The sequence below is a fragment of the Tenrec ecaudatus genome, chromosome 5 (genome assembly GCF_050624435.1).
Source record: "Tenrec ecaudatus isolate mTenEca1 chromosome 5, mTenEca1.hap1, whole genome shotgun sequence".
Classification (NCBI taxonomy): Eukaryota; Metazoa; Chordata; class Mammalia; order Afrosoricida; family Tenrecidae; genus Tenrec; species Tenrec ecaudatus.
The window spans coordinates 181,548,659-181,620,747 of NC_134534.1; the positions used below are offsets into that span (position 1 = coordinate 181,548,659).

Sequence of the window (72,089 nt, forward strand, 5' to 3'; positions counted from 1 at the left end):
TAATAGTAACTCTGACCTCAAAAACACCTTTGCCCTGGCACGCACACACACACACACACACACACACACACACACACCCCACACACACACACACACAATATTTTTGAAGGAACGCTAAAGAGACTTAAACTAGCGCATTACTGAGAAAATTGCAACCATTCACTGATCACAGAGACCGCTTAAAAATACTGTTTGAAATAATCCTGTACATGTCTGAGCCTGAACCCTAATAGCTGTATTTTTTGACATACGCTTGTAAACCATTCTTGAAAATGAATGACGTCTTGAAGTGAACAAATTGGTGGTTGTCAGGTGTTCGACGTGAGCGGGGCGGGACACGCATGACCATAAAGGAGAATGATACAGCACGCCAGAAATTCTCGTGGTGACGGAACTGTCTGCGTCTTCACTGCGAGGACAGTTATACTAATCTAGGCCGGGAGTGAGTGACGTAACCGCACACACTGGCACATGCGCACTGCATCAATGCCAACCTCCGGCTTGGGTACCACCGACGAAAACTGGGTGAAGAGTGCCTGCCTCTCTATGACGTCTTTGCAATTTCTTTGGAGTCTACAGCTGTTTGGAAATGTCTTAAGTACTTCAAATTTGAATGTATCACTGTTTAAATTCGGCATAAAACATTTTAAGAGAGAAAAAAGACTGAAATCTTTAAACTAGAGTGAAAAGAAAATAAAGCCTTGTTCTTTGAAAATATTATAGCCTAACAAATGGACCCAAATCACAGAAGAAATTCCGACTAAGCAATAATGTGGTGTCGAAGTCCGTGGGAATACACCTGAAAATTCAGAGTTCGGCGAGCCTGGAAGCACCGTGTGCTAGCAGTGAGCAGCTGCCCACGCAGGCCACTCTGGGACACTGTGTGCTTCCAGAAAGATTTAGTCTCCGAAACTCTAGGCTGCAGGGCTCTTTTTGTATTTAATTAATCATTTTATTGGGAGGCTCTTACCAATCTTCTGATAATTCATTATTCAATTGTCTTAAGCACACTTGTACATAGGTTGCCATCGATATTTACCATTTTTCGACTTAAGCCCTTGGTATCAGCTCCTCTTTTCCCCCCTCCCTCTCCCACCATCCCACCCTTGTGGATCCTTGATACATTATACATTATTGTTGTTATTTCGTGTCTTACATTGTCCACATTTCTGTTATTCGTTCCCCTGGCGGGTGGGCTATATATCTGACCTTGTATCGGGCTCCCCCCTTCCTCCCCCTCCCCCATTCCTGCCCGCACCATCCCCTAACCTCATGATATCGCTACTCCCACTACTGTTCCTCAGGGTTTTATTTGTCCTGAATTCCACGTGCCGAGAGCTCTTATCTGTACCCATGTGTGTACTCCAGTCGAGCTGGATTTGTAAGGCAAAACTGGGTCATGGTAGCGCGGAGTGGGGGAAGCATTCAGGAACTACAGGGATGATGTGAGCTTCATCAGTGCTATATGGGACCCTGGTTGGATTGTCCCTTCCCTGTAACCCTTCTGTGGGGGGATGTCCAACTGTCTACAGATAGGCTGTGGGTCTCCACTCCAACCCCCCTCAGTCACATCGATATAACTCTATGTTTTGGATCTTCTGATATCTGATACCTGATCCTGTGGACACTTCATGGTACATAGGCTGGTGTACCTCCTCCACGTGGGGTTATTTGCTTCCCTGCTAGATGGCTGCTTGTTTCACTTCCAGCCTTGAAGAAAGGGTACGGCTCTATCGGGTTGCTTAGAGTGAGAATCCACTTGATGACAGGGGAGCTGCATTGGATCTCATAGGCCCCCAGGTTCACACTCAACTACTCACCTCAAGGCAAACCTATCGAGCACCAGTGCCCTGTAAGGGTGATAGCCCAGAACACCCTGCGAGGCAGTCCCACTCTGTCCCACGGAATCGACCCAGCAGCACCTACTAGCAATCACAATCATCTGTTTAAATAAAGACTGTGTCTTCTGCTTCCTGGTGCTATGTGTTTTGTATTCTACATTTTAGGGTAATATTAGACCATTTTTAAATTTTAGTTCAAGTGATAGTCTTTTCCATTTTGTCACACTAATTTAGTTTCATCTTTGAGGATTTTGCATCCATTTCATTTGAATAGCAGTTGAGTTTTTCCAAAATCTTTTTGGCTGCCCTCAAAGAGGGGCCCTGGTGGGGTAGTGGTCACTTGTTGGGCTGTTAACCACAAGCTTAGTGGTTTGGTGCCCCGCTCGGTAATGAGCTGCAAGCTCAGAAACCCACTGGGGCGGTTCTATTCCGTCCGTAGGGTCGCCATGGGTTGAAATGGACTCGATGGCAGTACGTTCAGCTTCACTGATCTAATTGGATGGTTTTCCTGCTTTGTTTAATGACGGGATTACGTTGGAGTGTTTCTGTCGTCAAACCATGCTTAGATTTCGGGACTAGCTCTTACTGTGCGTGTTATTTTTTTCTTGAAGACCCCACTGGATTCCACATACTCGTGTGCTTCTTCGCAGCCTTTGCCTCTAAAGCTACATGGAGACTCGGGTTCCGTTTTGCAAACTGACCTATTGTGAGCACCCAGGACCAGGGCGGCTCCTGTCGAACCCTAGCGGCTCCCTTTACGGGAAATGGCATGACCTTATTGCTATGAAACACCATACAATCACTTGCTTGTTGTTCCCTACCCTAGTGCATACACTACCTAGTACCGACTCTTCTTTATCTACTAAGGCAGCCCTCGGGCCCAGAACAGTGACTAGCAAATGGGGGGTATTAAATAAAACTTTATTGAATAGATCAACTAAGTATGGCATTTCTGCTCAGTGAAAAAATATCATCGACATAATTTTCTACCAGCCTGGCGTGAATTTAGATGCATCTTGCACCTTAAACAAAAATACATCCCAGGTGCATTACAACCGTGGCATGTGAAGACCCACCCCAGGGCAGAACTCCGAGAAACCCGACGGGAAGTTGTGCAGAGCCTTGGGTTGCGGTTGTCTCCTGAACTAAACTGGGAGCCAAGAAGCCCCCAAAACACAAAGACACAGCAACAACCTTGTCCATGTGAGAATGTAAAATTAAACATAAGAAGGTAAAAGATCCAAGCACTTGAGCGGTAGACCCAGGCACATAAGTTCATTCCACTCAAGACCATTTTAAAAATACGTATTTAAAAGAAATGTAGGGAAGTAAGCAATCATGAAAGCCACGAAGAACAGCACCCCCTACACGACCACATGGAAGAAGGATGGATGGATGGATGCCTTGAAAGAATAGCAGAGGTGAACCCAAAGTCTGGGGTGTGCAGGCCAGGGCTGTGATAGAGGTAGTGGCCAGGTGCTGGCAACACCCCAAAAGCTCTAGACAGCGTCAGACCTAACCTAGGGCCTAAGACAATCATTAACCACAGGGGGTAATCTGAGAGGCTCCTTAACTTACTGCGGTGGTGGTGGTGGTGGTGGTGGTGGTGGTGGTGGTGGTGGTGGTGGTGGTGGTGGTGGTGGTGGTGGTGGTGGTGGTGGTGGTGGTGGTGACACAAGTTTAAACCAAACAAAACCACCAGATCCGCTGCCACTCCGGACTCGTCGAGACCCTACAGGGCAATGTAAAACTGCCCCACGGGGCTGCTCAGCTCGTACATCTTTATGGAAGCGGACGGCCATGTCCTTCTCATGCAGAGTGGCCGGTTGGTTTGAACTGCGGGCCTTTGGATTAGTAGCTGGGTGCTTAGCCTGGCCATGACCAGGGCTCTTCGCATAAGGGCCACAAGTATAAGCTCATCCAAATGAACTATTACAGTGAGCACCGATTATCGTGTCCCAAAGAGACCTCCATGGAGGTGGTTTTTGCCACAGGACGACACCTCCACAAAGAGCAAACAAGGCACGCAGAAAGTTACTCAGATGGCCTGATCTGTGACTGCAAACCCACTGGAGACGATCCAAATGCCCACGCGGAGGAGCTGTTGGAGCTGTCACCCACACCATAGCACCCCCACAGGAACGGACGGCAAATGGAGTCATTCTCAGGTCACAGGACATGAAAAAGGAGTCCTGGTGGCAGAGTGGTTGCGTGCTGGGCTACTAACCATAAGGTCAGCAGTTCAAAAGCACCAACTATCCCACTCGAGGAAGGCGGGGCTTTCTGTTCCCATGAAGATTTACAGTCTCGGAACCTCACAGGACCAGTTCTGCCCTGTCCTACAGGCTTGTTATGACTCGGCATCCACTCGACTGCAGTGAGTTTGACCTTTTTTTGGCTTACATGGAAGGAACCAAAAAGAGCAAGATTCAAGGATATATAGACAGGGTAGCTTTTGTGTAAGAGTCGACAAAAAAAGAAAATTATGTGCTCTTTCCCCAAAAAATAAGAACACAGCAGGAATACCTCCGAACTCAAGCTAATGACCACGTCTGGGTGGGCGTGAGAACAGAATGGCACAAGATCACCATCTCTCCGCTACCTTTGACTTTTGAATTGTCAATATGCTTTAGTTATTAAACAAATACAATGAAAGGGTATGGAAAGAGTAAACCCTAACATGAAAGGCAAGTGCATCGTGGTGGCTCATTGGGTTAAGCCTGTGGCTACGACTCCAAGGTCCCAGATCCTTGGGAGGAAGGCCGCTATCCGCTTCAGTTAAGATCGAGGCCACTCTAACCCTGAAGGACAGTCCTCCTCTGTCACAGGGGGCTGCCAGGGGTCAACACTCATCCTAATGCCTCTGACAAGGACAAAAACTTGAAGCCCAGCAGAAACAAATACATGTATCAATTGGTTAAAAAAAAAAAAAAAGACGACATAGAAAAAAAATTACTCTCTCCTCCTGCCCCTTCATCTGCTCCCGTGTGCTCTGATCAAATATGTCCATCTCCCATAGCTGCAGAGTCAATGTCGTCCTTTGGAACAAATTCTTTTCGGGGGGAGAGAGTGGAGCACAGCCTGGCCCACCAGGCCATGATGATGATGTTCCTGAGTAGAGCAGCCAGTCCACAGAGAGAACAACATGGCTGGCCCTACTATGAGACATGATGCCCCTCAGTGACTAAGGGCGATACAGGGGACTGCACCGGAGACACAGTGCGGGAATTGCACCTGACCTGATCCCACCACACCGAGGCAAATCACTGGGGGAGTGCAGCGGAACAGCAAGGGAATGGAGTGGCAAGGTCCCCAGGGAATGCTGAAAGTGGACTTTGGGGCCAGGGCGTGGTGCCCCAACAGACTGGACTGGAAAACGCTCCTAAGGGCCAGCAAACGATCCCTGAACTAACTACAAGCTTTTCTCTTGTGAACTGTTTTGTTCTGTTCTTTTTCAGTGGTTTGTTTTTGTTGTTTTGTAGTCTGGTTGTATACTGTTGCTTTGTTTTTCTCTGTCTAGTTTTCGTGCATGTTAGTGACTCCACAGGTCTGTCTGAATAAGACAGGCTGGATGAACTATCTGGAGGAAAAACAACGGGACCGACAGTTCCGGGGGGACTTGGGGTGGGGGGGTAGGGGGTGTAAGGAAGTGGTGTTAACAAACCCAGGGACAAGGGAAAAACATGGGACCCCAAATGGTAGAGAAGGGGGAGTGGCAGGCCTGGTGGGAAATGATCAAGGGTAAGGTTGCTTAGAGAAGAGGTATACTCTAGCCCAGGTGGCGATGAAGCATGGTAGTAGGGCAGGAGGAAGGTCAAGGGAGATGGAGGAAAGAGCTAGGAGTCAAAGGGCATTCATGGAGGTCTAGACAAAGACATGTACATGCAAATATATATAGGAGGATGGGGAAATAGATCTATGTGTCTATATTTATAGGTCAAGTATTAAGGTGGCAGAAGGACCTTGGGCCTCTACTCAAACACTCCCTCAATGCATGAATACCTTCTTTTATTAAATTGGAACTCTATGATGCTCACTCTCCCGACACAAGGGCTGGAGCCAAAGTGGGTGAACAAGTAAATGTGGTGAAGAAAGCTGATGGTGCCCGGCTATCAAAAGAGATAGTGACTGGGGTCTTAAAGGCTTGAAGATAAACAAGCGGCCATCTAGCTCAGAAGCAACAAAGTCCACATGGAAGAACACACCAGCCTGTGTGATCGAGTGGTCCCAAAGGGATCAGTTACCAGGCATCAAAGAACAAAAAATCATATCATTGACTGTACACCTCCATGATAGGATCGCTGAAGACAAATGGGTGCATAAGCAAATGTGGTGAAGAAAGCTGATGGTGCCCGGCTATCAAAAGAGATAGTGTCTGGGGTCTTAAAGGCTTGAAGGTGAACAAGCGGCCATCTAGCTCAGAAGCAAATAAGCCCACATGGAAGAAGCACACCGGCCAGTGCGATCACGAGGTGCCCAAGGGACCAGGTATAAGGCATCATGCAAAAAAAAAAAGATATAAGTGTGTGTATGTATGTGTATATATGTGTATATGTATATATGTATGTGTATATATGTATATATATATCATATTAAATGAAGGGGGAAGTGCAGAGTGGAGACCCAAGGCCCAAGTGTCGGCCAATGGAGATCCCCTCATAGAGGGGTTTAGGAGAGGAGATGGGTTAATTAGGGTGTGAGGTAGTATCGATGAAGAACACAGCTTTCCCCCAGATCCTGGATGCTTCCTCCCCCCAACTACCATGATCCGAATTCTACCTTGCAGGTCTGGATAGGACAGAGGCTGTACACTGGTGCATATGAGGGTTGGAGGTACAGGGAATCCAGGGTGGATGATACCTTCAGGACCAAGGGTGTGAGGGACGATGCTGGGAGAGTGGAGGGTGAGTGGGTTGGAAAGGGGGAACTGATTACAAGGATCCACATGTGACCTCTTCCCTGGGAGAGGGACAGCAGAGAAGGGGGGAAGGGAGACTCCGGATAGGGCAAGATATGACAAAATAACGATGTATAAATTACCAAGGGCATATGAGGGAGGGGGGAATGGGGAGGGAGGGGGAAAAAAAAAGAGGACCTGATGCAAGGGGCTTAAGTGGAGAGCAAATGCCTTGAGAATGATTGGGGCAGGGAATGTATGGATGTGCTTTATACAATTGATGTATATATATGTATGGATTGTGGTAAGAGTTGTATGAGTCCCTAATAAAATGTAAAAGAAGAAAAGAGAAAAAAATGATTAGGGCAAAGACTGTACAGATGTGCTTTATACAATTGATGTATGTATATGTATGGATTGTGGTAAGAGTTGTTTGAGTCCCTAATAAAATGTAAAAGAAGAAAAGAGAAAAAAATGACTAGGGCAAAGACTGTACAGATGTGCTTTATACAATTGATGTATGTATATGTATGAACTGTGAAAAGAATTGTATCAGCCCCAATAAATTGTTAAAATAAAAAAAGGAAAAAAAAATTACTCAAGTACTCTGCACGCCTCAGGCTGCACCGCCCTAGTGATTGCATCTAAGGTGAACTTGAATGTGACATCTCATAGGTTTGCCCTGGGCAAGTCTGTGCTACTGTCATCCCCAGCCGCTTTGTCAGAGTGGCTTCATCGCCTCACCGTTCATGTGATACGATGTGTGAGAGGCAAGTGTAAACAGATGTCTTCATCAATGTTCCTGGTTACCCTCACGACCCAGATCTATGATGGCTGAGTGTGGTTTCTAAAGGAAAATGTAAATGTTGGCTCTATGTTTCACCTTCAAAAACAAACAACAACAAAAAGGTTCATTTTTAGAATATTTAACTCGCTTAAAATTCCTTCTTTAGAAAATGTGGCTGAAAAGAACAATCTCCAAAAGACACAGAGGATGAGGAGCCTGCTCTGCGGTGTGGTGAGCTAACCGCCTAGGTGTGGTTTATGTGCATGCCTCCAAGGGCTGGGACACAGAAGATGCTGTTGAGTTTGAGGCAAGGCAGGATCTCAGCAGATAGCTTACTTGCATTTCACCCACTTTATCCGTCTACTTAGAAATCACTTATTTCCAGCTCATGTTTAAAATTACAAATTTATACTTTTGCTCTTTTACCTAGAAAAACTAAATAAACCTTTGTTTAAACTGCAGTCCTGGGTTCAGGCCATATCAGGCTCTCCCCACCCCCACCCCATTGTTTGTGTAAATAACATCCAGTCATTTGAGTTTAATCTGTACAAGTCAACAATTAGTGTATTGAACTCTGAAGCCAGCCTGTACTTGTTTTCAGCAGTGTTTTCAGTTCTCTACCAGAGGCTACATTCACGGAACTGTACACAGAATTATTCTATACTCCATGAGGATGATTTATAATGTTCTTCGTCAGAAAATGAGAATGATGTCTCTAAAATGAACCAGAGACATATATAAACCATACATAAATGGATGGGTTTGGGGATTACATTTACTTCTAGCCCCAATCTAAGAACAATTCATTCGTATGCCATGCCATGCTCAATGCTTATCTTCATGAAGACATCACTGAAAATGTAGGTGCTATATCAAAGTGTGGTGAAGAAACCAGATGGTGCCCAGCTATCAGAAAGAATAGTCCTGGGGTCTTAAGCGCTTGTCTTAAGACGAACAGCCATCTAAATGAGGTATCAACTATGTCTGTATGGTAGAAGCACACCAGCCAGTGTAATCCAAAGATTAGAAATAATAAAACCCAAATCAAAGAAGAGAATGGTATCAGAGCTTAAATTGTGAACACCAGGTTTGCAGACGGTAATGGATGACAGTGGAAGCCCATATGGACTAAGCTCCCGTGAATCCTCTCTGACCGCAGGCGAGGGACGTGGCCAGCCTTGTTGTCACACAGTGATTATGGCAGATGTCATTAGGTTAAGTATAATACCATACCCTATCATCTGAGCTCCCTTTTGATGCATTTTGAAGTTGTTTTTAAATTTTTCTGCTTTCTTTTTGAATTTGGTTATTTTCTAGTCATTATTGTTGAGGCTTTTTGGTTTACAAATATTGTACAGTTGTGTATGATGGCATTTCATTATGCATGATTTTCTGTATATGAAATCCAGGATAGATCTATGAGATAGTAACTAGAAAGGGGCCTGGCAAGGGAGGATGGTTGAAATAAGTATGAGAAGAAAATGTCTTGAAATTGATTGTTGTGATGATTGTACGTACATCCCTTCTTAATATGACCGAACAGTTAAATTGTAGGATATATAAAATATATGCCAATAAAACTATTTTAAGTACTAAATTCAGAAAAAAATTATTAGGTGGCTGGATATCAGATAAACTTTAAAAATCCAATAGGTTTTCTGTACTGGAAGCATGAACTTGCCCACTGGGAGCCCTGGGAGTCACTATGCATTGGGGCGCTAACCAAAGGTCAGCAGTTCAAAACCACCAGCTGCTCCTCAGGAGCAAGATGGAACTCCTACTCCCATAGGGCAGTACAGTCTCAGAAACTCACCGGGAGGGGGTTCTACCCTGTCCTATAGGATCACTATGAGTCAGAATTGACTCATGGCAGTGAGTTTAGCTAGATTAGTGACCCAAAAAACAAAAACTAAAGAATCCAAGAACAACAACAACAACAAAAAACCCCATAAAATTACTAGGCACACTTCTAATTACAAAGCACAGAGCTTATATAAAGGAAAGCTAAATTATTCTTTTAAGCATAAAATATGAGTAGGCAGAAAGATATCTTGTGTATCCTAATAGATTATTTTATCATTAGATTATCAATAGTCCCACAATGCATATAGAAATATTTCCATTAAAATTCCACTTTAAAATTTCTTTTAATTTTAATGAGATGATTAAATATGGGGCTTCTCAAATTTTTAATTATGCAATACTTACAGAAAAATAAAATGGCAAGTCACTGAGTAGAAGACATTGGCAATACATATTGTTCACAAAGAACTAGCACCCATATCACATTAAAAATAAGTCTCCTTTATATATTTCTTAAAAGAAGGAATCACAAAAAAATAAAAATTATCAAGGGTCAAATGTGACCTTTAAAATGTGAAAGTGATAAAAGGATTTGACTTCCCAGCCACACAACATATTATAAATGCTATACTGACATAAGACACATAATCAGTATAATGAAAACTTTTATTTCAACAGAGTCCTTTGGGTCTCTGAGGAAATGTGTGGAACCCTTCTCAGGGTATTTTTCAAAGCATCAAATTTCATAGAATAAATGGGTACATAAGCAAAAGTGGTGAAGAAAGCTGATGGTGCCCGGCTATCAAAAGATACAGCATCTGGGATCTTAAAGGCTTAAAAATAAACAAGTGGTCATCTACCTGAGAAGCAACAAAGCCCACATGAAGCAGCACATCAGCCTGTGTTATCACAAGGTGTTGATGGGATCAGGTATCAAGCATCAAAGAACAAAATATATTGTTGGGAGCCATCCCAGCCATGCTATCTAGCAAAGCTGCAGCCTGGTGGAAGAAGCTTCTGCAGAGCAGAGCTTCCCAGGGAGGGATTCCAACATCCCTCAAATATTTGCTGTTGTTAAATCCATTCTTGAGAATTCTGTGCATTGTCATGTTTACCACACCTGGAGCGGATGCCCGGGCAGTCTTGAGAAGTACAAATTAAACCAGATCTAAAACTTGCTTCAACAGATGGATGACAAAGACATGTAAAACTCATTAAATAAAATTTATTAAAAAAGGTTTAAAAAAAATAAAACTTGCTTCAATATGACAGGGCTTTCCTTAACTGAGGCATTGGAGAGGCTTAGACAGCGAGACATCTTTGGGAATTCTGAGAAGGATATGTGGGAATTGAGTGAGGAAGAAACCCCAAAGTTGAGATCAGAGGAGAAAATGAAACCCATTGAAAAACCCTGGATTCCATTCAGAGTAGGTAGTGGGAGACTCTTTTGGTCTTTCCGATACAGAGGACCTTATAGACTGCCACCCCCAACTGATGCCCCTTTACCTAGTCAGGGGCTTACATAGAAGGAGAGAGAATGGTTAACATTAATAGAAAACATGTAAAAGGGGAAACGGTAAGTCTTTGGCTAAGAATCAGACGGTTTGGCTCCCCATGGTGCCTCAGGGGTATAAAAAATAAGAGAGACATAGGTAGACAATGGAACAGTTACCATGGGAGAGTTTGTAAAGAAAATATTTAACTCTGAGAAGTATTTAACTCTGCTTGTAGATATTAGGCTTAGAAGTAGCACATGAGGTCGTTTCATTGTGTTAAGTTAGTCAACGACAAAAGGAACATTGTGAGCAAAAAATTGGGCAGTGAGTAGGATATAAGTCTAACAAAATTTTCTGAACACCTCAGTCAAGAATAGTATGTGACGTATAAGACAAACAGTACAGAAAGGAAGAACCAGGAAGAGGACAGGAAGTGATAGAAAAAAGTACAGACAGACCTTATAATGGTCTTTTATCAGGTTTTAGTGGAAACAAAAAGGGTGATTTTAATAATGTGAATTAATCATAAGGCATTGTTTTTATGTAATGGTCTGCAAAACTTTCTTTTTATGGTATAAATAAAGCTGTTTGGAAGAACCCAGCAGAGATTGCTTCCACAAGAACATCTCTCGTGTCTGTCTGGTCTGTGTTCGCCGACTCCACCCCTCCTTCAGGTCTCCAGTTCAAGCCTCCGGAGCTGGACTCCGTCACGTGGCGCCCGAACAGGGACCTGAAGCTAAGCTTTTCTCGTTTTGGGTGTGGATAGGCCTTCACCTAGGGCACTGCAGACCCGCTGATGCCAGGCAACCAGGTAAGTAGGGTGAACAGATAAAGAACATAAGGAAGAAGCCTGGGCCACAGTGAGTCTAAGGAGAGACGACTGCTGTTTGTAGAAATCCTAAAGCAAGTTCTTAAAGGGAAAGGGGTCCGTGCGTCGACTCGTCAGATACCAGGGTTTTTAATGTTGTCCAGCGATGCAGTCCATGGCTTCCTGAAGCAGGTGCCATCAGTTTAGATGCGTGGACTGGCGAAGGGGAAGAATTAAACGAATATTATGATGAACATGGGCCTGAAGAAATCCCTGTGGGAACATTCTCCTTATGGAGCATAGTGAGATTCCTTAGACCCTTACAAGAGGCTACTCAACTTTCCCAAAAACTTTCTTTGCAAGATGAGAAAATGCCTTGAAAGGTGGAACAGGCGGAGAGGAAACAGATTCATACTGTTGAAACTGACTCAGGGGAAAGTCATGACAAACTTTGGCCTGAAGATGAAGCTGACTTAGAAGGAGCAGCTGCCCGATATCACGGCAATGATTGGGACTTACCCTGAGTTCATTCAAAAGGTCATCGTAAAAAGCTCCATTATGACTCGATGAAAAATTTGGGAATTAAATCTAAAATTAAGAAGTCTAAAGGCCGGCCTCCACCCCGCCTCCTTTGGGATTCAGCTTTCAAAGAGCCCTACCTTGTGTCAGAAATATGTAAATGCAGCCTTGCAGTCAATTAGGTTTAGTATTTAGGAGCTTATGTTCTCCGTTATATGAGTGATACTCTTTCAGCCCATCACAACCGTGGTCTATTGCAAGAAATTTTACAAGATTCTATATTGGCTCTAACTCCACAGGGACTAAAAAATATCCCCAGAAAAAATACACACAGAGCCCCCTTTTTTCTTATTCGGGGAGGAAAATATTGGGAGAGAAAATAATTACTCAAACTATACAATTAAGGCAGGATTCATTCAAAACCTTAAATGATTTTCAAAAATTATTAGGGGATATTAATTAATATTAGCATTTGTCCTTTTTTAAAGTTAACCATGAATGATTTGAAGCCTGTATTTGCCATCTTACAAGGGGACCCTAACCCTAAGTCACCTAGGGCATTGACTCAGGAAGGAAAATTGGCCATTGAAAAGGTGCAAAAAGCAATAATGAATAACCAATTAACAAGATCAGACTATTTAAAACCTTGGTCTTTGATTTTGCTACCTATTTTGCTACCTATTCCCCTGTGGGATGTTTGTGGCAGAATGGACCCCTGGAATGGTTATATTTATCTTCCAATTCTCCTAAAATGGTCACTCCTTATACTTCCTTGATAGCATTGCTTGTCATAAAGGGAAGGAAAAGGAGTAGAGAGTTGTTTGGTATAGAAGTCCCCAATATTATATCACCTCACAGTGCTCATCAGCCTGGAAACCTTTCACAATCTGGTCCAGACTGGCAGGTGGCCCTTGCAGGATATACAGGCATCCTAACATAGCATTCACCTACCAACCCTTTGTTACAGCTTATAAAAGAACACCCTGCAATCTTCCCTCAAAAACCTGAGGAACCTTTTGACACTCCACTGGCGTCCCTTGTTTTCACTGATGGATTCTCTAGTGGCACCGCTGCAGTTCTAATTGATGCTCGTAAGACTTCACTTTCTACTAATCATTAGTCCGCTCAAAAGCCTGAACTTATTATGGCAGTAATATATGTATTTGAAACATTATCTAATATTTTGTTTAATCTTTATTCAGATTCACAGTATGTGGTTAAATTGTTTCCATTCATAGAGACAGCATCCATTCCTCCCCAGAAAACCACTATATTTGATTTACTGATTAAATTACAAAATTTAATAAGCAAACATAAATTACAATTTTTTATAGGGCATGTTAGATCTCACAGCAATCTGCCAGGTCCTATACATGAAGGGAAGAGGCAAGCAGATGCCTTAACACGACCCATGATTTCATCCATAAAACAGGCCTCCAAGAGGCATGCTTTACATCATCAAAATGCTAGTGCTTTGAGATCACAGTATCACATAACCAGAGAAGCCGCACGAGAAATTGTTAAAAAGTGTTCCGTGTGCCCATCTCAGGCTCCAACCTGACCAACTGGAGCCAATCCTCGAGGATTGATGCCTAATGACATAAGGCAGATGGACATTACTCATTTCCCTAGTTTTGGTAAACTTTCCTTTGTACACGCATGCATAGATACTTTCTCACACGCAGTCATTGCCTCAGCCCGAACTGGAAAAGCATTTAAGGATGTAATTCAACTCTTGTTTTACTCTTTTGCCATTCTGGGACAGCCTAGAGAGATAAAAACTGATAATGGCCCTGCTTATACCTCTACTGCCTTTAAGAACTTTTGTTCCACTTTTGGGATCAAACATATTACAGGAATCCCATACAACCCTCAAGGACAGGCCATAGGAGAAAGAGCTCATCAAACACTTACAAACCAAATCCAGCGTTTGCAGGAGGGAGAGCTTAAATATCACTCTCCACATCATATTTTACAGCATGCTATGCTTGTTATAAATCATTTAAATTGTAATTCAGGATACACACCCATGTGTCTACATTTTCAGGGTCCTGACATTAAGCCTAAACCACTGGTAAAATGGAAAGATTTATTAGCTGGGACCTGGAAAGGCCCAGCCGTCTTACTCACTGTGGGCGAGGATATGCTTGCATCTTTCCGCAGGGTGCTGACTCTCCTGCGTGGATTCCAGTCCGATTCATTCGCCCTGTGACGGGCCTGCCTCCTCCTCCCTCTTACAGCAGTGTCACCCGCTACTTGGAAACCACGAGGGAAACCACTGAGTCCTCTCCTGATGAATTCCGGCACGCTCCGTGTCCAGCTCCTCCGACTAACAACACCCCAGCGCGCTATTCACCTCCTCGGCTTCTCCTTTCCAGCGTCTGTCTCTTCAGCCAGGTGTGGAGAATCTGGGCCTGGGCCTCACTCATCACCGCTGCACCGTCTCCACCGCACTGTCTTCCCGCCGACCTGGGGACAACTGAAGAAGCTCAGCAACAAAGCACTTGACACTGGTGCTTCGCAAGGAACGGCGCCCACCGCTGAGGTTGTTTTTACTGCGATGCTAGCAGTGATCACGTGCCAGGTATTTCTCCCAGGATTAGTTGCAGCTGAAACCTATCGGTCAAACATACCAGAACCTTGGGTTTTGCGCCCTCTCACCTAGGAAACCCCCAAGTGCCGGTATTTACAAATGATTCCTTCCTCCTGGGGGTCACTCAAGTGCCTCCAGTAACCCTAAAAGTTCATATAACGTTACCTACAGGGGTAATAGTTCCTTGCCTATTTGCAGATCCCATCTTCACGACCTCCAGGGCCTTGTGTGTCCCTGGGGATTAGAACTCTGGTCACAGAGTCACGTTACTAGAGCCAAGCAGAGTCATCTTTGGATGTTAGCACTTATAATTCCCTGCTTTCCAGATTTTAAATTCATTACTACTTCCACTTTACCTCCTGATCAAATTCCTGTGCGTGACCCTTATCCAGAAGCCGATGATAGCTGGTTTGCTGTCAACAGGAAAACAGGATTTCCAAAGTGGCATGACATCAGACAGAAAAGGAGTCAAGCATCCTTTAAATGGTACAGATTTGTATGTGTATGATTATTCCATTACATCTCCCGCGGACGCTTACCGCGATTTAGTCAGACTGAGTACGAGATTGAATTGGTCTGATGCTGACTTGCCCACTCCTGAGTCTTTGGCCAGGTGGTTTACCCCAGGCTGAGTTCCTCCTATTGTGACCTTTTTCGGCTCCAATGGTGCAGTCGTTCCAACATCTTTGTGGAGGCTCTTTACGGCTACCAAACCTGGTCTAAAAAGACCCAAAAAAGAATACAGATATATGATGCCTTATACCTGGTCCCTTGGCACCTCGTGATCGCACTGGCCGGTGTGCTTCTTCCATGTGGGCTTTTTTGCTTCTGAGCTAGATGGCCGCTTGTTCACCTTCAAGCCTCTAAGACCCCAGACACTATCTCTTTTGATAGCAGGGCACCCGGGTATAAGGCATCATGCAAAAAAAAAAAAAAAAAGGATATATGTGTGTGTATGCATGTGTATATGTGTGTATATATATATACATATATATATATATACCATATTAAATGAAGGGGAACTGCAGAGTGGAGACCCAAGGCCCAAGTGTCGGCCAATGGAGATCCCCTCATAGAGGGGTTTAGGAGAGGAGATGGGTTAATTAGGGTGCGAGGTAGTACCAATGAAGAACACAGCTTTCCCCTAGATCCTGGATGCCTCCTCCCCCCAACTACCATGATCCGAATTCTACCTTGCAGAGCTGGATAGGGCAGAGGCTGTACACTGGTACATATGAGGGCTGGAGGCACAGGGAATCCAGGGTGGATGATACCTTCAGGACCAAGGGTGTGAGGGACGATGCTGGGAGAGTGGAGGGTGAGTGGGTTGGAAAGGGGAAACTGATTACAAGGATCCACATGTGACCTCTTCCCTGGGAGAGGGACGGCAGAGAAGGGGGAGAAGGGATACTCCGGATAGGGCAAGATATGACAAAATAACGATGTATAAATTACCAAGGGCACATGAGGGAGAGGGAGAGGGGAGGGAGGGGGAAAAAGAGGACCTGATGCAAAGGGCTTAAGTGGAGAGCAAATGTTTTGAGAATGATTGGGGCAAGGAATGTATGGATGTGCTTTATACAATTGATGTATGTATATGTATGGATTGTGATAAGAGTTGTATGAGTCCCTAATAAATGTAAAAAACGAAAAGAGGAGAAAAAAATTATTAGGGCAAAGAATGTACAGATGTGCTTTATACAATTGATGTATGTATATGTATGGACTGTGATAAGAGTTGTATGAGCCCCTAATAGATTGTTAAAAAAAAAAAAAAAGAATACAGATACAGAGTCCTTCAAGCTTGTGTGCGCCCCCTTTTGCTGTTCTATATCCTGGTGGTTTTGGCACATTAGAGATATTTGAAAATAATGGGGTCTTTTTTACTCATTGTAAAAATCGTGTTCTAACTATATTCTCGTTTGAATATAACTTCTTTTGTCATTGTTCAACAACCCCCTTAGGTTATGTTGCCTTTAAAATTGGATACCCCTTGGTATGATGATATTGGATTACATGCCTTACAGTTAATGTTAGATATTTTGCAAAGAAAAAGAAGATTTGTTGCCTCTTTAATTTTAGGCATTGCAGCATTATTTGCTATTACAGGTGCCGTGACTGCCTCTGCTGCAGCTTTGGTCCAAGAAGCACACACTGCTGAACATGTTGATGAATTCACCAAAAATGTTACCGTAGCCTTAAGGACAGAAGCAAACATTGAGCAAAAACTTGACACACGAGTTAGTGTCTTAGAAGAGGCAGCAGTATGGATGGGTGATCAGATTCAGGCTCTAAAAACCAGAATGCTGATTAGATGTCACTCGTAGTTTAAATGGGTCTGTGTCACTCCTCTGATTTACAATGAATCAGAAGTCCCTTGAGAAAAAGCTAAGAATCATGTTTTGGGAATATGGAACCATTCAGACATTTCCTTAGATTTAGCCTCTTTACATGCCAGTATTACAGCCATCCGTCACTCTGGAAGCTCTGTACTACCAGCTTCAGAAGTGGCCAAATCTTTGTTAGAAAAAATAATTGGAGGGGAGAGGGGAGGGAGGGGGAAAAAAAAGGACCTGATGCAAAGGGCTTAATTGGAGAGCAAATGCTTTGAAAATGATTAGGGCAAAGAATGTACAGATATGCTTCATACAATTGATGTATATGTATGGATTGTGATAAGAGTTGTATGAGCCCCTAATAAAATGTTTAAAAAATAAAATAACTGGATATGTTACAGGAAAGTCCTGGTCATCAATTTGTGTTAATCTGGGAGTTGCAGCTTTGATAATACTTCTTGTTCTCTTTCTTCCAGTCGTCTTCCGATTGACCTTCCGCAGTCTACGCTCAGTGCAGGCAGAAATCCAGAGGCTTCATTTGAAAAATAATAAAAAGGGAGAGACATTGGGAGCCATCCCAGCCATGAAGCTGCAGTCTGGTGGAAGGAGCTTCTGCAGAGCAGAGCTTCCCAGGGAGGGATTCCAACATCCCTCAGATATTTGCTGTTGTTGAATCCATTCTTGGGAATTCTGTGCATTGTCATGTTTACCGCACCTGGAGCAGATGCCCGGGCAGTCTTGAGAAGTACGAATTAAACCAGATCTAAAACTTGCTTCAATATGACAGGGCTTTCCTTAACTGAGGCATTGGAGAGGCTTAGACAGCGAGACATCTTTGGGAATTCTGAGAAGGATATGTGGGAATTGAGTGAGGATGAAATCCCAAAGTTGAGGTCAGCGGAGAAAATGAAACCCATTGAAAAACCCTGGATTCCATTCAGAGTAGGTAGTGGGAGACTCTTTTGGCCTCACCGATATACAGGACCTTAAAGACTGCCTCCCCCAACTGATGCCCCTTTACCTAGTCAGGGGCTTACATAGAAGGAGAGAGAATGGTTAACATTAATAGAAAACATGTAAAAGGGGAAACGGTAAGTCTTTGGCTAAGAATCAGACGGTTTGGCTCCCCATGGTGCCTCAGTATAAAAATAAGAGAGACATAGGTAGACAATGGAACAGTTACCTTGGGAGAGTTTGTAAAGAAAAGTATTTAACTCTGCTTGTAGATATTAGGCTTTGAAGTAGCACATGAGGTCGTTTCATTGTGTTGTTAGTCAACCAGGAAAGAAATATTGTGACCAAAAACTAGGCCAGTGAGTAGGCTATGAGTCTAACAAAATTTTCTGAACACCTCAGTCAAGAATAGCATGTGATGTATAAGACAAACAGTACAGGGGGAAAGAACCAGGAAGAGGACAGGAAGTGATAGAAAGAAGTACAGACAGACCTTATAAGGGTGTTTTATCAGGTTTTAGTGGAAACAGTAAGGGTGATTTTAATCATGTGAGTTAATCATAAGGAATTGTTTTTATGTAGTAGCCTGCAAAACTTTATGGTATAAATAAAGCTGTTGGGAAGGAACTCAGCAGAGATTGCTTCCACCAGCACATCTCTTGTGTCTGTCTCATGTGTTCGCCGACTCCACACCTCCTTCAGGTATCCAGTTCAACCCTCCTGGAGCTGGACTCTGTCATCATATCATTGTGAATGAGGGGGTAGTGTGGAGTGGAGACCCAAATCCCATCTGTAGACAACTGGACATCCCCTTACAGAATGGTCGTGGGGAGGAGATGAGTCAGTCAGGGTGCAGTGTAGCAATGATGACACGTACAACTTTCCTCTAGTTCTTAAATGCTTCCTCTACCGCCCCGCCCCCCAACTATGATGACCCCAATTCTACCATACAAATCGGCTAGGTCAGAAGATGTACACTGGTACAGATAGGAACTGGAAACACGGGGAATCCAGGGCAGATGATCCCTTCAAGACCAGTGATGAGAGTGGCGATACTGGGAGGGTGGAAGGAAGGTGGGGTAGAAAGGGGGAACTGATTATAAGGATCTACATATAACCTTCTCCGTGGGTGGGTGAAGGGAGACATCAGACAGCGTAAGATATGACAAAAATAATAATTTACAAATCATCAAGGGTTCAGGAGGGAGGGGAGCGGGGAGGGGAAACGAGGAGCTGATATCAAGGGCTCATGTAGAAAGCAAATGTTTTGAGAATGATGGCAACAAATTACAAATGTACTTGACACAATGGATGTATGTATGGAATGTGATGAGTTGTACGATCCCCAATAAAATGATTAAAATTTTATAAATGGAGGGGGGGGCACTGATAGGAATGACCTGAGTAACAGTTAACAGGATTCGTTGGATCACTAGTCTGCTGGGTAGAAAATGATGCCCCTGAGCAGCACAGGGGGTCTCCACACCAGCAAGATCCAGGAGGGGAGCATGTCCCCCACACCCCAAGGGTCCCCTGAGCAGAGAACCTCTTTGATCCAAAAAACGCTGTATTAGAGAAGCAGCAGCAACAGTGGCAGCAGAAGACAGAGCATGAGACAGTGGTGGGCTTCCCAGCCCAGCCAGGAGTCTTGGGGCAGGAGGATGATTTGTTAAGTGCCTCTGGGCACTTAGTTCGGGGAACTGGATTCACTGACCCACATGAAAATATAGAGACCCCACAGTGTAAAATTGATCCTTAGGGTTAGAGACTAAAAATCTTTACAGGAGCAGTCAGCCTCATTTTTTTCCTTGAAGCAGCTAGTAGGTTTAAACCACCAACCTTTTGGTTAGCAACCCTGTGCACAACCTGCTGTGCCACTGGAGCTCCTTCCCGTATATTCCATTTTCCCCACAAAACTCTGGATGCTCTCCTGTGTGCGTGCGCACGCCTCATGCAGAAGGACCTACGTGAGTAACCTCCCGGAAATGCTGTCTTCCTTAAGGGAACAGTGGCTTTTCAAGTGAGTCTCACTGCTTTCTCCCTTCAACAAATGAGCATCGACCTAATTGACCTCATGCACCAATAGTGCTTACAGATAAGGAAAACGTACTTTACAGCATGTCCATTTGCAATCAAAAAAGAAACCCAATGTGCACACAAGAAATTTATTGGCTCACAAAAGTGAGTGGTGCAGAAAGAGACCTGACTCCATGTCTGGACTCCGGAGGTTCTGGCCTACACTGGGGCTCAATTTCAGCCCCTCCCTTTTTCGTGAAGGCTGGCTCCGATAGAAAAAAAGAACAACGCACTGCAATCAGCTCAGAATTTGGACCTTTGCTTCCGGAAGATGTCTTTATAAGCGGCTTCTGAGGAATCCACAGCAAACACCTCCTTGTATTTCAAAATCCTGACCTGGCCCTGCAGTTGACCCCTGGACCATTCACCATGGCCACAGATGGCACTGGCTACAGGCAACCAGGCCCGCCCGAGAGCTGGGAGTGCAATAATCCACCATAAACCATGTGCAGCAAGCTGGATGGTGGGGGATAGCTATGTAGAAAAAAATGGGTGGTGGTGGTGGTAGCAAATAATTTAAGTAATATGTAGATCCAATAAACATTAAAATATCCAACCTCATTATTAATCAAAAAAGACAAATGTAATTTGTTGCTATCAGGTGGGGTGTGGATGAGAAAAAGAAAAACACCCTATCAGTATATGAGGAGGTACCCCCCCTCCCCGAAAAAAAATGGGTAAAAGCTCCACTGGGCAGAGCAGACCTTTCTTAGTATGCATTTTCCCCCACTATGTGAACATCCAGAAATTCGCTCTGAGTTAGTGTACCTAGTGGCATCACCTGGGAAGGTTCTCTCTGGTCACAGTGAATTTTTTTTTTTGTAAAAGCAGTTTGCTCAAACCTCATTTTTTGTGATGGTAATTTAAGAGCATGCAGCTGTGAAATTTTGTTTCCTGGTCCAGAAAAATGCTGCAGAAACTGTTGTGATGGTGAACATAGCTTACAAGGACAGTGCTTTGGGGAATGAGTGATTTTCTCGTTTCATAAAGGTGAAACGTCGATTGTATACAAACCTCATTCTGGATGTCTGTCAATTTCCCAAATGGACCAAAATGTCAACAAAGTTCATGCACATGTGTTCGAAGACGGATGACAGACCACTGACAAATGAGGAAGTTACCTGGACTATGTTGGAGCGCGGTTCTACAAATTTCAACGGAAGATTTGGGAATGAGAAGGGTTGCCGTGAAATTTGTGCCTCCCGTTCTGACTGACCAGGAGAAAGAGCGTCAAGTGGAAACATGCTGTGCTTTGAAAGAACAGCTCCAAACTGACCCAGACTTTTTCCCCAAGGTCAAGGTCAACACTGGTGATGAGACCTGGTGCTATTCTGACAACCCCGAAAGCAGACATCATCAAGCCAGTGGAAGATGCCATCGTCACCTCATCCAAAAGAGTTCTAAAGTGAAAGCAAAGATCAAGGTGATGCTCATTTGTTTGCTTGATGTGAAGGGGACAGTACATTTGGAGGTCGTTCTACCAGGTCAGACTGTTCATCAAGCTTTCAAGTCAGAGGTTCTGAAAAGACTGCATGACAACAGTGTGCAACCAAAAAGGCCTGAATTCGTGGCAGACTTGTGACTGGTTTTGCCACGACAATGCACCTGCTCGCGCAGCTATCTCAGTGTGCGTTTTTTTGGCAAAACCAGCACGCCTCTCCTGCCCCAGGCACCTTACTCACCTGATCTTGCCCTGGGCGACTTCTTTTTGTTTCTGCGAAGAGGGACATGGAAGGACAGCGATTTGAAGACATAGGAGAGGTACAGAAAAAAACGAGGGAGGCCATTCAAATAGATGAGTTTGATAATGTTTCCAAGAATGGAATCTTGACAAATCTAAAATGGAGAGTACTTTGAAGGTAATAGGAACAGTAAGCAAGCAAGCAATAAAAAAATATAAAGCTCCATATATAACAGAAGTGTGGCATTCCCCCTAACTTGATAAACACACCCATTTGAAGAAAAGAGGGATTTCTATGTAAATTTCCATTTCAAAGCCCCAAGTCTTAACTCAGTCCACCTAACTTTCTCTCACCTCTGCCCCCAACAATTCCAGGCAAAACCTACATCGAAGTCTCCAACTCAGAGCTAGAGACCTTTTTTTGTCAAGGGCTGTTTAGATATTTGTATATCATTCTCAGGCCATATTAGTCAAACATTTAATTAACTCACCCCTAATTCTCCTACAATACATTTGGAAACTGATTGTGGTAGCAATTATATAATACTGCTTGACATGATTGAACTATGGAGTGATATATGTATTAACTCCTAATATTAAGTTTAAAAACATAATTTAAAATAAACTTAAAACAACAAAACCCCAGATTGCTTTTGGAAGCCTACAATGGCACTTCTAACTCTGACCTATAAGGGTTGCTCAGTCATAACTGATTTGCTGGCCGTGAGTCTGGCTTTTTGTTTTATCCAACTAAGGAAAAGCACTAAAGACATATAATAGCTTAAGTATTCCTGGTGGAATGGCCCAAAGGAACAGGAGGATGATGCTTGAATATTGTGAAGACCCACAGTCTTGAATATTGAGAAGACCCTCTACTCGAAAAGGACATCTTGTTTGGTAAAAAAGGCGGTCCCTGAAAAAGAGGATGGCCTCAACAAGCTAGATTAGCGCAAAGGCTGCAACAATGGGCTCAAATATAACTATGTGCAGAAGGCCCAGGACCAGGCAGCGCATCATCCTGTTGCACACAGGGCCACCGTGAATTGGAGTGGACTTGATAGCACCTAACAGCAGCACAGTCTATGGTACCTGAAACAGCATTCCAGTCCACAGGGGGGCGGGTGGTGGTGATGAAGTACACACTATGATGACTGTTCAATCTGTGCCCCCGCCCCCCAATAAACTAAGTACTGTTGTAAGAAGGATCTTATGAGCCAAGGAACACTCAGTACAGAATCATGCCTATTTCTTGGGGATACAAACTGCAATGAACCAAAATTAAGACCAACTCCACTGCTCTCCATTAGAAGCTCAATACCACATGTGCGAGTTTGTGGACAGCAATTTAGTAGTTGAAAGGAACTGTCTCCCAGATTCCCAGTTCCAGGACGAGACTGCTTTCCAAAGCTTCAATCCTCTTTTTCGCGTCCAACTACACATAGGAAGATAACGTACTGTAGGTTCCCTGACCACCTGGTCTAGGCATTTCCCACTTGGAAGGTAAAGGGTTAAGGGACCTCCTACTTCACTTTTAGGTCAAATGGCTTCAGAGGACCATTTTACATCAATAAATCAAAGAATCAGAGCCACTCCAGTACATGTAACTAGAGAGTGGTTTAAAACACAACCAACCAGGGAAACACCTTCCATTTGCTGGGTTACCATGAAGCTCGAGTACTGGCCACGTGAAAAGAGGAAGCAGTGGGCAAGAAGGCATGCTCCAAGAGAAAATGCCTGGACTGGACTCGCCCTCCACCACTGGCTGGCTAAGTGGTCTATGAGAAGTTATCGAGCTTTCTGGAACCTCAACTTCAAGACGGAGGTCGTAAGAGGACCGAACCTCCAGGCTGCTTGAGGCTTAATCCTTCCCCACTTGTAAGATTACTTCACACCAAGAAAGTTTTTATAAATGCTAAACATTTAATAAGTTAATTATTTGCTTGTTTAGGTCTATGTCAATACTCCTCGAACCCAAAATCCATATTCTAATTGTCCAAATTTGTACTGGCTGTAAAGGGCACTTTAAGACAAGTTCAAATGATTATGAAAAAAAATTAACAAAATCTTCAATTGCTCAAATGACTGATTTAAGCATCACAACTACTTCACTTGTGAAAGCTCCTTTGTTAAATAATAGATCCAGCAAACTAGCCAAATAAAACATGGAAAGATTTGAATGCCACTGTATCTACTTTGTTCCTTAGCTGAGAGTCAGGGAGAAATGTCGGATACCTCCTACACAAGGGCATTTTGGGAAAGCAGGCTGCTTATTCAAAACTATACAAGATGACCATGTAACTCTACCATGCGTTTTGTTTTTTTTTTACTTTATATTCAAGTAACTCAGGTATCCAAGTCCTCACACCATGGTAACAACCCAGTGCTTAAAGATTTTTACAGCTCACAGAGTTAGAAGCAATAAACAGAAGTGTGTCAGTCAATTCAGATGCCACATCAATCCACAGATCTGAAATTTTAATGTAATACTAACAAATAATAAGCACGTTATTAGCTACCTCTCTCCAACATTATAGCAGTCGATGCTTTATGCTTAGTAAACCAGTCAGAATGTATGAAACCTTGAGTCGCAGGTCGGTGGTCTCCTGAGTGTTAACCCAGCAGCACGTGAGGGTCTCCTAGGTGAGGACATGCATTTCAGAAAGAACCCAACTTGGAGAAGAGCCAGTAACACGCTTGTTGCACAAAGGTCTTATCAGTCGTCACTGTATACAGAACACCCTGGAATGACTATCAAATCTTACGGAGGAGTATTCTAGTGACCAGCCTTAAAAGACGAAACAATTTGTTTTGATGATTAAAATATCAGAGAGCAATGTAAATTAAACAACATGGATGAAAAATATATACAACATACAACAGCAAGAGGTTAGAAAATGAAATACTGTGGAAAAGATTTATTAGTCTGTACAAGTTGGTTTGGGTACACTATTGGCTACCTGTTACAGTAAATTCTCAAGAGTTTCACTGAGCCGTGTGCCATTCTCAAATTGCCCTTTGGTGTTTTGTTCTGGTTTTCCTCCTCCCACACCTCAAAATACAGAGAGGTCTGTGAGTATCAACTAGCCATTACAGAAGCCGTAAGATACCGATATTCAGAAACATTATACACGTTATAACTGAGGTACTTGGACAAACACTACCAACGTTTATTATGAAAAAAGGGGAGTTGGTTTTAAAATTCGTAAGAACTACGTGAGTTAACATAAATACGCTACCCACGTCCTTCCAAAACCAAAATGGGGGAAATCTTTACTGTCACTCTGCCAACTGCCACAGACCAAAGGGTCCTGAGCCGTGTACATGTCACGGAACGAATGCTCGGGTGACGCGGAGCTACCCAGTGGAGTATATGAAAAGACCGAACTTCCTAACATATCAATGCTGCTTCAAAGGCGTCATCAGAACAGACAGACGTTTAATTGTAAGTTGGCCGGGGCTACTCTCTGTGAGCAGAAGTTTTCTTAATACTAAGAGAGAATCTGTCCGCCAATATCCTAGAAAAGCTGCGGAATCGTGCTCCTTGGTGTACCGGAAGGAGATGCGCCAGGTTTGAGGATAGAAGTCGAGCTCCCAGTGGGTCCGGGAGGCCAGGTTCCAAGTAATTCAGTAATCAATAGGAATATTTAAGCAAAAAAGAGATCAAAAGCAGACCTTGTATCAACATATACTAAAATAGATGGATTTTTTTAACATTACATGATAAACGTAAATCATAAAATCAAATGTACTTCTAAAGGGACACCTATTTTATATATTTTTTTAAAATGGAGACTGCAAACTGTGCATGCTTACCGTAACATTGCCTGGGAAAGCCAATGAGTGGAATTCCTGCAACTACTTACTGTCATGATACAAAACAAATTATGTGCAAACTGCAAGGTCCCTAAAAGAGCAGTTAGAGAGTTTATGTACAGGAAGGATGTCATTATGTGACCAAATGTGTCCCCAGAGTTTATAGCACAGCGCAGTAGCCGCCACACGCTCCTCCACCCTGGCCTTCTTCTCTGTGTGACAGCTTCACGCCTTTATTCTGGTTCTCGCTCTCCCACAGTCCGGGGGTCTGGATGATCTTTTCCACCAGCTCCTCAAAGGCACACTGGACGCCATCACAGGTTTTTGCACTTGCCTCTGAAATTCAAGGAGAAAGTCAGGGCCCACTCTTTCCCAGCCAATAGGCCTGTGTGGTTTCTTCCCCAACAAAGGACCAGGGTAAGTGTCTCAAGCACAAAAACAATGGAGCGAAGAGCCAAATCAACAGTCTCGCCACACCTGCAATAGGAATGAATTTCTCCAAACTCTCAAAACAAAAGCAATTTAAAGTACACTCTTTAAGTACAGTATCTGCCCAGTTTTATTACAGAATTATCAATTGTAAACCCTTATTCAAATATCATGCCAGAGTTTTCTTAATTTTCAGTTAATTCTTAACACTACCCCTGAAACAAATATCATTGTAGAATTGGGAAATTGTAGTTCCCAGTGAGAACATTAGGCTGGTTATTCTGGGGAGGCCATAAAACAGCTCCTTGTGCTGGATCAAGTAATCTACAACCAGGAGAGGGGTCCCGTTTTAGACTTATGCCCACGAAACTCCCAAGAACACTCAGCACTATATCGTTCTTATGAAATGCTATTTTAACCCCTCACTCTTTTAAGATAATTTTTATTTCCTCATGTCGAAACTCCTTTATCTCAGCTGATGATCCAATTTTATGTTGAAAATACTGAAACAGTCTGGCCAGCAATGTAATCATTCCATTCACAATTTTTTTCAATTTTTCTCCATGTGTATCCTTATGCTCTGGTTTCTCTGAAACCAAATGCAGCACTTCGACTGTCCGAGTGACCCAATGGCAGGCAGCATGGTTGGCAATGTCCTGATTAGTAGCAGCCCAAGAAGCTACGAGGCCATCGGGCTCCTTCTAATTAGGCCGAGGGACTTACCACACTCAGTGGCACTGACTCGATTCTGACTCATTGCCACGCCGTGGGATACAGCAGAACTGCCCTACAGGCCTTCCAAGACTATAACCTTTATGGAGCCAAAGTCACCCCAACCTCCCTGCCGCCGTGGAGTCAATTCTGACTCACAGCGACCCTACAGGACAGAGAAGAAATGCCCTTTTGGGTGTCTGCGGCTTTAACTCTTTACAGCAGTGGTTCTCAACCTTTCTAAGGCCACCACCCTTTCATACAGTTCCTCATGTGGTGGTGAACCCCCAACCATAACATTATTTTCATTGCTACTTCATCACTGTAATTTTGCTACTGTTGTGAATTGGGTGACCCTTGTGAAAAGATCATTTGACCCCTAAAGGGGTCATGACCCACAGGTTGAGAACCACTGCTTTACAGTAAAAAGCCTCATCGTTCTCCCGTGGAACAGCTATTGGTCTCAAACTACTGACTTTGAGGTTAGTAGCCCAACACATCACTCACTGTCAACAGGGCTCCTCATCTTTACGGAGACAGGCTGTCACAGCTTTCTCCAGTGAAGCAGCTGGTGGGTACAAACAGCTGAACCTCTGGTGAGCAGCCAAGCACTTTAACCGCTGCACCACTAGGTTTTTTTATTTACTCAAAGCCAGCAGCAGCTCCATTGGGGAAATAGGACGCTATCAACTGTCATAAAGATCTGCAGCCTTGTCGACTGCAATCATCTCAGTGGCAGTGGGCTTGGTCACGTCAGGGGGGAGGGGACTGGAGATGGCAAACTTATTTTGTAAAAGGGCCAGAGCAAATCTTTGAGGCGGTGCTGGCATAGGGTCACAAGCTTTCCACTCTACCACTGTGGCACGTAGACAACTAAGCAGAGGCCTGGCAGGTGCCAGTAAAAGCAAGGCCAGATATGGTCCATGCCTTAGTCCGCCAACCCCGTCCTGCAGTGCTTCGGAAATATTAATGTGCCTATGACCTGCACAAAAAACTTGTGAAAATATAGCACTAATTGGAAAATGTGGGGGCGGGCCTAGGAGTTGACATTTCTAATACTTAGTGCTGCGGCGCTTACGCCTGGAGCAGCAGAGCCCCCTCAGCACCGCACGGCTCCAACACCATCACTGTGAGCGGCTTCTCATGAGCCCTCTTAGACCCAAGGAGGCAAGGCTTACTGGTGTCCTGCCTGGCTTCATGTAACGCCCTCCGATTGTATTTTACAGAAGGAATGCTAAAGAACTTGATGCTATGAGATTTTTATAGCAAAAGACAACTATAAACTAAATAAATGTCCCTTATGGGGGGTAGTCCTTACGAGCTAGGCTGCTATCTCCAAGGAAGATGAGGTTTTCTACTCCCATAATGAGCTAGTCTCAGAAATCCACAGGGGCAGTTCTACCCTGTCCTACAGGTTTGCCAAGAGTCAGAATCAACTTGATGGCAGTAAGTGTGTGTGTGTGGTGTTGTGTTGTGTTTTATTTTGTTGGATGGGGGTTGGTATGGTTTATAAGGAGTCCAGGTAATGTAGTGGGTAAAGAGCATTGGGCTGTGAACTGCAAGGTCAGCAGTTCAAAACCACCAGCTGCTCTATGGGAAAAAGGATGAGACTTTCTACTCCCATAAAGAGTGTTGGAAACCCAGAGAGGTAGTTCTACTGTCCTGTAGGATCGCTATGAATCAGAATTGACTCGACAGCAGTGAGTTTTTCTGTTTATAAAGAGATAATTTTAGCAGAAACTCCACTTTTAGAATCATTTACTAATAAGGAAAGGATAATTCTCCATAACCTACCTATAAACAACATGGAATGCTTGCGGGCAAATTTCAGACCTTCATTTCGATCAACTTCACGATTTTCCTACAAGATAAATGCAAAGATTACGACAAGCTGAGAACTTATCGTGTCAAAATGCTACCTGTTTGCCTTCTTACCTTATCGATTTTATTTCCAACGAGCATGTTGACTATGTCATTTCTCGTGCAATATGTTTCCAATTCATTTAACCAATTATCCAGTTTAACAAAGGTGTCTCTCCTTGTAACATCATACACTGAAATGAAAGGTTGGAGTGATTGATTAGAACACGTTAAGCATAAGAAGTAATGTTAATGTACTTCTGATGTGTAGCCAGGAGCTCATTACTGCACCAGCCATTAGTGGCTTTGCTACACTTACAGATCAGGATGGAAAAGACAAGTATGTTTAAAAGAAGAACTTCAATGTGACTGACAGACATTAAGGCAGAAATGAAAATAGAGTCTGTGTGTCACCTGAAAATTATTAATTTGTTCTTATTCATAATGATAAAATAAGTTTGTACATATTTTTAAATGCTTTAGCTTATATATGAAGCAGATATCAAAGAATGATATTTGAATTTAAACATCTATGACCGTATTAGTGTGTTCTTGTAAGGACCTCGTATTTTGAAGCCCTCTGATAAATGCTTATCACTAATAGACAGATGATATGAATCGATCCACAGTTATACCTTCATCAACATGTGATTTTCAACCAAATAAATTAGTCTGACCTTTATTTTTAATTAGTAGGCAAACCACTAAAAGAAAAAAATGACCCTCACAGATTATGAAAATTTAAAATTTTTATAATCTATAATAAAGATACATATATTTTAAGTGGTGTATTAAAATAAATACTTACCTAATATAACACCCTGTGCACCTCTATAATAGCTGGGAGTTAATGTTCTGAACCTTTCTTGACCAGCAGTATCCTAAAAGTGCCAATCAAGTTTTGTTAAATAAAGCAAATTATAAAGAGCAGTGTCTTAATATACTGATGTAAGGAAGCAAGTCAAATAGAGTTATCAAAGAGATAGCAAGGCACAGCTCATTTGAAACAGAGAATTTAAATAGATTAGTTTATTTTGCTGGTAATTATTACCAAATACATAAATACTGATTCATCTCAGAAATAGGTCCCTAAATAAAAGTTTTCTACCTATGAGTTGGCAACAACTCGATGGCAGTGAGTTTGCGTTTTTGTTTGTTTGATCAGTCTAGAGTTAAGAATTCTGCCACACCTGAAGCTCACTTCACTGAAAATAATGACGGTCGTTCTCAGTTTCTGGCCACACAGGGAACCTTGGTCGAGGGCAAGAGTGGAGCACCACTTTTTTGCCAAGAACCATGTGGATATTTACATCACTCGAAGGCTATTAAAAAATACCAACTTAAAAATTAGCCTGCTATATTTAAGTCTTTAATTAACTCACCCCAAATGTGACAACTGGCGCCCTGGTGTAGTGGGTTACGCATGGGGCTGCTAACGACAAGGTCAGCCGTTACTAAGCACCAGCCTACTCTATAGGAGAAAGATGAGGCTTTCTACTTCTGTAAAGAGTGACTGTCTTAGAAACCCACAGGGAAGTTTTGCCCTGTTCTAGAGGGTTGCTATGAGTCAAAGTTGACTCGATGGCTGTGAGTTTGGCTTCATTTAATGTGAGGCCTAATCTATTTTCTTTGGTAAAGCATGTAATGTTCACTGGTACTGATGGTCTCACGGCCCTGTTGGTCCCGAGGGCAGGACACTCTCCCCTTTCCCACTGCCCCCACCCCCACTCATGTAGGGTGTGAAACCAAGCAAATCCAAACAGTGTCATGAAACCAGCCCTGACGCATAGGGATGTTGTACCGAGCAGACAGCCTCATCTTTCTCCTTTGGAGGGGCTGGTGGGGTTAAGTTGCTTCCCCCAAAGTTAGCAGCCCTATGCTCAACCCATGGTGGCATGAGGCACCTTTCCTATTCATATATAAATATGTATCTCAATTTTTACAAGTACATGTGGAAATGAGATATGTGGAATAGCATATTATTAGAAATTATACGTGACATATAGTTAGCTACACACACTCATATGCAAGGGGGGGTGTCAAAAACTGCGGGAATTTTTTAAAAGAGATCAATTATTTTCTACAAGCTTTTAAAAGCCACCGTGTACTGTACAAATAGATAATTATATATTACATTATCAAAGTACATGAAAATGTAGAAACTAGATATATAAAGTGGCATATTTTAATAATATCTATTGACCAATAATATTTAATACATAATATGCAGGTAGACTACACATAGAAGATATGGACAAAGGCACTAAATGCCTTAGTTAGATTATTTTTGGGCCTGGCTGTTTTTATTCAGTTAATGAATGCTACATCATTTAGGCCTAACATAAGGAAATTTATCTAGCAGACCAAATGGATTACCGTAACGACTGGATTTACAGTCACATGAAATGAAGCCAGTACAGAAAGGCTGAATGTCCAGCATTAAGAACAGTATAGGTCCTAAGTTGGCAACCTCAAATTTAATAAATACTTCTATGAAAACACATGAAAAATAAAGTGTTCTTCTAGGTACCACTTCATCCCCCTCCTCTACTTGCAACACGTGCCTTTGGTGTCAGCTCAGTGGAGCTATGAGAGACCCACATTCTCTAAGACGGGCCCTCGTTTGTATGATTTGTTCTATCTTGAAATATTATGAAAAGAACACACGCTTGCAAAACTTATGTGAGAAGGCTGCTTCATCTCTCAATCGTACAATACAGCTATTTACTTTATCCTTTAGTCAGTACTAAAAATTGTTCAATACAATCTGTTCATTCACCTCCAGAATACTACACAAATTGATTCCTACCTTTTTTAAAAGGATAAACTCAATAATTGAAAATATATTTTTTAAACTCTTACCCATATTGCAAGTTTGGCTTTATTTCCATCCACTGAAATTGTCTTCACCTTAAAGTCAACACCTTGAAGAAATGAAAAATCCTATAAGCCTCAGATGAAACGTATTTTTAAAAACAATTGCCAAGAAAACCAGAAAATGTAAAATACACTTACATTCAAAATACATTTTAAAATACTAGTGCTCAAAATTTACATTTCAAATTTTTAGATATTCAGATGTAATGATAAAAGTGTCAGTGAAGTTCAGCAGGTTAGGATTTAGTCATGGTACATAAAAACCAAATGCTTACAGAATTTGAACTTTCATCTACCAACCTACCTACATTTCTTCCAAAAAGGGAGAGGAGGGGAGGGAGGAAATATTATATTTAAGACTGAATATGTAAGGGTGCTTCAAAAAATTGGAAATAAGAGATAACAGAATTTTCCCTAAGACCTTTTGGAAGCCCCTCACGTGTAGTGCAGGTCAAGAGCCGGGTTCCCAGTAGAGGAAGTGGCCCGTGGCTGACCTGTGGAGGAGGCGCTCGAGTGGGGGTCTATGCTGGAGCAGATGGGGCCACCAGGAGGCTGAGTCAGCATGACTGACGACAACTCCGCGGGAGGTTGTCCAATGCTAGTTCCAAGTCTAAATCTAGGAGCTTGGAGGAGGGATAAAAATAAAAGTCTTTCATTTCTGGTCTGTGAAAATCTGTTTCATTTATGGCTTTTGAGTGGCCACTGAGGGCCATCTGTGGGTCTCTCTCTGTCCAGATGAAAATCAAAAGCCTTACAGAAATAAGCACCATATATACTTGAGTATAAGCCGACCCAAATATCAGTCGAGGCACCTAATTTTACCACAAAAACGGCATTTAAAATGTGCTGGAAAAACTCGGCTTCTCCTTGAGCATATACGGTAGTTCAATGGCCTGTGCAAACACTAGTCTTCACAACCCTGACACCAGAAGAACTAGCTGGTGCCCAGCTAACACTACCAATTCTCTGAAAGGGAGCAGAGCAGTCGAAGGTCCTAGAAAGAATAAGAAACGAAAATCATGGACAGAAACGAAAATCATGGAAAAGAAACCAGACTACTGGTCAGCCAGAGACGAGTGGAACCCAAACCCCAGGCAGCACTCAGGAGCCCTCGGGCTGGAAATAAACTCACCTCTTTGGCTCAATTGTCAGCCAAACAATAGGTTTATCCGTAAAAATAACACTAGTGAGATACACACTTCTTAGAATAATTAACCACGTGAGATCAAGAGGACAGCATTTACCCCAGAGCAAACTTCAGAAAGATTAGGAAACAGAAAGAGATTAGAAACAGGAAACCAAGATCAAAGTTGGATGTGATGTTCCCTTGTAGGGACTGCAACTAACGACACGGATCAAAATGTCTAAGACCCGTTCAATGAAAAGTTTACTTCCTCTCTAAGGCTTCATTAACTCCTCCGCTTTTAAAAGAAATTATTTCTTTTGCTTGTTTTAATCTTAAAACACTTCTAAACCACACCAAACCAAACTCATGCCATCAAGTCAACTGTGAGTCCTAGCAACGCTGTGAGACAGTGGAGAACTGCCCCTGTGTGTCTCACTCCTGACATGAGTGCAAAGTCTCATCTTTCTCCCATGGAACAGCTGGTGGTTTTGAACTACTGACCTTGCAGTTAGCAGCACAACAGGTAACCCACTACACTAGCTTTATATAATACAATCAATGACCATTTGCGACTGCACAGTTTCAAAAAGATAATTTGGAGAATAAAACAAAAGCCCCTCTAAGTAAAATAGGCACCCAAAGTTCTATAAAAAGCTTGTAGAAGTACAAATTAAGTCACAAAGGGTTTGAGCACCAAGAGCAAAAACCAAGGCCACTGCCATCAAGTCCATTCTTTCAGAGGCCCCTACAGAACAGAAAACAGCTCTTCTGGTATGTGAGGCTGTAAATTGTGACATGAGCAGCGAGCTCATCTTTCTCCTGCTTGAGTGACTGGTAGATTTTACCTGCTGACCTATGGCTAGGGGTCTAACACTCAACCCACTATGCCATTTACGATTGAACTCACTGCCTTCGAATGAGTTCTGCCTCACAGCGACCCTAGAGGATAGGGTAGAACTTCGCCTGTGGGTTTCCAAGACTGTAACTCTTTATGGGAATTTTTGAAAGCCACAACGTTCTCCCTTGGTGGTTTGTGGTTTTGAATCGCTGGCCTTGCAGTTCACAACCCAACAGGTATGCAGTGTGCCACCTGAGCTCCTGTCATTTACAACAGCAGCCCTCGATGCCTAGCCCCGTCCCAGAAAGGAGCTGACACACACCAACTGGCTTACATGAGCAGTAACTGTCCAGGTGTCTTTCAAAGCATCAAAAGGACGTGCAGTCAGCTGCACTGGCCAAAAAGAAAATGCAAGCCCATGAAATCTGGAAGCAACTTTCAGATCTCATTATCCTGTCACAATTAATTCAGAAATGTCCCTCACACAGTAAATGCTTAACAGACTACATGTCACTAATATGCGACTATGTAAGTAACTCTCGGGTGAATTCTGATGCGTCATTACATGCACAAATTAAGTCATGAAAATGCACACTCAAACTGTACTTTACACCAGGTCTTTCTGTATGTCAGAGATTAAAGGACACTCTGAAGTCTTGGGCCAGGGTGATAAGGGGTTGATAAAGCCAGGACTAGAATGGCTGGGCAACAATCATTGAAAGAACGTTGCTCATTACAGAAACCAAAACACTCACTGCCGTCAGTCAAGGCGAAGCTGACTCACAGCCATCTCCTGTAACTGTTTACAGAGAGCCCAGTTTTTCTTCTGCAGAGCTGCTGGTGGTTTCGAACTGCCCGCCATGTGGATCACTGCCAATGCATAACCACTAGACTACCAGTATGTACACCACTATGTAATGTGACATCGTTACACAGATGAAAGAAAAATTAAGTATGAAGTTTCTTTACCGCAAAACAAAAAAAAATTCACATGCTAAATAAGGTTGTATTCACCAGGCAAAGATCAAGTAACATTACATTACCAAAAGTGGCACCATATATATAAGCAATATGAAATTATTTACATTTTCTTTAAACACACAGAACATTCTGATGAGGAAAATAAATGATTCAGACATGTCTTATCATTGGTGGAGGTACTACAGAAAGCCATCTGCCTTCTTTATAGGATGTTATAAATGTTTATGCCAATAAACATGACAACTCAGGTGAAATAGACAACTTCCTGGAAAGAGTGAAAACTATCAAAATTGAATCAAGAAGAAATAACGTGAAGCACCTTAAATCCATTAAAGAAATTGAATCCACTGTTAAAACATTTCCATAAAGAAAAACTCAACTCAAAGGTCAAACCAAACCAACTGCCCTGGGGTCGATTCCAACACAGCAGCCGTCTGAAGAGAGTCTAACAGCTCCCTGGAGTTTCTAAGACTAAATCTGTAGAGGAGCAACCAGCCTCATCTTTGCCCTACAGAGTGGCTGGTTGGGGCTGAACTACTGGCCTTTCAGTTATCAGCCCTGCGCTTAACCTGCTGTGCCACCAAGGTTCCTTGTGGAGTAAACCATGAAAGGAAGAAACATCTACTCTAAACAAACTGAACTTTTATGAAGAGGAACTACTTCTCTAGTTACTCTCTGAGTCCTACACTACCCTGAGACTACAGTCAGAAAAAAATGTTACCAAAACCCAAATCTACAGACTAATCTCTCACAAACATAGATGAAAACCCTAAACAAAATTTTATTAAGAATCCAAGTGTTTAAAAGAGAACTACATCATTACCAAGTGGGATTTACCCCAGAAATGCAAAGTTGGAATGGCATGGAAAAATCAAGGTGGATATCACAATATTAACACTGAAAAAGTTTCAGATCCTCCCAAAAGACACAGGAAAAAACTTCCCAGCAAATTTGAATGGCGAAAACTTCCTCAATGCTAACATCATATGTGATTATGAAAGACTGAATGCTTCCACCTGGACAGTGGGAGCCAAAAAGCCATCAACTGTGGGAAGCCGCAGCTCTCGCGAGATGTGGGAAGCCACAGCTCTCGCGATGTGGGAAGCCGCAGCTCTCTCCGCCATTACAAGATGGCACCGGGCAGTCAGGGCGGTGGCCCAACTAAGTGGTAAACAACCACTTAGCGCATGCGCACTGCTGAGATGACGTAGTCATAACTCCACCCTGGAGTATGCAAACGAAGGTTCTGGAGAACTCCAATCAATGCATGAGGTTTTGGCAAATGCACCAATCAAGGCACAGCACGTCCCCATAGAGCATATATAAGCAGCAGTAGTTTGGGGTTTCGGGGTCTTTTTACTGCATTTTGAAAAATTAAACGCCTGTGGAAGAATCCTGTTGTGGCGCGTCCTTCTTGCTGGCGAGACTGAGCGCGCGACAGTCAACTAACACCACTTCCACTTAACACTGTGTGGGAGTTTGTGAGCTAGCACAAGGCAAGGTATAGGAATAAAAGGCAGCCAGGTTGAAAAGGAAAAATTATGAAAATCCGATGTAATCTATTTAAAAAGCTACTAAAATTAAAAAGCAAGGTTAGCTGCAGGATGTAAAGTAAACATATCAAAGAATTAAATGTTATTTGTACATACGAGCAACAAACAATGGAAAATTTCATCTTTTCAAATGCTTTCTTACATCGAAAAACATGAAATACTTAGAAGTAAATCAGACACACGTGAATGGATCAAACAGTGTACATTTATACATTGGAAGACAACTCAGCAATAAAAACGAGTAGACAGTTGATAGGCGCTATCACTTGGATGACGTATGCAGTATTATTGTGATGTGAAAGAGTCTCTGAAAAGACTGCACGCTCACTTCTAAAGATCTCTGCTCGAGCTATGCTTCTTCCAAGACCAATTTGTTCACTCATGTGGCAGATCATGGCACATTCCATATTCTTCACTACTACCATAATTCAAATGAGTCAACCTTTCTCTGGTCATCCTTATTCATTGTCAAGCTTTTGCACACGTACGAGGCAAATGAAAATGCCGTGACGCGGGTCCGGAGCACCCGAATGTGGCATCATTTGAGCACTACAAAGGGTCTTCACCTGCAACAGAATGAAACAGGAAGCATACCTTGCGCCGTGTACAAGAACAAACTCCAGATAGATCAAAGACAATTGTAAAGACCATCAACAAAAAGTTAGGAACAGACTTGAAGGAACCTGTTACAAGGCATAACCGCAATGCCAAACAGAATGAAAAATATGCACTATACAAGACAAAATAAAGAACAGGGACCTGCTAAAAAGAGAACATTTATATACCTCAAAAGATTTCATCTAAAGAATTAAATGAGAAGCCACATATTAGGACAAATTATAGTAATGATATATGAGCTGATGGGCTAATCTCCAAAATCTATAGAAAACTACAACATCTTAACAAGAAAAATACACACAATCCCATCAAAAATTAAGACATGGATAGCCAATTTACCAAAGATGACATCTAGGCAACCAACAACCATATGAAGAAATGTTTGTATTCATTAGCAATAAGAGAAAAACAAATTAAAACACGATACCACCCCATACTAACATTTATAGCAAAATTCAATGAACAGAAAATAATAAATGCTGGAGAGGATGCAGAGGAAGGAACATTTTTATATTATGGGTGGAACAGAATTGTACAACCATATGGAAATCAGTATGGTAATTCCTTAAACAAATGCAAATCCAAGTACCTATGATCTAGCAACCTATTGGGTATACAAAGAAATCAAGAATACAAAACAGACATATGCATACCTATGTGGAAAGAACTAAAAACTCCAACTATAGAGGAATGGATAAACAAACTCTGGTACATTCAAACAATGGAATATTATGCATCAATGAAAAACATTGACAATGCACTTCAACGCTGCAAGACATGGACAAAACTTGAGAAGATTATGCTTAGCAAACTTAGTCAATCTTACAAAGATAAATATTGTTATTAAATTAAAAGGAAAAAGCAAGGAAAACAAAGCATGCTTTTACACCAAAAGAGAAAACTTCTTGACAACTTCCATCTTTTCTCCATTTACCATTATGTTGTCTATTGGTTCAATTGTGATGCTTTTTGATTTCTTAACATTGATGGTAATCCATGACATAGTACATTAATTGTGTAAATCTGCTACAGAAGACCTGGGTAAAGTGTTGAAGAACAAAGGAGGCACTTGGAGAACTAAGGCGTGCCTGACCCCATCCAGGGTATTTTGAATCGCCTCATATGCAAGTGACAGACAATGACTCAGGAAGATCAGAGAAGGATCAATGTACTGAACTGTTCTGTTGGCGAAGAATATTGGGCTGCCAGAAGAATAACCACATCTGTTTCAGAAGACGTACAGTCAGAGTGCCCTTTAGAAGCAAGGACGGTGGGGCTTCCTTCCGTGTTCTTTGGGCATGTTACCAGGAGAGACGAGTTGATGGAGAAAGACAATGTGCTTAATAAAGTAGAGAGGCAATGAAACAGGAAGACCTTCAAGGAGAGTTACTGACAGACACAGTGGCTGCAACAGTGAAATCAAACACAACTACAATTGTGAGAATAGCACAGGATTGGGCAATGTTTCATTCATCCCAGCGTACACATGACCACTATGAATCGGAACCAATTCATGGCACCTAACAACAAGCATTTCCATATTATTTCAGCACCATGTCATCTGTGGTTAACATTTGTAAGAGAAAAAAAACCACAGAGAGGGTATAAAAAATTAAATAACAGTTGTAACCCAGTTTACTAGTTACATAATTTCTATCGATGAAGATATAGAAGTGTAGGGGTGAAATCTAGTTTGTCAATCAGGTCACAGCCTGATGGTACCTCCTTGTGGGTGTGGCCTTCTCACAAGGCGTCTCCTGCGAAGCACCCACACCCCTGCCTTCACCTTCTTGCCTGGGAGGCATGCTGAGACCTGTGATGCTTCTGCCGCCATTGGATCCACAAGACTTTTCACCCACTGGCTTGGTATTTCCCTGCATTTTACATCATTGCACGTGGCTGCATGAGTCTGAAGAGGAACTTAGGGACCAGTAGCGGGCTAATGGGCTAGAGGAGTTGGACTGGGCTGGGATGTTTTCCTGATAATATAGTTTCTTGATCTAAAGGTCTTTCTTACACATAGATGAGTGTCATGGGATTTGTTTCTCTAGTCGACCCAGCCTGACAGAGACAGGCATATAGTGTCAGGTAAAGAGGGCAGGTGTCCGAACCCTTGTTTGACTCCATTGCTCCAACTCTCAGAACCAAACCAGGGACAGAAAAGCTCTTGCCATGAGCACAGGAAACCCATTCTGCTGTTGTAAGGAGGATTTGGCGGGGAGGGGGGCTTAACCTCAGCCTGGACTTCTCAACGTCAGGAAGTAAATGTTGCTGACTCTGAGCTGTGTGACCGTGGCATCCTCGCCATACTGTTTCCCAAGCGCACCCTCCTACTGGATTGCCACTGCTTTTGGCAACAATCACCCTTATTTTGTGGCTTGGGGTTTTAGCTGTCTTCCAGTTGAGTGAAAAATGGGAGTTGGTATTTTAAGTTTTCCCTCTCTTGTTGCTTTTGGATAATTGCCAGAAAGCAAAAGAAGAAAGTGCCAACTTTATATTACCATCTTCAAACCCAAAGTCCAACAAGTCTCACAACAGTTCTACAGGACAGAAACTTGTCTCGCTGTCTTACTAGAAGATAAAGATGAGCTCATGCTAATTCCACAAGCCCATTAACTTTCAGTTTATTGTTTTTATTTTTCAAATCCATGTGTGTATTGGTGATAGGCTTGCGCAGAAAGTAATCTGATACTTAAAGCCATTTTTTAGATATTCATGTCATGGACCCAAGCCCCCTTTGTGTTGCCCTCTGTGTCCGCAGTCCACAGCAGAGGGGCCGTACCTGATTTCCTCGGGTTTTCCTATTGCTATGAGGCAGGTCAGGCATGCCTCCACCCTTAGTCTGCTGCTGATCAATTCTGACACCACCTGCACCTCCCACAGCTCGATTACTTCTTTGCTGGATTCAATGTTCCAATGGCCAGAGAACTCACAGACAATACTCAACGATTAAGTCATCAGTCAAAGGTGACTTGATAGCAGTGAGTTGAGATTATAGGTATTTTAAGTCAAGATCAGTAGTCAGCATCACCTGCCCTCCTCCCCCCAGGTCTTCAGCTACTGATGACAAAACAATAAAATTTAGAACATAGAGCTCACGACAAGGCTTAAATCAGATTCTTCTTCAGTTGACTAAAAATATGGACCCTAAAAATGGGAAGACCAGAGATTGCCCAAGTGACACCTCTTCAACAAATGCTTGCCTTTTGTGCTAGAACTATACTGACATCACTAGCAGTACATGACCCTCTGTTATTGGAGACACTGGATTCCAAGCCCAAAGGATCTCCCTGTAGTAATGAATTCACAGAGCGTCTGTGTGCCCGCAGAGGGAAGCAACAAAGAAGTCTAAGCAGCTAAGGTGCTTCCATGGAATAGATCCCTTTGTGAAAATGATTAGAAATCAGGCCATCAACAATACATATGAATTTGGTTTGGTCTTCCCACCCCTCAAACCCCCAACAGATGCAAAATGTTCAAAGATAACAATACTACCTAGCAATGTTGTTTCACCCTGAAATAATAAGCATAGCGAAATAATTTAACAGAAACTGTTAGGCAAGAACTTTTTCCATTATGATTAGTTTACAATAACTTAATGTCTTCCTCTCCTATAATTTAAATGATTTTAATTATTCTACCTCTAAATCATAAGTCTAGTTTTAAAATAAATTTGGTTATCCTGATTTTTTGAAATCATGAAAAAGAAATTCCAGAAATCTTAATTACTAAACATTCTTATTGTAAAAGAAAATCTGTCTTACCCTGAAAGCAAGAATCTGTGTATAGTATGTTTCAATACACACTGACTCTTAGTTGCAGTACATTACTACATCACAGCTTTTTTGTGTGCTGATTATACAGGGACTCAAAGAAAACAAATCCATCATTTTTCACATTTAAATCATGTACAGAGATATTTAAGTATTTTAATAAGGAAGATAATAGAAAGCAGCCATTAAGTAACATTATTCACCTTTACCAAGTATTATCTATTAGTGAACTGATTTCTTTAATCCAAATGCAAGGATTTGGTTGCACGTGAATGCTAACTGAAAGGCTGGTGGTTCTAACCCACCAGTCATTCTGGGATACACACGGCATCTGCTGCCATAAAGGCTTACGGACCTGGAAACGCTATAAGGTAGCTCTACTCTGTTGCTATGAGTTGAAATTGACCCAACAGCACATTAAAAAACAAAATCCAAATGCCCTCGCTTTTCACCCCGTGTCACTATTTGAAGTCCTCAGATGTATGAGTATTTCTCTAATAAAAATGTGGCTACCTGGAAAACACTCCTAAGGGCCAGCAAACAATCCCTGAACTAACTACAAACTCTTCTTTATGAATGTGTTTGTTTTGTTCTTTGTCAGTGGTTTGTTACTGTTGTTTTGTTGTCTGGTTATATACTGTTGCCTTGTTTTCCTCTGTCTTGTTTTCGTGCATGTTATTGTCTCCACAGGTCTGTCGAAATAAGACAGGCTGGATGAACTATCTGGAGGAAAAACAACGGGACCGACAGTTCCGGGGGGACTTGGGATAGGGGGAGGTGGGGGGTAAGGAAGTGGTGCTAACAAACACAGGGGCAAGGGAAAAACATGGGACCCAAAATGGTAGTGAGTGGGGAGTGGCAGGCCTGGTAGGGAATGATCAAGGGTAAGGTTACGTAAGGAAGAGGTATAGCTGTAGCCCAGGTGGTGACAGAGCATGGTAGTGGGGCAGGAGGAACGTCAAAGGAGATGGAGGAAAGAGCTAGGATTCAAAGGGCATTTATAGCGGTCTAGATAAAGACATGTACATGCAAATATATATACGAGGATGGGGAAATAGATCTATGTGTCTATATTTATAGGTTTAGTATTAAGGTGGCGGAAGGACCTTGGGTCTCTACTCAAGCACTCCCTCAATGCATAAATACTTTCTTTTATTAAATTGGCACTCTATGATGCTCACCCTCCCGACACAACGGCTGGAGCCAAAGTGGGTGAACAAGTAAATGTGGTGAAGAAAGCTGATGGTGCCCGGCTATCAAAAGAGATAGTGTCTGGGGTCTTAAAGGCTTGAAGATAAACAAGCGGCCATCTAGCTCAGAAGCAACAAAGCCCACAACAGCCTGTGTGATCACGAGGTCCCGAAGGGATCAGTTATCAGGCATCAAAGAACAAAAATCATATCATTGGCTGCACACCTCCATGATACGATCGCTGAAGACAAACGGGTGCATAAGCAAATGTGGCGAAGAAAGCTGATGGTGCCCGGCTATCAAAAGAGATAGTGTCTGTGGTCTTAAAGACTTGAAGGTGAACAAGCGGCCATCTAACTCAGAAGCAACAAAGCCCACATGGAAGAAGCACACCAGCCTGTGCGATCACGAAGTACCAAAGGGACCAGGTATAAGGCATCATGCAAAAAAATATATATGTATGTATATATATGTGGGTATGTATGTATATATGTATGTGTGTGTGTGTGTGTGTATACACACACCATAGTGAATGAAGGGGGAAGTACAGAGTGGAGACCCAAGGCCCATTTGCCGGCCACTGGAGATCCCCTCACAGAGGAGTTTAGGAGAGGAGATGGGTCAGTCAGGGTGCGATATAGTACCGATGAAGAACACAGCTTTCCCCAAGATCCTGGATACCTCCTCCCCCCAACTACCATGATCCGAATTCTACCTTGCAGGAATGGATAGGCAGAGGTTGTACACTGGTGCATATGGGAGCTGGAGGCACAGGGAATCCAGGGTGGATGACACCTTCAGGACCAGGGGTGTAAGGGGCGATACTGGGAGAGTAGAGGGTGAGTGGGTTAGAAAGGGGGAACCCATTACAAGGATCCACATGTAACCTCCTCCCTGGGAGACGGACGGCAGAGAAGGGTGGGGGGAGAGTTCGGATAAGGCAAGATATGACAAAATAACAATCTATAAATTATCAAGGGCTCATGAGGGAGGGGGGAGCAAGGAGGGAATTGGGGGAAAAAAGAGGACCTGATGCGGAGGGCTTAAGTGGAGAGCAAATGCTTTGAGAGTGATTAGGGCAAAGAATGTACAGATGTGCTTTATACAATTGATATATGTATATGTATGGATTATGATAAGAATTGTATGAGCCCCTAATAAAATGTAAAATATGTATAGATTATGATAAGAGTTGTATGAGCCCCTAATAAAATGTAAAAAAAGAAAAAGAAACCAGAAACGGGGGCGGGGGGTTGGCGGGAAGGGGAAAAAAAAGGAGCTGATCCCAAGGGCTCAATAGAAAGTAAATGTCTAGAAAAGAACGATGGCAATATATGTACTAATATGTCTGATATAAGTAATGGATGAATGGTAGCAAGAGTTGTAAGAGCACCCAATAAAATGATCTAAAAGATAAACAAAAAATGTGGCTATTTTATCTTTATGAAAATCAGTACGAGTGGTGTGACTATGTATGCTGCCATTTCTGATGACTCCACTTCTAATGGCTGTTTCTATAAGAGGGAGTCTTTTGGTGACTGAAGTACATGTTCACAAGTCAGTCAAATGTGGGGATGTGTCAGAAAACCATGTGCTATTAAAGTAGCAAAAATAAAGGTTGGAGATACAAGATGGTCCTCTGGTTTCTAATCGTCTCCTAATGTCACTGTTCAGAGCCCTCCAGATTATTCCTAAGGCCGTGCTCAAAGATTACAGAGACTGTTACGACACTGGTCCCAAAGATTCCGGATGGCCAGTGAAATCATGCCACTTCACATGAACATGCTATGCTGAGAGACAAAACAAGATCAATTTTCAGGATGAAATTGGGTACAGTCACTGTAGGCTAATGTCCAAGTCATTTATATTTTATAATAATATACATTTTCCTATAATCTCTGTATATGTTCTTTTCTAAAATGGTATAACATACTTAGATGACAAATCTGGTATGGTTTCTGTATTAGAGTAGAAAAGATTTTATCTGTTTCACCAAAACCAAACTGTACAAGATTTGTTACATGGAAACTTTGTGTTTATTTTCTCCTGTGTTCATTTCCCTTAAATTTACAATATACATGTTTAAATAAATATAATTAACTTTAACTTTAAAAAAATACAAGGTCTAATTGGGAAATAAAATGATATAAATTCTTATCAAGATACTACAAACTTTTAAAAAAATTTTAATCGTTTTATTGGGGGTCAATACAACTCTTATCAAAATCCACATATACATCAATTATGCAAAGCACATTTGTATATTCATTGCCCTCATTATTCTCAAAACATTTGCTCTCCACTTAAGCCCCTGGCATCAGCTCCTCATTTTTTCCCCCTACATCCCTGTTCCCTCCTCCCTCAAGAACCCTTGATAATTTAAAAATTATTATTTTGTCTTATCTTGCCCTGTCCGACGTCTCCCTTCACCCATTTTTTTGTTGTCCGTCCCCAGGGAGGAGGGTCCCATGTAGATCCCTGTAATTGGCTCCCCCTTTCCATCCCACCCCTCCCTCTACGCTCCCAGTATTGCCACTCACACCACTGGTCCTGAAGGGATCATCCGCCCTGGATTCCCTGTGTTTCCAGTTCCTATCTGTACCAGTGTAAATTCTCTGGTCTAGCCAGACTTGCAAGGGAGAATTCGGATCATGATAGTGAGGCGTGGGGAGGGGAAGCATTTAGGAACTAGAGGAAAGTTTTATTTTTCATCGTTGCTATATCGCACCCTAACTGGCTCATCTCCTCTCCAAAACCCCTCTACCAGGGGATCTCCAGTGGCCTACAAATGGGCTTTGGGACTCTACTCCGCACTCCCCCCTCAATTTTGTGTTCTGATGATGCCTGGTACCTGATCCGTTTGACACCTTATGATTGCACAGGCTGGTGTGCTTCTTCCATGTGGGCTTTATTACTTCTGAGCTAGATAGATGGCTGCTTGTTTACCTTCAAGCCTTTAAGACCTCAGACGCTATATCTTTTGACAGCCAGGCACCATCCACTTTCTTCGCCCCATTTGCTTATGCACCCATGTCTTCTGCGATCATATCATGGAGGTGAGCACACAATGATATGATTTTTTGTTCTTTGATGCCTGATAACTGATCCCTTCAGCATCTCGTGATCATGCAGGCTGGTGTGCTTCTTCCATGTGAGCTTTGTTGCTTCTGAGCTAGATGGCTGCTTGTTTACCTCAAGCCTTTAAGACCCCAGACTCTATATCTTTTTTTTTTTTTACTCTATATCTTTTGATAGCCGGGCACCATCAACTTTCTTCACCACATTTACTGATTCACCTGCTTTGTCTTCAGCGATTGTGTCGGGAGGGTGAGCATTATAGAATGCCAATTTAAGAGAAGAAAGCATTCTTGCATTGAGGGAGTGCTTGAGTGGAGGCCCAATGTCCATCTGATACTTTAATACTAAACCTATAAATATATGCACATAGATCTAGTTCCCCATCCTCATATAAATATATTTACATATGTATATGCCTTTTTTAGAACTCTATAAATGCCCTTTGTCTGAGGCTATAACTCTTTTTCGAGGTAGAAATACGCATCTTTCTCCTTCCGAGCAGCTGGTAGTTTAGAATTTCTGACCTTGTGATTAGCAGCCCAAAGCCTAACCACTACACCACCAGGGCTCCTCCCAAAACGGCCACAAGTTAAAAGGAACTGTTTCCCCTAAAAATAATGCTAACTCGTATCTTCCTCTTTATACTCTTCTACTCATCAGATCTTGATATTTTAGAGCTGAGAAAGAATACATCCTCTCTCCCCCAAAACTCAATTTATTGAAAAAGACTACAAAATCAAACAACTTGCTCAAGACCGCACAACTAGTTTGAGGAAGAGTCATGACTACGGTTCAACTCCATCTCAGTTCACCTACCTTACAATTAATCTAAACTGTCTCTTAATACCTTTATATTACTGTCAACTCTCCAAGCTTGGGGCACCGAAATATTTACTCCTCGCTTTTCACATAGCCTAAAAGCTACTGTGGCAAATCAGTAGCTGAAAGACTGCTTCTTTCAGGCAATCTAAATTTCCTTTTAAAAAGACATTCAGCTATCATTGCACCTAATGATCCCTACTGACTAATATAGAGACGTATGCTGCTTTTCTAATACATGCCAGGCATTTTGGCAAATGATAAAAATACAAAATTAAAGCACTGGATAGTGCTTTATGAAGAGAGAAATGCAGTCTGTGTCAATCAACAATACTAGACAGCATACAATCAACACTCAAACAACTGTGTTACTGAGACAATTCACAGCCCAGGGAAATAAGTGCGTGAACAGATAACCGTAACATCAACAGGATTAATAAAGTGTCATGAGACAACAACAAAGGGAGTCGTTTTTGCTTGGTGGCCTCCAGGAAGAATTCATAGTTGTAATGGCACCAAAGTTACACCCTGAGAAAGAACTAAGATTTCAACTGACATGGAGCCAGATGAGGTCGTCAGGTGAGGTCGTCAGGTGAGGTCGTGGGAGCTAGAAAAACAACAATCTGAAGGCATGAAGTACGAGGCATTTCTAGTGCATTTGAACACAGCCTTACTTACCTATTGTTGCTGCAAGTTCTGGATCAAAAGTATCATCTGTGAACCTCAGCAGCAGGCTGGAAGACATGTTAAAAACAGATTAAGAATTTGACTTTTATTTCTTTACTGTTCTCACGAGTACAGTATTTTGTGACAAATTATCAGACACAGATAAGAATAGGTGTTCGGGGGTCTGACTCTTAGGAATTCTGCCGCAGTGTAAGGACACACAGCAGAATTAAATTACAAAACGCAATTAAAAGAATTCCCAGAGCAAGTCATTCACTAGAATTCCCAGACGCCATTACACAATTCCCTTGGTTGTAAAAAGTTCTTGCTTCGCTTCTTTTCACTGTACTGGATGTCCTTCTGAAGAAACATAGCACCATATTAAGCTTTAGTTGGTGTGAAGGAAGAAAATAAGAATCTTTTGGATACAAAAGAAAATAAAAATGAAAAGCGTAAAACACTCGAAGCCCAAGCGCAAACAGGAGTGAAGTCTAGTGTTTTCCTAACAACAAGACTAATGCGCGCATTGGATGACAAACTGCAGTAAAAAAGGGGTTGGCTACTGGGGACAACACTAGAGACAATGCAGGAATTGCGCCAGATCTGACCCCACCACACTGAGGCGGAACATAAAGGTGTGCAATAGAACAGCAAGGGGAGCAGAGCAATGAAGTCTCCAGAGAATACCAAAAATAGACTTTGGGGCTAAGACGTGGCACCCCCTCAGACTCAACCAGAAAACACTCCTAAAGGTCAACAAATAGACCTTGAACTATTTACAGGCTTTCTTTTTTTTTTGTTGTTGTTGCTGTTGTTTTATTTTCTTGCTTTCTTTTGCCTTGTTTTTTGTGTATATTATTATCTCTGCAGGTCTATCTTGATAAGATAGGCAGGGTAAACAATCTAGAGGAGAAAACAACTGGGAACTACAGTTCTGGGGGGGGGGGGATATTGGAGAGAGGAGGCAGGGGAAAGGAAGTGGGTGTTAACAAACCCAGGGACAAGGGAACAAGAAGTGATCTAAAATCAATGGTGAGGCGGGTAGAGGAGGTCTGCTAGGGCTTGATCAAGGGCAATGTAACCCAGAGGAATTACTGAAACCCAAATGAAGGCTGAACATGACAATGGGGAAAGAGGAAAGTGAACGAAAATAGAGGAAAGAACTAAGAGGCAAAGGGCATTTATAGGGGTCTAAATTGAGGCATGCACATATATATTTATATTTAACAATGGGGAAATAGATCTATGTGCATATATTTATAGGTTTACTACTAAGGTAGCAGATGGATATTGGGCCTCCACTCAAGTACTCTCTCAATGCAAGAACACTTTGTTCTATTAAACTGGCATTCCATGATACCTTCCCGACATGATCGCTAAAGACAAAGCAGATACATAAGCAAATGTGGTGAAGAAAGATGATGGTGCCTAGCTATCAAAAGACACAGCATCTGGGGTCTGAAAAGGCTTGAAGATAAAAAAGCGGCCATGTAGCTGAGAAGCAACAAAGCCGACAAGGAAAAAACCCACCAGCTTGTGTGATCATGAGGTGTAGATAGGATCAGGTATCAGGTATCAATAGAACAAAAAATCGTATCACTGTGAATGAGGGGGAGTGTGGAGACCCAAAGCCCATCTGTAGGCAACTGGACATCCCCTTACAGAAGGTCTCATGGAGGAGACGAGATAGTCAGGGTACAGTATAGCACCAATGAAACTGACAACTTTCCTCTAGTTCTTTAATGCTTCCTCCCCCAACTATTATCATCCCAATTCTACCTTACAAATCCAGCTAGACCAGAGGATGTACACTGGTACAGGTAAGAGCTGGAAACACAGGGAATCCAGAACAGATAAACCCCAATAACGAGAGTAGTGATACCAGGAGGGTAAGGGGAAGGCTGAGGAAAATGAGGGAATTGATCACAATGACCTACATATAACCCCCGCAGTGGGGGACGGACAACAGAAAAGTGGTGAAGGGAGACATTGGACAGTACAAGATATGAAAAAATAATAATTTATAAATTATCAAGGGTTCATGAGGGAGGGTAGATGGGGAGGTAAGGGGATAAGATGAGGAGCTGATACCAAGGGCTCAAGTAGAAAGAAAATCTTTTGAGAATGATGGCAACAAATGTACAAATGTGTTTGACACAATGGATGTATGGATGGATTGTAACTAGAGTTTTACGAGCCCCCAATAAAATAATTTTTCTAAAAAAGCGGTTGGAAGAGAGCACAGTGGGCAAAGTAGGCACCTCTGGCATATGCTGGTACACAGGATGCAACCAAGTTGGCAGTACGGAGCTCCAGGTGTTTAAGAAAAAGGCCGACGAGAACTGCTCCATGCTTTTAAAGTTACTGCCAGAAGAAAATCGACAAGGAGTCAGTGGGCATGATTAGGGTAGGAGACCATGAAAGATGCTAGGGAATGGTGAAAAAAAGAATGGAAGGATAGCCTTACATCTGGAATTATAGGCATTCAACATTTAATATCCACAATTCATTCAGTGATTTGGACGCTGTACAAACAACTGTGTCCATGGGGCACAGGGCACCCTAGCCCGGGGATGCGGTATGGTGCACTGCCACGGCTCCAGATGAGTACCTAGGCTATCTTCTTGGCTTAACCAGGTGCATGATGGCCAGCTCAACATTGACAGCCGGCCTGGGAAGAGGACAGTGCAGTCCAAGGATACCTAAGGCATGCAGGGTGCCTATCTTTCTACTGGCTCTCTGCTGGACCAAACTAGGCAAAGCTCAGGGACTAGAGCAGCGGTTCTCAACCTGTGGGTCACGACTCCTTTGGGGGTTGAATAACCCTTTCCCAGGAGTCGCCTGATTCATAACAGTAGAAAATTACAGTTATGAAGTAGCAATGGAAATAATTTTATGGTTGGATGGTCACCACAAGATGAGGAACTGCATTGTAGGGTCGTGGCATTAGGAAGGTTGAGAACCACTGGACTAGATGGATGGCGAGGGAGCTAAGACGAACCGGGGTTGGGAGTTTGGTTCTGTGCCTCTATTGCCTCCGACTAGGCAGCTTGCAGGCCCCACACAACAGCTGGGCAGAAGTGGGACTCCAATCTCAAGCCAGGGTCTCAGATACCTGGGTGCCCCCACCACAGATATAGCTATGCAGTTAGATGTTGTACAAATGATGTTAAGCAACACATACCTGATTTTACTTAATATAAAGTAGAAGTGTCAACTATTAGTTCTTAAAAAATAAAAGGAGGATAAGATGTTGGCACTTAATAAAAGAAAGCTTAAGATAATGAGCAGATATCTAAACTGGAGAAAAAAGTGTGTGAGAATGAGACTGTGATAATTGCTACCAACTTGTTCTTGTCCACAGACTGTATTGCAAGACACTAAGGCAGCCTCGTGGTTTCCAGAGCCACTGTCCCTAATTATATCTGAAAAAGCAACTCTACCCTTCCTGGGTTTTCATTCTTGTGCTTACTCTTAAACCAGCACCCGGAGAGCAAAATAAAACACAGCAGGGTGCCTGAGCGTGGCTATCACCATTTTCACTTACTTTTCCAACGTGAGTTAGAGGTGACAGCGCGACCGAGACTCTTACTAGACTACTTACAAGTCTCCTTCCTTCCCCAACACTAAACTTAAATTTTTTTAAGTATTTTATTTAAAAGTTCAATTGTCCAACATTTAAGAATTTAAAAAGTTATGTATCTGTCCTTGGTCAATACAGAAAATATTAATATAAAAACAGAGGTTAAAGCAATACTTTAGAGTTGTTATAATAATAAAAATACCATGGTAACAGTACAATAATGGTATTGGCTGTTGTTTACTGTACAACCAGAACACACTGCACATGGAGCTAGGGGCTCTCCTTACATAACTTCTAATCTTTCTAACCATTTTTATCAATAGCCATAGTTTGTCTGGAAGGGCAGGGAACAAATGATAAGAGTGCCAACAGCAAATTTTAATGAAGGTTCTGAATGGAAGTCAGAGCTTAACCAGGGTGCACTGTGCGGCCAGAAATGTATCTTAAATTCCCTAGTCAGGTAGCCTTTCCCTTCTTAGAGTTCTCAAAGTGACTAAGAATCACTGCCGTAAACGATGCACACCACATGTAACCCCTCCTTCTTTCAGTTAAAGGAATACAACAAATTAGTCTCCACGCAGAGCAACCAATGGAAGGAACGACGACCACTACTCCACTCAGAAAGCAAGTTAAAGGGCTCGGCTGCCAACATCATGCTGGTCATTGGAACCCAAGGAGGGGTGCACTCAGAGCTTCCATCCTTAGCCCCTCACCTCAACCAATCATGTAAATCTGGTTGACAGAAGCCAGCGTGCCATCTGTGGTGCTATTTACCGGCCAGAGGTGGTGAAGGTGTTCAAATGGTGCACTGAGCAGGTGCTAACTGACCACAACAAAACACAAAGCCATTGCCACTGCGTGACCCGCTCTAGGGTCCCTGAGACTGGAAATCTTTTCTCCATGGGAGCGGCCTCATCTTTTTCCCACAGAACAGCTGGTGGGTTTGAACTCCATACCTTGCAAGCTGGCAGCCCAGTGTCTAACCCACAGGGCAACTAGGCATTGAGAGCACACTGAGAGCAAATTAGGTCCAAGTAAATTTGTTTGCAAGGATCATACTACGAAGACCAATAAATCTAACGAACAGAATTTACTCTAAAAGGGGAACCTTATTAGGTTCACAATGCACTTCCAGGTAACTTTCCTGAAAAACTTAACATAGCTTAACTGATCACTCATGACTCCATTTAGAAGTTATGCCAGTCAACATGTATTGGGATGGACCTATGAAAATGACAACTGATCACTCTTCACTTCAAAAACAGCAACCTCGCATTATCTTAACTTAAATGACAGCCCCTCAAGACAAAAAGGTCACAAAGGTTATGGAATTCCTTGTAAAACAATGTCCAATGCGTTGATTGTAATCCTCAACTATGTCCAATGATAATGATCCTAAAACATCTTATTCACCTTTCAAGTATGAGCCCCACGAATCAGACAATATTATTGCTCCACGATGTTTCACTAATCTATGTCTGAGTATGTACAAGTCTATCCCTTCAATACGTGTAGTATGTCAACGGAGAACTATGAAAATCTATTGTCATACTTTAAAAACACAAAAGTCTACAGTGTGCTAGAAGCTGAATCTAGAAGTATTTCCTATAGACTTTTTGAAGAGACTTGTATGAGGTTTTGGAATCGACACGCCTCCGGGGTGGTAGATCTAACATAGAGCGTACAGCGACAAGCCGCCGAATGGGCGCACAAAGATCAGGATTGCCGAGACGCTAATGCTCACTATCAGGTGGCCAAAGATGACTTCACTCTGATCCAACTCCGGATGAAATCACAACTCTGGCAACACCCACACAGATGCATGGTTCACTGTATACTTTCTGGTCCAGAGTAATCCTTCCCCCCCCCCCCCCACACACACACACGGCCAGGGTCTGAACAAAAGAAAGAATGGAAAAGGTCGTGGGTCCTTTTATTTCCATGATGTGGCCGAATGAGAAGCCGCGACCACAGTTGGTCTTCGAAGGGGGCCCACAACCCACGCAGCGAGCTCTTAGGGGCATTTTTCAGGCACTGCCAAGGCCAGTGGAGCGGGTCTTCGCACGGCGGGGTCGGACGCGACACGGAGGGAGCGCGGGGTGTGCCAAAATAGGTCAGGGACGTGACACCGGGCGTCGCGAAACGTCCTGCGCTGAACGTCACGGACGAGAGAAAGCCCGAGCAAAGCCCTAACGTGACACAGTTACAACTGCCGGCTCGGGGGTGTCAGGCGCCCTGGACCCCGACACCCGGCTCCGGCCCGCCCGCCACGCCCCGCGCTCCGCAGCAAACCCCCGGCCGGCGGCCATCGGACTGTCGTTTGCTCCGGAGGCGATCGGAGAACGGGGCCCGGCGGAGGCCGTGCACTTGGCGAGGGGCCGCGCGGGGCAAAGGTCACGGGCGCGCGCAGCCGCCCGGCCGGCCCGGGCCGCGGCCGTTTACCGTTCCCGTCGCGGCCCACAAGGCAGGGCGACTCGGCCGCCCTCACGGCGACCCACGCACCGGCTACCGCGCCCAGGGCCGCCTCACCTGGACTTGCCCACCCCACTCTCGCCGATGATGAGAATCTTGAGGGTGGTCAGCACGTCTTCGTCCATCCTGACGCCGCTCCGCTCCCACCCAGCTGGCGGCCCCGTCCGCCTCGCGAGCCGTCACCGGAGAGGTCTGCCAGCGCATGCGCGCTACGCCGCGCCGTAGTTGCCACCTTCCCTTCCCGTCGCCCAAGCCCCTGACGCCCACTTCCGCCCGGACGTAGCTCTGCGCCTGCGCAAACCAACCCAAAGTCACGGGCCGCTTCCTCCTGGGCGTGGGCCTCGCCTGCGCAAGCGCGGAGGGGGCGAGCCGTCCGTGCGTGCTTTCTACTTCGCAGGCTCCTCGGTTGCTCCTCCCCAAAGTCCTTCCACTGTGTAAGCGGTAGATGATGCGGTCATCTTGCATTGCTTCAGCTGTTCTAACAGCTGCATGGTGGTGTGGTTAGCTTTGTGCTTGTACTAAGGCTGTTTAAATTTAGGTCCTAAAGTCTGTCCATGTTATGTTACATTTAGCGTCCCAAGTCTGCCGTCTTTAGGCCTAAGTCTGTCATAGTACGTAGCCTTCTCAGCCTGGTTCCTCATCCTAAAGGGAGGCCATGATACTTCTTAGAATAATGCCCGTGTCCTTGAATTGCTAAAACATTAAATGAATTAACTTGTCAAGACACTGAAAACGAACGCACTGCCATCGAGTCAATTCTAACTCACAGAAACTCCTTAAGGCAAGGTGTAACTGCTCTGGTAGGTTTCCTAGACTGTAGATCTTTAGAAAGCCTCATCTTTCTCCCTCAGAGATGTGATCAGATACTAGCTTCCTGGGTTTACCTTCCCGTCTTCAGTCCCACGCACCGCCCACATGTCAATGTATCTTAAAATGGAGAAAACTTGAGATAGATCCTCCACCAGCACCTGCTGCCATAGATTCTGGTTCCCCACAGGCAGAAGAGTCGAGTTGTGCTTAGTACGATTTTCAATGGCTGTGATCTGGAAGTGGATTGCCAGGCCCTTCTTCCACGGTGCTCCCAAGGGCAATTACTTAGCATGGCACTGATTAGGTACTGTGGTCGTTACATAATCTGTCAATGTGGGACTTGGTAGGATTAAGAGTGAAGGGGTGGAGTCGAGTTTGCCAATCAGATCATAGCTAATGGGGCCTCTGTGTGGGTATGGCCTTCCCCTGAGAATTCTGGGAAAATCTGGTTTTTCCTCCTTGGAGGTGGGAGAGACTCTCTGCTCACTCCCTTGGAGACTCTCTACTGACAAGGCTGACTCCCTAAGACACATTCCTGAGGAGAAGCCACATGGACCTACTTTGATACAGCCCTGGGTGCTGGAAAAGCCACGTGAGACCCCTGCCAGCACTGAGATGCTTACAACGCCATTGGATCCAGAAGACTTCCAAACCACTGCCCTGTGATCTTCCTGCATTTGGCATCTTTGCATGTGTTTCGTGAGTCAGAAGAGGTCTTTATACATTGGTATCGGACATATGGGCTAATATTGGACTTATGAACTTGATCTGGACTGGACTGGGGTGCTTCCTCCATATTTAACTGTTCTTGTATATAAGCCTCTTTATTATTCACATGTGAGTCTCTATGAATTTGTTTCTCTAGTATACCCAGACTAACATAGGTCCATATAAACTGCTGGTAGTGCAACCTTAAAACAATGACTTATGCTTCTAAGAATTGCTACAAGGAGAGTAAGGGCTGTCTATGTATATACCTTGTCCTTTTCACTAAGTTAGATATCTTAGTAAAAGGAAGAACCTTATATAAGACCTAGGAAAGTGGCAGGTACCTGACAAGACACTCAATAAGCATTAGTTCTCACCTTTTACTTGCAAATATATCGCACCATTCACAGTAGTAATGAGCCCTGGTGGCACAGTAGTTAAGCTCTCAGCCGCTAACCGAAAGGTCAGAGGTTGGAATATACCAGCTGCTATGCAGAGGGGGAGGGGAAGAAAACTAGATCTGATATCTCCTTCCATAAAGATTACAGTTTAAGAAACCCTATTTTAAAAACTCACTGCCACTGAGTCGATTTCAACTCATAGCAACACTATTGGGTAGGGTAGAACCAGCCCTGCAAGTTTCTGAGACCCCAAGCCTTTTAAGCAGCAGTTCTCAGCCTGTGGGTCACAACCCCTTTTGGGGGTCGATCCACCCTTTCACAGGGATAATCCAATTCTTAACAGTAGCAAAATTACAGTTAGGAAGTAGCAACAAAAATAATTTTGTGGTTGGGGGTCACCACAACGTGAGGAACTGTATTAAAGGGTCGCTTCATTAGGAAGGTTGAGAACCACTGCCTTAAAGGGATAGAAAGCCCCACTTTTCTCCCATAAGAAACCCCGTCGGACAGTTCTATTCTGTTACAGAGGGTTGCTCAGCATCAGAATCAACTCAATGACACACAACTACAACAGAGATAATTGATAAAAAGATGCCTAAAGGTAAAACAGGATAAATTAAGGCACTATTATTTAAATATCTGAAGAGTTCTTAGATCGGATGTCTGTATAACCCCTTCACCTCCTGCAGGTTTTAGGACAAATGCCTTCCTAATGAGGTTTTCCCTGTGCATAGTCAGGAAAAATGCAAACTCCCACTAGCAGTCCTCAGATCCCATCTCTGCTTAAACGTTTTACTTCCACGTGTCACCCTCTGATAAAGCACTCACTCGGATCTGGCGGGCTCATTCACTTCCTGTCTAAGCTCCTGCAGGGAGCAGGGAAGCTTCACGAGAGCATGGAGTGTTGTCTGCTCTGTTTACCGCTGTTCCCTCAGCATCCGAGAGCCATCTCGGGCACCTCACATTCTAAATACATATTTATTGAATGACTGAATCTTCTAGAACCCATCCCTACCTTGAAAAGGAGCTATCAAGAAACCTCAATTGAGTCCGTCCAGCCTTTTCCCAGCTAGAGCACTGAGAGTGTATTTGTGAGACTCACCATGTTACCGACTCTCAAAGTATGCCCCAGCCTCCGGGATACCTGCAGTTATCTCAGGGGGATCTGCAAGATCAAAAGCATTTTGATAGTAACATGAAGATGATCTTTACACCTTCTAAATGTCAACTCTTGCACTCTCATGAGTGTCTGTTCGATTTTTCCAGAGGCTACATGGTATGTGAAACAGCAAAACAGATGGTATGTAGAACCTCATCTGAAGATGCAGCTGTCTTTCATTCATTAAGCCAGATATGTAAATCTATGCTACTTTTATACTTACCTTTAAAAAATATATAGTTTTAAAATACAGTTATGGTAGAAATTTGTGTTAACTTAAAGTAGGGATATCGTTAATTTTAAATGGATTTTGTATATAAGTTTAATTGCTTTTCAGCTGTAATTTCTAATAGTATAAATATCAAAAGAAGATGGAGGGAAAGAATCCACAGAGTCACTGTACCAAAAAGTACTAGTCGACAGTCCACCGTTTCACAAGGTAACATAGGAGCAAGAACCAATGGTGCTGAAGGAAGAAGTTCAATCTGCACTAAATACAGTAGCCAAAAACAAGGCTCCAGGAATTGATGGAACAGCCACTGGAATATTCCAACAAGCAGATGAAGCCCTGGAATCACTCATCTATGTCAAGAAATTTGGAAGACAGGTGCATGACCAGCTGAGTGGAAGAGAGCCACAATTGTGCCCCTTCTGAAGAAAAGGGACCCAACAGAATGCTCGACTGTAGAACAACATCATTTATCTCACACGCGAGTACAACATTGCTGAGGAGCATTCAATCATGGTTGCAGCAGTACATTGACAGGGAGCTGCCAGAGATTCAGGCCAATTCAGAAGAAGACATGGAACAAGTGATCTTGGCTCAAAGCAGAGAATATAAAAAAAAAGTTTACTTGTGTTTTAATAATTATGCCAAGGAATTGAACTGTGGGTATCATAACAAAGGATTGACAATCTTGAGAGGAATGAGAATTCCGGAACACGTCATTGTGCTCATGTGGTACTTGTACATGGATCAAGAGGCAGTTGTGAGAACAGAACAAGAAACACTGAATGGTTGAAAACTTGGAAAGGCATGCCACACGGTTTATCCTCTCACCATCCTATTCAATCTGTAAGCCAAGTAAATAGTGGCTGGTTTATATGAATAAAAATGTGGCACGAGGATTGGAGGAAAGGTTATTAACAACCTGTCATATGCCGATGACACAAACGTGCTTACTAAAACTGAGGAGGACCTTGAAGCACTTGCCGATGAAGATCAAAGATTGGCACATTCGGTAAGGATTACAACTCAAAATAAAGAAAACCAAAATATTTACAATTGGACAAATAAGTAACATCATGATAAGTGGGGGGGGGTGAGGGGAAAGGTTGACGTTGTCAAGGAATTTGTCTTGCTTGGATCCACAATCAATGTTCATGGAAGCAATAGTCAACAGATCAAAAGATGTGTTGCATTAGATAATATCAATCCACTGCCGAAGACCTCTTTAGAATATTGAAAAACAAAGATGTTACTTTGAGGTCTAAAGTGTGCCTGACCCAAGCCATGCTATTTTCAATTGCTTCACATACATTTGAAAGTTGGACATTGAATAAGGAAGACCGTAGAGCAGGGGGTCCTCAAACTACGGCCCATAGGCCACATGCAGCCCGTTGAGGACATTTATCCAGCCCGCCCGGGGTTTTGCCCCGTTTTGTTTTTTACTTCAAAATAAGATAAGTGCAGTGTGCATAGGAATTTGTTCATTGTTTTTTTTTAACTATAGTCCGGCCCTCCAACAGGTCTGAGGGACAGTGAACTGGCCCCCTGTTAAAAAGTTTGAGGACTCCTGCCATAGGGGAATTGATACATCTGTATTGTAGTGTTGGCAAAGAATATTTCAAGTACCATGAATGGTTAAAAGGACAAACCAATGTGTCTTTGAAGGACAGCCAGAGTGTTCGTTAGAGGCAAGGATGATGTGCCCTTGTCTTACCTACTTGGAACATACTGTCAGGAGAGACCAGTCCCTGAAGAAGGACATCATGTTTGGTAGAGGGACAGTGAAGGAGGGGCGAGCCTTCAAGAAGATGGGTTAGCACCATGGCAGCAACAATGGGTTCACTCGTGGGCACAATTGTGAGGCTGGCACAGCACCAGGCACCGTTTTGTTCTGTTGTGCATAAGATCACAATGGGGGCTGACATTCTGCCTAGGGAAGAAAACAAAATCACTGTGGATTGGAACTGACTGGATGGTAGCTCACAACAACAAAGATTCTAATAGTATAAACCATTGCTTCGGGTTCTACAATAATTTGAAAGAGCGTATAATAATTTATACACTCCACTCCACACAAGATTAAGCGTGTGTGTATGTCTCACAGTGAACCTTTAGGACTGAGACTAACTCTTTACAGGAATAGAAAACCTCTTTCTCCTAAAGAGTAGCTAAAGGTTTCAAACTGCTGACCTTGTGGTTAGCCGCCCAGTGTGCTTGGTTTTCTGTGTCTGAGCATGTGTGTCTTCATTAATAAATCCACGTCTATTTCTCAGCTATATCTTGATCTGCTTTGGGTTTCTCTTGGGTTTCCTCTTACCTCTTTTTCATTTTTCAGTTGATTTTTGTGAGATCTACTTCCCTTGAGGTTTTAGGGTGGTTTTCTCATCTCTTACTCGATGTACCCTCTCCTCTGAATGCCGACATCCACAGCTGTCAACTGGATCGCCATGTGTGTGTATGCCCAGGCACCTCAGGCTAACCAAGACGACCACTCACTAGCTCCCCAACACTAGATTCTCCTCTTGGTTTCCTCTTACTGAGAAACATTCCAAAGAGGTGGATACATTTAGGGATGCAGCCGCTCACTCGTGGAAAAAGAAGAGGCTTTTCTGCTCCCATAGAAACCCACAGGGGCAATTTACCCTATCATCTAGGGCCACCATGAGTCAGAATCGACTGATTAGCACTCAGCATGGTTTTAGTTTATTTTACATTGAACCTAAGATGAACTACTGAAGTGTATGATATTTGGATTATGAACCTAATAAAACTTTATTTTAAAAGGATATAGAGAAATACTCTTAAAGAAAATGACAACTGTCGAAGCAAAGTATGTAAATGTTACAAATTTTCCTATTCGCCATCAACATGAGCCCTGGTGATTCCTCCAACTTCACCTCGTTTCCCCCTGCCTTGCATTCTACTATGTCCCAGTCACGGTGAACACCGTTCTGATTCTCCATGACGCTTATTTTATTTTCAGGACCTTGTACATGCTGTACTTTCTACCTGGGTCTTCCCACTCCTCAGTCCCACCTCATCCTACCTCCGTTCCCTAGCTGCTCTAACAGAGATTCACGGTGCAGGAGACTAAAAGTACAAGCCAGGATGCTAGCTCTCAGGGAAATTTCTTTCTGTTGACTGTATGAGAGAGATTCTTGTTTCTCTGAGCTTCTGTAGCCTGAGCGTTTGGGGGATCTTGGATCATCTTCCCTGCGGTATCTATTTTCTCATCCTTTGTGCTTGCTTATGTTCGCTGTGCCTGTGTTGCTCTTGAGGAGTCTTGGTGGGCTGTTAACCACAATCAGCAGTTCAAAACTACCAACTGCTCCACAGTCTCAGTAACCCATAGGAGCAGTTCTACTGCGTCCTGTAGGGTCGCTATGAGTCAGAATCGACATGGTGGCAGTGAATAATGTTGCTCCTTATCATTCAGAAGCTATCAGGTAGAGGAAGGAACCTGGGTGATGCTATTGGGTAAGTGTTAGACTGCTAACCACATGGTCAGTGGTTCAAACCCACCAGCCACACAGTTGGAGAAAGATGAGGCTACCTGTTTTGAATAAAAATGTATAGCCTTGCGAACTCTATCTCAGGCTGCTATGAGTTGTAATCAACTCCATGACACTGGGTTTGTTTCTGTTGGGGGAAGGAGGCATCCTTAGATTAGGAAGCATCCTATACCATATGACCTCATCTTATAGTACCAAACAGGGAAACCCTATTTCCCAGTAGGATTACTTACATTCACATGTATAGGATTTCCACACATGCTTTGAAGAGGAACCATTTAATCCATAACACCCACTTTTGTTTGGGCAGTTCCTACTTACCCTTCTGGCGGTCTGCTTAGATCCCTACTTAGTGTGGCTTTTCCGGGACGACATTCCTGCCCTCCTTATGCTTTGCTTATATGTTCTAACACCACCCTTTCCAGGGCTCAGCGTCCCATAAAGTTTAATAATCTTTTCCGCATTAAAATGTGTGCCTCTTAAAAGCAGAATTGATTTGATTTCTGCCCTGCACATTGTTGTTGTTTCCGGAAATTAGCATGATGTCTAGCTTAGAAATGTTGATAGAGCTAGAGCGAGAGCGAGAGAAAGAGAGAGAGAGAGTTGCTGTGAAAACTCCAAGTCAGCCTCAGGATTTGGAGACATCTTAGTTGATTTGTTTATTCCTTGATTGTTTTTAATAGACTAGGATGTCTCGTCAATCTTTATTGTGAATCTCAGGACAAAAACAAAAACCCCTAAGAACGTTCCTGGCACACCCTTAGGCTCCCTGGTAGCTGAATGTATTATGCGTTAGGTTGCTAACTGCAAGGCACGCGTTTGTACCAGCCACTCTGCAAGAGAAAGCTGAGGCTTTCCACTCCTGTAGCGTTACAGTCTGGAAACTGACCAGGACGGTCAGCTTCTGCCTGAATCAGAGTACACAGTTCCCTGAAACAGTTATGACTCATGGTCAACTTGACAGCGGTGAGTTTGAGCACACTATAGTCAGCCACTGCTAGAAGGAAAGAGAGCATTCATACAGAGAAGGCAAAGTCGTACTGTCTGAGTGACTGAGCACTGCTGTGACAGACATGGCACATGTGGGTGACTTTAACAAGCAGACAGTTATTTCTTCACAATTTAAGGGACTAGAAGTCCAAAGCCTTTCACCTAGCCAAACTAGGTGAAAGTCCTTATTGCTTAGAGTGGCATCTGTCTGGCCCACGTCTGCTTTTTCCTGCTAGCTTAATCTCTTTCTATAGTCTCAGAAAAGATTAAGACACACCCTACCTGAATACTGTTTCACTAACATACCAAAGAAAACCCACTCCCCAGCTGAAGTATAACCACAGGTATAGGGGTTAGGACTTACAATACGTATTTTGAGGGCGCTACAAATCAAAACTACAGTAAGTATTATTGTGTGCTAAATGAATGACACAGACAAGAAATGCTCCAGAAATGTAGGCAAGAGTAGTAGGCCACTGAGCCTTACAGGGCTTCATGAGGAAATCAAGACTTTTAAAAAAGGGGTGAAGCTCAGGCAAGCAAAGCGAAAGGGGGGCAGTTCTTGGGTCAGAAGGAACAGGTAAAAGCAAGCTGCAACAGGTAGAGGTGGGAATTTAAGAGCATCAATTTAGCAGTCAGAACCCAACCCCGCTGGCCTGGCCGGCACATTGATGCTGGCTCTTTGCAACCCTAAGGACTGGTAGAATGTCCCCCACCGGGTTCCCACGCAGTCAACTTGAAAGCAGATCGTCACATCTTTCCCCACAGAGCAGCTGGAAGCTTCAAACTGCCGACCTCTCAGCACCAAGAGCTTACCCACTGACCCCCGGGGCTCCTACTTTAGTAGCGGTGGTGGACTTCTGGAGATAACGATATTTGTGAAATGCAGTTCAGTTGGCTCTGGCTCATAGCAGCCTTATGTGCAGCAGAACCAAACACTGTCCAGGCCTGCACTGTCCTTATTCGTGTTAAATTTTGAGTCCCCTTGGCAACTACTCATTGGTGGTCTCCCCCTTTCTCAATGGCCATCAACTTTACTTGTGGGATACAAAAAGGTTGTTCCCCAGCTCATCTCCCCCAAATATATATGTTAGTCTTAGGACACTGCTTGCAACTAATGGTACATGATTGTCAAGTTATCTCCCTGAAGACTCCAGCCTTCCAGAGCAAGCAGACACCATTGTTTCTCCCACCATGGGTAGGGCTCACTCCCTGCCATTAGGGGCAGTGGATTGCTTCCCCTGAAATCTTAGGCTAAATAGTCTCCAGATCTAGGGAAATCAAGGTTAAGCCTCCATCATGAATCTGGGATCTGCCCATCTTGTTACATGTACCCTTAATCCCTCCTTTCCTATTGTGCATGTACCCAGAGATTGTTCCCCTCCCATTACTGCATTACCTATGGTACAGCACCATCCTGTGACACATGTTTTTACTTGTAATTACCTTGCACGTCCCCAAAAGATTTACAAGCCTTGGTTAGCAATAAATCTTTCTCTATCTCTCCTGCCCTGTTCCACCAAGAGGAGCTGAGGTGAGCATGCTACTATGAAATGTGTCTGACTCCATTATTTCAATCTCTCTTCTATCTCTCATGCTCTCTATGACTTTACTATAATCTTTACTTATTATCACTGTACAATTGCGCCTACCGGATCCATGATGATTTGTTAGGGGCTGGCTCCCCTGACGTTTACCAAGCGTGATATCCTTTCCCAGGGACCGGACTCTCTTGGTAATCACATGTGCAAAGTGTGTGAGACAAAGTCTCACCAGCCTTGCTTTTCAAGAGTACTCTGGTTGGGCTTCCTCCAAGACAGATGTCTCTTTTTCAGGCAGTCCTGGTGCTCTCCGTATTCTTTGTCAACATCCTCCTTCAAATGCAACAGTTCTTCAGTCAGTGCCCCATAGCCACACACAGATGAAGTCATTGCAAGCACCCTGGCTGGGTCAGTCCTCTGTGACCCTTGCAGTAGATCCGCCCAGGACAGTACGTTAGTTGATTTCTTGACTGCTGCCTCCATGAATATTGATTGTGGATCTAAGTGAAAGAAAGCACTCAACACCTTCACTGCAAACTACTCTGGGACACCAAAAGTGCGAGGTAGAAGGGGGGCAGTTCGGACTGCTCATCTGGGAGTTTATGCTTTATTTTGAGGACAATTGAATATCAAAAGTTTTCAAGTCCCACCATGACATAGACGCCACGCTCGTCTCGATGAAAGAAGCTGGCAATATCTAAGAGGCATTGGAGCAGGGGTAGAGAGTAAAGACCTGGAAACCTCAGAGGCAACTTCTGGAAAGCTTGGGCATGTCATCAGGGTGAGTAGACTGGAAATGAAGGGTATATGCCAAAGACATAACATTGCAAAGAACGGGAATTCCAGAAGACTGACGTGTCTCACTTACTAAGCTGTCAGGAGGGACCAGTCCCTCGAGAAGGACAGCCTGCTTCCTAAAGTGGCGCATCAGTGAGAAACAGAGGGTCTCCCTCAATGAGATGGATGCGTGGCTGCAGGACTCAGATTAAATAAAGCAATCATTGTCAGGATGGCTGGTGACCTAGTAGTGTTTTGGTTGTGCATAGCGTCACTAATAGACCTTTTCTCACAGTACCTAACCACAACAACATGCCAAAGACAACATGCAATGGTTACCTTGCTTGACTGCTAACCAAAAGGCTGGAGGTGAGATTTCACCAGTAGCACTTCTGCGGAAAGTTCTGGCACTTACTCAGCTATTTAAACCCCGATGGAGCTTCCCTCTACTCTGACACACATGGCTCAGAATTGGCCGAGGTACATCTGTTCAGAACTTTTGTAAGCCATGGTTCTAAAACTCCGGGAAGGCTTCAGGGGCTGCTACACCATGACGAAAGCATCAGGGAAAGGACCGGCGACCTCACTGTTTTTTAGCCCACGTGTTCTGTTCAGGGACAGGGAGTCCCTGACTTATGACTGGGCTTCATTCCAGCAGCTCTGTGGTAAGTCTGTTTTGAAATAAATTGAATGCTTTTTAAAAAGAAAAGTTTAATTATTGCTACTTTTTTAGATAATTAAAATTTCTTGTCATAGTTGTTGTCTTCCTTAATCATCAGACTTTCTTCCATGTATATAACCAAGGGTCATTCCCCCTGCTATAGTGACACTATACGGAGACTCTAGAGTAAATCTTAAATCTTAACAAGGGCAAATAGCTTTATTTCCCATGTGGAACAGTTGATGACCTTAAACTATGGACCTTGCTCAGCAACTCAGCATCATCAGGGAGCCTTGATAGTCAGGGATAGCTTGAGACTAATATTCTCTCTGATGTTGTAACCTTTCATTCCTTTTTTAAAGCAATATACTAGCAACATTTTTATAAATCTGACCTTTAAACATCTGGAATTGGACATCTAAGAATGATAACATCCAAAAATTAAGGACTATGACTACATAGAACATGCATATATTACCTCTGATAAAAGAGCAAAACTCAGAAGATTATAAGTGGGGATCTTCATATCTAGAATACACCATTGGTGTAGAATTATCTGTACACACTATTTTTTAAATAAATCATTCTATCAGGGGCTCTTACATCTCCTAACAATTCATACATCAATTGTATCAAACACATTTGTACAAATGTTGCCATCATCATTTTCAAAATATTTTCTTTCTACTTGAACCGTTAGTATCAGCTCCTATTTTTCCCTCCCTCCTCCATACTCCCACCCTTGTGAACCCTTGATAAATGATACATGATTATTATTTTCATATCTTACACCATCTGCTGTCTCCATCACCACCCTTACTCAGGTCACACCCTTGCCTGAATCGCACCTGTCTGTCGTACAAGAGAAAATAGAGGGGACAGGGGCACCAACATCAGGTGGACCCAGTGCCACCAAGAAAGAAAAGCTGAGAGAAGAACGGGGTCCTTCCAATCCAGGGTCCTTGTACTGAGACCCTCCTAGAGCCAGGGGGACAGTTCATGCCAAGACCCAGGGAGACCGCCAGGGACAGTGGGCCTAATGATGCTGAGGAGACAATTTCCTCCTAGGGCCAAAGGAGCTTCCGCTAAGGTCGGTGCTCTGAACTTGGATTTCTCTTCTCCCAAACTGCAAGAGAGCAATTTTCTTCTTGTTAGGCTGCCACTGGTAGTTATTTCTGTGACAGACACACTATGTAGAGAACTATGACACCCGATGAACTGCTCTTATAACGATTCCAAAACCAAGCCCAAGCTCCTGCCGTTAAGTGGATGCTGAGCCATAGCAACCCCATGGGACAGGGTAGAACTGCTGCCCTGTGAGCTTCTGAGACTGTCACTCTGTATGGGAGCACTAAGTGCCATCTTTCTCCCATGGAGCAGCTGGCACTTCGAACTGCTGACCTTTTGGTTCCCAACCCAAGGCATAGCCCACTATGCTACCAGGACTCCTGTCCCATAGAGATGGCAGCCCAGAAAACCATATAGGGCAGTTCTGTGCTATCACTTGGGACCACTGTGTTTGGGAATTGTCTCAGTGCACCTAATAACAACAACATGCAGGCCCAGTGTGGAGGAAGTGACTATGAAGAATCCACAAAGAGGTGTGATGGAGAAGACCACTGAGGCTGTGCCGTCACCAGCAGGCCCCCCGTGGGGTCCTCCAGTAACAGCGACAGGAGGGAGAAAGAGATCCCATGCAAACGACTGGGTTTTCTTCATCCTTTTGTGTTCCTCTCAGACACCGTGGTGAAGTCGAGACGAGAAACACTCTTCATATAAAGTACCTGATCTGAACAGGCACCAACAAGAACCTCATGACTCATTGCTTGTGTCCAAGGGCAACAGGACTTTGTGGTTGGCATCCAATGGCTACTGGTGAGAGGAGTCATGCAGCATTCCTGCCCCGCAGTTAGTTCTGTTGGTTTCTGGTTGAGCAGAGGTTCCAAAGCAACACCCTCCCCTCCCCAGGAACATGAGCAGGAGTTTTGGTCTGCAGCAAGGGGGAACCATCTCATTGTTGAGCCTTTGTGATCTAGACTCTGAACTACATTTCCCATACTTATTTGGCCTTCTGCCCCCTTTTCAGGGGGAAAAAAATTATTCGGGCAATTAAAATCTCTTGTACAATAGGTATTTGCTTTTACAGTCCCTCTAGATCGCCCCACGACCACCACTCCCATCCAAGAGGGCCATGTCACCCACTTTGGGAAACATGGGTTCAGAGGGCTTGGGAGACGAGTGTTTCCTTTGGTGAGGTTTCAGTTCCAGGCTAAGCTCATTTCAGAGTCAGGAGTCGGGGTTCAGGGGTGAAGGAGCGGGTCTAGGTTTTGTAGCTTCACACGCAGGAGCCCCAGTGACTCAAACAGTTGAGTAATCAGCTCCTGACAAGTTGCTGGTTTGCACCGACCCCAGCCACCATCTGCTTCTATGAAGGTTCTAGACAAGAAAACCTTGTGAGGCAGTTCCTCTCTCTCATGTTTGGTACAATTACCTGGACAGCAGCCAACAACAAACGTCCCAAAGAATGGTGCTTCAGGGCCCATGAACCATGTGCCCAGACTGAGGAGAAAGACACTCTACGGGCTTTTCTCCAGCCTGATGCCACGGGTCTGTAGGCTCAGCTCAGGTGCCTGCTAACAGGACTGTGAGGTTGGTGCTTCTCCTACAGGATGGGGGAGAAATAGGAAGCCTACGGTCTAAAAATAAGAGCCCGAAATGTGTAGGCACTGGGAGACATGTGCTGGTGCCTCTCAAGTCCCTCCTGGGGAGCGGGAGGGGCTCTCCCTCAGCCACAGCTCTCACGGGCTCCACTAACAGTACACCGCGCCTCTGCTGCGTGGACAAGACGTGCTACTGAAGGTCATTTCTGGGTTCTTCTTGAGAAACCATGTTAAGTCTTCTATAGCCCAGGGGTCTGCAATCCCACCAGCAATGTATGAGCGTGCCGATCACTCGTCGTCTCCAGCATTTGTTATTTTCTGGTTTGCTTGGTTTTGTTGTGCTAGGCATCTCCGTGGGAGGTGGCATCTCCTTGTTTTAATTTGCTTTTCTCTTCCGGCCAGTGAACACCAGCATTTCTTCACATGATTGTTCGCTAGCTGGATGTTGTCTGCTCATGCCTTGGGCCTGGTTTGGGCTGGGTTATTTGTGTTTTTCTTATTAAGGTGCAATAATATCTTATAGATTAGTGAAATTAGCCTTTTTTCCTGATGTATCGTTTTCAAATATAGTTTCCCAATCTGAGGGTTCTCATTTTACTCTTTTGATGAGGTCTTTTAATGCACCTAAATGTCCTATTTTTACCAGGTCCCAGCCCCTGATTTGTCTTTCGTGGTGTGGGTGTTTTTCATGATGTTTGGGAGCTTATTTGTGCTTTGTTTGCCCCTAGGCTTTCATTGATGATCCTTATGGTTCCAGAGTCTTTCCGTCTTGCTTACATATCCCATTGTGGAGTCACTTCAGAATGTGGCTTGTATCTAGCTATAACTTTAGTGTGTTTCTCGTCACGGGAAGAAATGTAGCCATCTTACTTTTCCCCGTGGTGTTGTCAGCGTCATGCAGCCGCTCCTGAGCCCTATATAGCTGCCTCGTGCGCAACGGCAGGACGGAAGGAAGCACTGTCCAGGCCTGCGCCCTCCTCGCCATGGTTCCTGTTCTCCAGGCCATGGGCACAGCCGTAGTGTCAGCCCAGCTCTTGAAGGCCGCCTTCCTTCTCGCTCCCTCTACTCTACCAACAGGATGTCCCTCTGCTAAAGACCACAATCCAAAGGGTGTAAGATAGAGTCTTGCCATCTTTGCCTCTAAGGAGCACTCTGGCCGTATTCCTTCTAAGACAGATCTATAAGGTAGTCATAAAGTTCAGGAACATAAATAAATGTCCATAATAAACAATGTATTCAAAGTACCTGAAAGTTCTGATAAGTCACTTAGACTTTCTGGTGTGAAGCCTCATGGAAAATGAAGGGTTCATGGTGATTGGAAAAGAGTTTGGTAAAGATGAGACTTTTCAAACGTCTTACTTGGCTCCCAGAGTAAGGAGATTAGACGTGTAGATAATGATAGTCATTTCTTAAGGTGGGGTCAGGAATGTCTCGACCACGGCATTATAAGGTCCGTGATGGAATCCACACCAGCTCACATCACATGCCTCACCAAGGAGAAGCCATCTCAACTAACTCACACCAACTCTACCATCAAGTCCGGGCTGACTCATCATTCTCCCAGCATTAGGGTGAATTAATGAAATGTTTGACCAGCATGGCTAGCGAATGATGTTAGGAGTATCCAATTGGCCTAAGGCTGACATGCAGTCCCCAACCCTGCTCTCAGGGGACCTGGACGGCTGGTAAGCAGAGAGTTTACCAGGGTAGCCAGCTGTAGCCTGACTATCAGCAGTAAGTCCCCGCTTTGGGAAATGCTCTAGGCCAGTGGTTTGCAACCTTCCTAATGCACAACCCCTTCAGACAGTTCCTCATCAAAGTGGTGGTGACCCCCAACCATCGAATTATTCCCGTTGCTTCTTCATCACTGTCATGTTGCTATTCTTATGAATCAGGCAACCCCTGCGGAAGGGTTGCTTGACCCCCAAAGGGGTCGCAACCCACAGGTTGAGAACCGCTGCTCTAGGCCATAAATTTACAAACTTATTTGGGCTCACTCAATCACTGCCAAGGAGTCAGCTCCGACTCATGGTGACCCTATAGGACAGTGTAGAACTGCCCTTGTGGGTTTCTAAAACTGAAAATCTTCTTTTTAAAAAGATAGTTTTATTAATATAAAATTCATATATCGTACCTTCCATTGTTAAATAACTTTTAAAAGGTGTATATACATCATCGCAATTGGTTCTAGTGCTCCCTCCCTCCCCCTTCCCCCATTATTTGCTCCCCAATTTCCCTCACCCTCCCCACCCAACACCCATCCACGATAAACTATTGTTTATCAGTTAGTTATTCTCTCTATGCATCCACATTTTCTGTGCTTCACAAACTGGAAATCCAACGGAAACACAAAACGAAAGCAACATGAAACAGAAAGGAAAAACAATAAATTAATTTAAAATAATACTATAAAGATAGAAATAAAGAGTGAGAAAGAAAAGATCACCAGCAATATTAAAAACAGAGAGAGAACAAATTTCTGTCAAGGAACAAGTGAGAAATATTTTAACCTAGAACAAATTCAGGTTGGGTCAAGAAGCTGATCAACTGACCAAATATCATATTATACTTGGTTCCAGGGTTCCATCCACCATGGCCACGTTTACAGTCATCTCTGTCTGATAGGAAAGCCCTTCGAGTCCCTTGCCTGTGGCCAGAGGGGACCTACCAGAGGCTTCCTCTGATTAGATAGTCTGCAGATGGATTTGGGGCTCCCACTGTTCTCCATTCACAATTTAAACTCTGAGACGTTCCCCTTCATCATATTTGGATTTCATGATCATTTTTGGATCACACAGGCTGGTGTGCTTCTTTGATGTCAACTTAGTTGACACCTCACTTGGATAGCTGTTTGTTTGAATACAAGCCTTTCAGACCCCAGACATATTCCAGTTGAGAGCTAGGCACCATCTGCTTTCTTCACCTCACCTGGCTGTAGCACCCTTAACTTCAGTGATCTCTTCATGCAAGTGCTTATCAAGCAGGGGCGTGTTATAAGAGCCCAGGACGCATCTGCTTGTCTACCGGTGATAATGCCTCTGATGCACTTGGCTGGCCATATTATCACCAAAACAAAAGAACAACAACAAATCACCCCCTCCCCACTGAAAAGAAATTGATAATCATCCTCCGATTACATTGAGAACATCAATAAATTCTCCAATGGGATAGAATTTAAGGTACTATTGGTATGAGGTGTTTATGCACGTTTAGTCCAGTTGCAAGCGGCAATCCATGAGTTGTTGCTTTGTACAACTTGATATCTTAATTGACTGAGCTGTGTTTACATTGGGCATAGGTTGGTGTTGGGGAAATTTTCCTTTATCGTTTCACACAAAGGCAGATCCTTGCATCTCAGATTAAAACGTGTCATATTGCTGCAAGGAGAGCACTGAGATGCTGTGTTAGTCTGGGCAGACTAGAGAAACAAATCCAGAGACATTCCAGGTAAATCCTGAGAGATCTTTATATAAAAGAGTACTTGTATATTAAGGAAACATCTCAGCCCAGTTCAGATCAAGTCCATAAGTCTAATATTAGCCCATATGTCTGATACCAGTCTATAATTTCCTCTTCAGACTCACACAACACATGCAATGATGCCAAATGCAGGAAGATCACAGGCTAGTGGGTGGAAAGTCTTGTGGATGCAGTGGTGGTGGGTCTCATGTGCTGCTTGTCAGAAGGAAGACAAGCAGAGGGTGTGAGTGTACCTGGCCTCCAGTGAGCTATTTATCTCCATGGCGTCTCCAGATGAGGTCATCAAGATGTGACCTGATTGATAGGCTAGACTCCACCCCTTTGCAAGTTGACGGGAGATTATGTAACTGCCACAGATAATAACTATATGGTGCTTCTGGGTCCCCTTTCCTCAGACACCCACTAAGCCAGGGTCCCACCCAAGGTCCAACAGCCGCCATTGCCACGATCTTGAGGTGACCATCCTCTGATTCCTCTCCCATCAGGGAATTTCTGTCCTAAATCCAAGGACTTAGTTTTGAGGGAGGGTCCAGTTTGTTCAGTTGGGCTTCCATATCAAATCCTTCTCCTGTGGCCCTTGGGGGATACCATGGTCACTGTAAGTCCAGTGTCTAAGGGCATCACAGCGCAGAGTTCACTTTGTAGTTCACTGAGGTAGACAGGTAGTTCCTGTCTAGCCAGGAACATAGAACCAGTTTAATTCTCCCCGTAGGTTCATTCCCTACAATTCTGGTTTATCATACCTTCCCGATATGAAGTTCCTCCTCCTTTATCTACCATCAGTGCCCCCCGCCCCCCGAAATGTATACACTCTCCTCCTTTGGCATTAACTTGATTTTCCAGTAAGGTTCAACTCTTATTCCTGCAAAGGGCCTGTTGATTTGTCACAGCCTCTCTGAGTGTGGTGTGATATCAAGTAGATGGTCTTCTCACTTTTCCCCTCTCCTGAAGGAGTAGCCCCAGCTGATGTGAAGTCTCCTCTTTCAACATGGTTCACATGAAGTGCATATAAGGGGTGATGTATGTATGGGTTAATAACTGGTAGGCAAATTTTCTACCCCTTCATTTGGGAATTTCTCCCTAAGATTTCTTTAATTGGTGTTTCTCTTATCCTAGTGGGCTCATACCGTATTTGTCCTTCTGTGATTGACTAGCTGCACTCACAGAATGGTTTCCAGGTCCTTCCATGTCACGCGGTGTTTCATGCTTTCATCACCTTAAATGTAATTATTCTTTTTGCTCTTGATGTCCTTAGAATTTTTTCCTTGCCATTCACTACAGAGTTTTCCATGGGGCAGTTCTCCTGATTGGGGTTCTTTCAGCTTCCTGGAGAATTATATGTTCATCCTTTACGCACTGAGGAAACATTTCTTGCAGGAGTTCTTGGCCTTCTTGTGGATTGTTTTGCTTGTTTCTTCCTCTTCTGTAACCCCCATAAGACGTATGTTGTTCTTCTTGATTGTGTCCCACTTTGTTTTCAAGCTTTTCTGTTTCTCTTGAATTTTTTATTTGTTCTTCCTTTAGGTTAGAGCCTGTAGATTTGTCTTCTCTCTCTCTATTCAATCTTTTGTTTTCTTTTGGGCTTTGGGGGTTTATTTATTTATTTATCATTTTACAATCCATCATTCAATTGTATCAAGCACACGTGTACATATGTTGCCATCAAATTTCCAAAACATTTTCCTTCTACTTAAGTCCTTGGTATCAGCTCCTCTTTTTTGCCCTCCCACCCCCACCTTCCCATCTTTGGGAATCCTTGATCAATTGTATATTGTTGTTATTTCATGTCTTACACTGTCCATTGTCTTCTTTTATAGATTTATCTTCAAGCTCATTAACTCAGGTCTCCATCTCTTCAATTCTGTTTCTGTTCTTTTATAGTATTGTATAATTCTGATATTGTACTATTTGACTTTTGTGTTTCTGTTTGGAGTTTTTCTTGTAAAACATGTAGTAAGGCTTCTAGCTTTTCTATCTTTTTCACTTTTCCTCTCAGTCTCTTTGTTCATCTGTTGTATGACAGCGATCATCATTCTTTTGACCTCCCTGGCGGTAATCGCGAGTGTGGCTCGGGGTAAATGTTAACTGTCAGAAGCAGTAACCCAGAGCCACACTCGGGATTACACTGCAGCGAATTCCCTTAAGGAACCTCAAATTATAGTGACACAGTCCATGGGTTGGGTGTCCCACAGGTAGTGTAGCTTGCAAATTGAGGCACTGAACAAGCAAGGCAGCCACACACTGGTCCGATGATCAAAGAGCAAGAGACAAGGAAGGCGAGGCTCACTGAGCCATTTATCTCTCTGCCCTTCAATTAACAAAATTACTGACATAATCAGACCACCAGAGAGGTTAAGTTCTTTTTCTGATAATTCTAAGCCTGTTTAACTTCATTTATTTCTGATTGGTGTTTGGTTATGTATATCTATTTCTGTGTGTGTGTGTGTGTGTGTGTACCAATATCTTCTGTTGTTGTCTTGACATTTTGGTGTACCTACTAGAGGTGTTAGGAAGATGGGGTTATGTGGGGGTAGTTGACTATGTTAGAAAGTGCTGGAGAGGAGTGGTATACACTTTATACTCAGTATATTGGGGATACTGTTAGAATAAGTGTTGAAGGGGACATCAAAAATGGAAGGAAATTGTTAGAGGAGGGAGAAAGACAGGGAAAAGGGGGAGTGGATAGAATGATGATCGGGTAGTATTAAGGGATAAGTTAAAAGAAAGTAAATTAGACCCCCAAAATTGCCTTGTTTTGCAATGATGGAGAATTGACTAATAATATTTATGAGGAAAAAAATTGTAAGAGTAGTGTCATGTGGATGAGAAAAAGAGAAGGATTAATTGGGGGGGGAGAATAAAAAACAAAATAGGTAAAAAAGGCTAAGAAATAAAAGTTTATTACATTCCATGATGCTCCCTTCCAGACACAATTGCTGAAGAAAAATGGGTGCATAAGCAAATGTGGTGAAGAATTGATGG

General features: G+C 43.3%; 1 protein-coding gene across 1 annotated transcript; it reads right to left on the reverse strand.

Moving 5' to 3' along the window:
- Nucleotides 1-24,691: 24,691 nt before the first annotated feature.
- Nucleotides 24,692-52,426, reverse strand: RAB18 (RAB18, member RAS oncogene family). Its single transcript, XM_075550374.1, has 7 exons — nt 52,237-52,426; nt 46,137-46,192; nt 31,467-31,528; nt 29,413-29,485; nt 28,680-28,798; nt 28,539-28,605; nt 24,692-25,940 (listed from the first exon to the last, which is right to left on the reverse strand). Exons 1-7 carry the CDS (start codon nt 52,302-52,304, stop codon nt 25,765-25,767), a joined length of 621 nt encoding a protein of 206 aa, XP_075406489.1. The 5' UTR covers nt 52,305-52,426; the 3' UTR covers nt 24,692-25,764.
- Nucleotides 52,427-72,089: the final 19,663 nt, after the last annotated feature.

Bases quoted from the DNA above. Each gene is read 5' to 3' on its own strand.
- RAB18 (XM_075550374.1), bottom strand. From the start codon at position 52,304: ATGGACGAAGACGTGCTGACCACCCTCAAGATTCTCATCATCGGCGAG. The intron at 46,193-52,236 runs GTGAGGCGGCCC...CATGTCTTCCAG, and splicing joins AGTGGGGTGGGCAAGTCCAG to CCTGCTGCTGAGGTTCACAG. The intron at 28,799-29,412 runs GTAAGTATTTAT...CTTTCATTTCAG, and splicing joins TGCACAGGGTGTTATATTAG to TGTATGATGTTACAAGGAGA.